The sequence below is a fragment of the Symphalangus syndactylus genome, chromosome 6 (assembly GCF_028878055.3).
Source record: "Symphalangus syndactylus isolate Jambi chromosome 6, NHGRI_mSymSyn1-v2.1_pri, whole genome shotgun sequence".
In the NCBI taxonomy this organism is placed as follows: Eukaryota; Metazoa; Chordata; class Mammalia; order Primates; family Hylobatidae; genus Symphalangus; species Symphalangus syndactylus.
In genome coordinates this window covers 73152110-73213057 of record NC_072428.2, presented here as the reverse complement: position 1 = coordinate 73213057, position 60948 = coordinate 73152110, and the positions used below count along the sequence as shown (strand labels likewise).

At 38.9% G+C, this 60948-nt stretch overlaps 3 pseudogenes; 2 read left to right on the top strand and 1 right to left on the bottom strand.

Moving 5' to 3' along the window:
* The first annotated feature begins 1201 nt into the window (after positions 1-1201).
* Positions 1202-7354, top strand: LOC129485334 (tripartite motif-containing protein 49D-like; annotated as a pseudogene).
* Positions 7355-28696: 21342 nt separating this feature from the next.
* LOC129485333 (tripartite motif-containing protein 43-like) lies at positions 28697-36759 on the bottom strand (annotated as a pseudogene).
* Positions 36760-50962: 14203 nt separating this feature from the next.
* The window catches only part of LOC129485332 (exonuclease GOR-like), a 14097-nt pseudogene continuing 4111 nt past the window's right edge, over positions 50963-60948 (top strand).

The window sequence follows — 60948 nt, the reverse complement described above, 5'->3', positions numbered from 1 at the left end:
CATGTATCTGTCCTCAAGCTACACATGATTCTACACGAGAGGGAATTCATCAGGATAATTCGTTTGCTTGTTTATGGAGTCTGAGCAGTTCCAAATATAGGCTGTCTTTAAGCTGATGTCCTGAGGATACCGGTATCTTGACTGAGCTCAAGGCTGAAAGCCTCAGAACCAGCTTCAGGAGAAAGAAAGAGGAAATTGCCTTTTCTCTGGCCTTTTCCTTTTGTCTGAGCTACCAGCTGATTGAATGGTGCCCACTCACATTGAGGGATGATGGTCCCACTCGGCTCACCAACTCACGTGTCTCTCTCCTCTGGAAACAGCTTCACAGACTCACCCAGAAACAATGCTGCGCCAGTTCCCTAGATGTTGGTTAATCCAGTCAGACTGATACCTAAAATTCACCATCACACCATAGAAATATAATTAAACCTCTTTAAGTTTAACAAAAATCCTACTGTATGTTAGTTCAGAGTTTGGGTATCCCTAGGAGAAGTTAATTTAATCCACGAGAAAATAAAAAGGCCCAATATCTTTAATTATTTTTTCTCTTCTATTCAACCTAAATTGGTTTAATTGCTGTTTTTTATTTGTTTATTTGGTTGGTTGATTGGTTTTTCTATTTTCTTTTGGTTTTGGTTTTTTATTTTACTTTAATTTTATATTATTTTAAGTCCTGAGATAAATGTGCAGGACATGCAGGCTTGTTACACAGGTAAACATGTGCCATGGTGGTTTGCTGCCCCACTGTTGTGTCTCTCTCTAAAAATATGTCATAGGATCCTCTAGCCATCTTCTCATATTTCCTTGGCCAAGGCAGTTTTTCCCACTCTTTCATACTCATTCAACAGTTATATGAAAGAAGAGTAGGAACAACTACAATTTATTCTAGGCCACTTAGAATCAAACCCAATTTCCAGATCCACATTCAGAAAATGGGAAATTGCATAGATTAGTATTGTGTTACAGACAGGAACCAGGAATAGAAGGGGTTGTGAGTCATCTAGTCAGCAATATCTACTATAAAGCCGGGAGACTCTCTCTGTGTGAGATTTTTATTTTTGTTACAGAAGAAGTAGTTTGCTGTGCTTTAATGAACACTGTCAAGAGAAGAAATTAGAACTATCACTTATCTCCACATGTTCAGAAGCTTTTCATCAACCCAGACCCCAAAATGACATGTTGCTCTTTCTTCCTCAGAAGCATGAATTCAGGAATCTGGCAACTCTTCCAGAGGGAAGTCACCTGCCCCATCTGCATGAACTACTTCATAGACCCGGTCACCATGGACTGTGGGCACAGCTTTTGCAGGCCCTGTTTCTACGTCAACTGGCAAGACATCCCAATTCTTACTCATTGCTTTGAATGAATAAAGTCAACACAGCAGAGTAACCTCAAAACTAACATTCGTTTGAAGAAGATGGCTTCCTTTGCCAGAAAAGCCAGTCTCTGGCTATTCCCGAGCTCTGAGGAGCAAATGTGTGGCACTCACAGGGAGACAAAGAAGATGTTCTGTGAAGTGGACAAGAGCCTGCTCTGTTCACTGTGCTCCAGCTCTCACGAGCACCGGGATCACAGACACTGTCCCGTTGAGTGGGCTGCTGAGGAACACCGGGTAAGTGATGCCTCTGAATATCTATGTCTATTAAGGACACATGAAATTCCTGTGGGCCTATTTTCTTGGAGATTGGGTAAAGCCAACCCTGAGTCCCTTTAAGCAACTCTCTTTTGGGCTTTCTTAGCTTCAAACCTCTGAGATTTGACGAAGAAGAAGGGAAATAGAAGAAATGCCATTTCCTAGGGACTTTCTTGTCTCTCATTCTGGGCCCCCTCCCTATGAAACGGTCTGCATGTTACTTTACTGTCTTCACAGGTGCTTCAATTTGTGGCTCTTTTGCAGGTGAAGCTTTTAAAGAAAATGCAGTCTTTATGGGGTAAAGCTCGTGAAAATCAGAGAAACCTGAACGTGGAAACCACCAGAATCAGCCACTGGAAGGTTAGTCCTGTACTACGCTACCTTCTCCAGGAACTTACGGTGGGCAAATGGGTGACTCTTAAAATAGCAACTTGATATCAAACCATAATGATTCTGAGAGTCCATTAAAAAAAAAAAGAAAACATTGAGGAAAACTGGACTCATTTCTTATGTAGAATAGTATGACTTTTAGATGGGATTTCTAACAAAACCATTGATGTTACCCAAAGCATGCTGGTTTGTTTTCATACAAACCTGTAGCTATACACCAACAGATACAAGAAACTGGGCCATCTCACAGCATTCTATATGGGCTGGTTGGATATGCTGGGCATAAGAGTTATTTGACAGTCATGGAAAGCTCAAGTGAACCTTCTGAGCCTGGGTCAGCATTAATCTGAATGCTGGTGGACAAGTAGTATTTGGAATTGCATGGAAAATTTGAGGCAGAAAGAGTGACAGGGGAAATCTAGGGCAACCATGAAATTAAGAATCTAAACTAGTTAATATTGAATAATAACATATGATGAGAAAAGTGGTGAGAAATACGGATTTCTGTCTTGAGGGAGACATGCAAACATGCCCAAAATGTAGGAACTAGTATCTAAATATAAGGAGAACTCTGAGGACTTCAGAGAAATATTAAAAATGATTTTCTCTTTGTGGATGTATACTCTGAGGGTATGATAACTAATATTAGTGTGTTGAAAAGTATTTCATAAGAACCTAGTCTATGTTGAATATTAAATTAGAAAACCTGCTAGTATGGAAGAAAGAAAGCATCTTTGTCCTCACAAATCGTACAATCCAAATGAGAGAGGCAAAAATGGTCAACAAGCAAGTATGTGCAATACATGATGTGGTCGAATGTGGTAGACTCTTTGTTGGAGAATAATCAAGCAGGGAAGTAGAAAAGGACAATAGAGGCCAGAAACTGGAGATTAGTGTCTGAGTTTTAAATAGGGTGGTCAGAAAAAAGACTCACTGAAAAATTGAAATTGAACAAAGTTTTGAAGCAGAAGGGGAGCATGAACATGTGTATGGATATATATATGGACCATGAGTGTGTATATATGTATACGTATATGTATATGTGTGTGTGTGTGTGTAAAATTCTAGTTGGAGAGAACAGCATATGCAGTAATTTTGAGTTTGTGTATATTTGGAAGCCCGGGGAACCACAAAGAAGTCTATGTTTCAGATTGGGATGACTTAGAAAAAGAATTGAAGGAAATGAACTCAGGGAGACAAATATGGCCAAATCATAAATGCAGCCTTATTAGGATAGGTATTGCTGGGCAAAATGCATTTAGCTGGACATGTTAGTCCAAGGTCATTTCACATATAATGAGTTTAAGCAACTTGTTGTGTATCTCAGAAATAGAAATAATTATTTCCTTTCTAGTAACTATAGCTCTATACTCCAACTCTTAAGCATGAACTGTTCTTACTTTTCCATAAATATGGGTTGGAATAGAGAAATTCAAATTGTGTTTTGTTTTTATTTCCAACTATCTTAGAACACACATTATCTTGAATAAATATAATGTAATTGGTCAGATACATCTGTGTTGATCTTTATGCAGAAAGAAAGGAAAGGAAAAAAATTTGTGGATTCTAAGAACTGGCAAGACTGATGTTTAAACTGTTGGGATTTCGAAAGACAAAGGGAATCAGTGAGATTTAATAGGAGATGGATAAATACAATTATCTTTTGACTAACCCATTATCACTGCAGGAGTATGTGAAATTAAGGCTAGAAGCTATTAGAGCTGAGTATCAGAAGATGCCTGCATTTCATCATGAAGAAGAAAAACAGAATTTGGAGATGCTGAAAAAGAAGGGGAGAGATATTTTTCATCAACTTCATTTAAGTAAAGCCAAAATGGCTCATAGGAGGGAGATTTTAAGGGAAATGTATGAGGAGCTGAAGGAAATGTGCCATAAACCAGATGTGGAGCTACTTCAGGTACAAACTCACAATGTGGTTTCAGGTTTTTGACTATTCACATGTATAAGTATTTTCCTCGTGGCTGAAATCCATCTCCCTACCTTTATTTCCATGATGTGTTTCCAAAAACACATTCACATAACTAACGCTACTTTATTGGGAGAGTATAGCCCCGCCAAGGGATTCTACCAGGCCAAAGGTCAATCCTACTTTATCCACCAGCCACAAAACTTTGTGGAATGGTCAAGGTAACAGCCCCAATAACTATTCCACAACTAGGTCAATAATACATTTTGGGTTGTCAAACATGTATAAAATTGTGAGTGATTCATTTCCATTTAGGTTAATTTGAGGACATGGCAAGATCAGAAGTTTTGGGAATCTAGGCTAATATTATTTTGGGATCCAATCATTTGGGCAATAGGTTCTGGGAAAGATGACTGAGTAGGTTATTCGAGGTTACCATGGAGCACAGACTCTCTGGGCCTCTTCTCCCTTCGCTTCTTTAGAGAGTGTCTTCAAGACTCAGACCTTCCCAGGACATTAATTAGTGGCAATATGACTGACTGGGTTTTTCATTACAGAAGAAATAGAAAATGCTTTGCAGAAGAGAAGATGGTAGGGAAATAATATCTTGAGGAACTGACTCCATATTTTACACTGAACTTAATGAAAGACGCATCTTGTGAACTGCACTAAATCTTTCTATTTTTTTTTTTTTTTTACAGGCTTTTGGAGACATATTATACAGGTGAGTGTGTACCTGGATTTTAGAGTATGTTCTTTCAGTTTCCACAAATATCAAAGCAGGCTCTACCAAAGTCATGGCATAAATGATTAAGATATTGATTGATACTACTTTATTCTTTTTTCGCGTCTACTTTCATTCCCGCACCAGAAAAGACAAGACCACCAAGTAAATAAATACATACATAAATAAATAGTGATAGAAAATTTAAAAAGAACATGTTTATTCCTGATTTTGTTTTATTGCTTAAAAGCCTGCATAGGTGAAAGATGAAGTTTTGTTTTGTAGATGGTGAGAAAGTCACCAGAGGAAGCAGGAGAGAAGTGGGGGAAGTATTTTAGCAGTGACAAAGTTGATGATTTGTTGTTCATACCTATATACATATCAGTTAACAGTTCTGAAAAATAGATTGAAAAAACTGTGGAGTGTTAGAACTGTATGAGTCTCTAGGAAAGCTTGTTTCTAAAAGGCAGGTCTAGCTGCCTAGAACAAGTTTCACATTCTTTATCTTAAAAAGGAAGCAGCAGATGCAGCAGTCTCCCCAGAACCCCGCTATTTCAGACAAAGATGTCAGGGGAGTCTTCCAAGAAGTGGAACTCAGAATTTTGTTTCTGAATATTCTCAAGGCCATAAGGCTAAGGAACCTTACACATTTGGGGCAAAAAATGAGAAAGATCAGACTGAATTCTGACTCAGACTCTCCCACTATGCTTTAAAATATGGAAACTGTAAATAGGAATTAATTTCCAAAAGGAAGTGATTTTTGAATTATCAAATTTGTGGGTTCAAAGGATTCTCATGAAATGTCTTTTAAATGCAAATAGTGACTTTTATTTATTTTATGGCTGTAGATGTTGTAACTGCAGGTTTTTCTTTGCAGGAGTGAGTGCGTGCTGCTGCACATGCCCCAGCCTCTGAATCTAGAGCTCAGGGCGGGGCCCATCACTGGACTGAGGAACAGGCTCAACCAAATCCGAGGTAAGTCTCCACCCACAGGCAGCACTCCCACTATCTAAATATTATTATTGTTAGGATCACACTGGTAATATTTCACCCTTTATCAAATATTTTACTTCTTTATAGACGTAAGTGAACAATATAATCATGCAACTCTTTTGTATCTATGTCTGTATAGTCAGATTTATAGCATTAAGTTTGAAAGATAGTCAAAAACAAATATGTTATGGCCTCATATGTACTGAGTAATGTAATGGGAGAAAGGAGCAGTGTAGCAAATTTAAAAAAGGAGTAGATGGAACAATGCTCAGAATGAAGGTGAGTTATTTAATGCTAAATACAAAATTTTACATTTCTTTAGTGTATTCATTTGAACAGCTAAGAACTGTTCTTTTGGGGAATATAGTTTACTGGAGATTCTTGGGGTTTTAAATTTTTTAAATGGATATATATTATGTATTTCCAAGAAAATTAGTTAATGGGTAAAAATAAAAAGAAGAAATCATTTTGTGAATACAAGTAAAATTACAAACAAAAAGAAGTTCAGTTTAATTGCAATATGAAAAGCTACATGTTAAGTCTAAAATCCAGCTTCAGCCCCAAGCTAGCATGGAGGGCCACAGAGAGACTGGTAAAAGATTTTGCAGAAATCTCCTTTAAATTATCACTTTTGACATGTACTTATGGATTTTTATCCAGTTATCTAGAGCAGTTCTTGAGTAACTGAAAATCTTCACTTTCATTCCAAAATGATAGCACTAGTTTTTAAGAATAAGAAACATTTCTAAATAATGATCTTGATAACAGCATAGCATTTAGGGCATATAATGTGCAAATTTTGCTTTGAAAATTGGATTGAAAGAAGTTGGTCTTACATTTGGCTCTCAGTGTGTAAGTTTTCAAAACTCTTTTAATATCTGTGGTTAGCGTTTTGTTTGTCTTGTAGATAATATTAATCATCTCTATACTTTATTAGAAGTTACAAGCAAAAGTGTCCTTGTGACTTTACATTTCCTGGTAAATTAACTTCTTGATAGAATGCTTTTTGCTTATTTACACCTGTCTATGCATGTTTTCTTTCTTTCTTTCTTTGTATTTATTTATTTATTTATTTATTTATTTTGCAGTGGATATTGCTCTGCATCATAATGAAGCCAACAGTCATATCTTTCGATGTGTACACTTGAGAAGCATTTGTATTGGATGTGACCATCAAAATGCCCCACATATCACTGCAACACCTACAAGTTTTCTTGCATGGGGTGCTCAGAGTTTCACCTCCGGCAAATATTACTGGGAGGCCCATGTGGGGGACTCTTGGAATTGGGCTTTTGGTGTCTGTAATAAGTATTGGCAAGGGAAGAATCGGAATGGCAATATATATGGAGAGGAGGGACTCTTTAGTCTTGGGTGTGTTAAGAACGACATTCAGTGCAGTCCCTTTACCACCTCCACAATTACACTGCAATATGTCCCAAGACCTACCAGCCACATAGGATTATTCCTGGATTGTGAAGCTAGAACTGTGAGCTTTGTTGATGTTAATCAAAGCTCCCCCATATACACCATCCCTAATTGCTCCTTCTCACCTCCTCTCAGGCCTGTCTTTTGCTGTATTCACCTCTGGCCAGAGACAAATCAGAAATGTGTTCATCTGCTGTGGGAAACCCTTTATCCCAGAAAGCTTTCTTCCTTGTGCCTTATCAAACAGGACAAATAGGTTCTGTTCCATGTCTTGAATTGCATTCTAATGTTATTAAAACTCATTTATTGTGTTACTATTAAATGCGGTAAAAACACTAAAAGTATATGTATTGGTTGTTTATTAATTAATTTCTGAAAAATCATTATTCATGATCATGGCATAAAATATATTCTCTGTTTTCTCTTTTCTTCACTTCTGACTGCCACTGAGTGAAATAATAGAAGACAGACATGTTTGAATGAAGTTACAATCTGCGGAAGACAGTGGGGATCTTTCGCTTCATGCAAAAACTTGGAGTGAAGTCTCAATGATAACTGTGAAGTGTTTCTCTTTCTCTTTATCTAACTATATCGCACTTATCCATCATGTTTCATTGTACTAATCTATCCCTTGAGTTAATATCACCTGACCTTCCATGCTGGGCTTCATTTTGGAATTCTCACCACATATATAAATAATCCCGCATTATTAGTGTGCTCTTCTACATTGAAATACACAAGGTGATCAGAACAATGCTGGATTAATTGAATTTTTTTTAAAAAGTAACTAAATATTGACTCCTACCTCAAAACACACACAATCATTTCCAAATAGATTCAAGTCCTGAAGGTAAGGGGAACATGATACAATATTCTCATAAGCCTTTCTTAACCAGGACAAAAATTAACAATTAAAAAAATTATTTGGTTTATATTAATGATGACTTCTGTGTTTCAAAAAACATGATACCAGAATTGAAATGCAAACCATTAGTGGAGAAAGATATTCACTCGAACATATATAAAATAAAATACAATACATGTGCATGATGAATACTTAAAATGTATTTTAAGTATTTTTCCAGATTCTTCCAGATTAGCATAGAATAAACTTGGATGGCAGAGTCAATGATGAGATTTGCTGTGGAAGTGGGAAACCATTTTTTGCAGAACAGTAGTAATGCTGTGAACTTATGAAAACATCCAATTATTCAGTAGCAACTAAGATGTGTCTCCATAAGATTATTTTACAGATGCGTATCTGAAATCTGAAATTTGGGAGAACATTCTGCTAGTGTTCTCTAGTGAGAAAATACAGCTGGAAGGAAGAAGGGAGGGAAGATGAAGGAGAGAAACAGAATGTGTTTGAGAGAAAATGCTATTTAGACTAAAATAGAATACTTCAGATACCACGACAAAGTGGTTAAGGTGTGTCTTATGGAGCAGAAATGGCAGAAAATACCACAGTAAAGAGATCTACAATTGGATTTTTAGTTCTGGCTTTTATTCTGTCAATGTTGTGGCTTCTAAACACATCAGTAATCTCCTTTGATCCATGTGCTAATTAACAACCCACACTCTGCCCCCTCTCCCAGATTCTTTCATTGTTTTAAACCCGATCTAATTCTAATCCAGCTAGTCACTGTAACAAACATAATCATCTAAGAATTTTAAAAATATTTTTGATGAACTAGTGAATATACCTCATTCTCAATAAAAATACTGTTTGAGAGGAAAAGTCGATGGTATTTAAAACCATTTAAGTGCATCCACGCAGGCAGAGATATACATATATATGTATTTATTTATGTATCTGAGTTAATTGCATCAATTAGAGTGGCTACCTGGATTAGGATTACATTGGGCTTTGCTGATGAAAGAATTCGGAATGTTGTTTGGTTACCCTGTAATGCCTATATGAATATATTAACCCTGTAATTTTATTACTGGAGAAATTCCCTTAGATGTAATCAAGGATGATTGTATAGGGATGTATATTGTTGCACTCTTTCCAATCATGAAAGAGAGAAAAACAAACACACTGTAATGTGGAAATTGTTTAGAAAACTAGAATGCATTTTACTAAACCCTGTAAAAACAAACACCATCTATATGTATCAATATGTTGATACTAACAGTCTTTCTTTTGTCTCTTACGTGACTATCGTTCCTATTTTACCCTAGTATTTTTATTAGGGACAGACATAGTATTTTATTATGGATGGATATAGAAACAAAAATAATTCCCTCTACAGAGGGTATAAAAATTATATATAATTATATATTATATATATAATGTAGTATGTAATATAGGTAAATATTTATGTATTTATATTTTAAATAAAATATATTATATATTAAATATTATATTTTTATTTATATATTATATTATTATTTATATGATAAATATATATAAATATAATAATTATTAACTATAAACAATATTTATGTTATATTTATCATATAAATAATATTTATATTTATCACATAAATAATATTTTATATTTATATTTTATATAATATATTTTATATATAAGAAATTACATATATATAATATAGGGACTCGATTAGTTTCTGCTAGTGTGAAGACAAGTCATATCATATCTAGGGGCCATGATGATAGGAGCAGTCAGAGGATTTCTTGCATTGTGATGAGTGCATATATGTTAAACGAGCCACTTATCAGTAGAATTGATAGCAAGATAACGACTAGGGTTACTTCTTATGAAATTGTTTGGGCTACAACTTGTAATGCGCCAATTAGTGCATAATTTGAATTTAATTGCTCATCCTGATCATAGAATGGAGTAGACGGCTAGGCTTGATATAGTTAGTAAAAATAGGAGGCCTATATTAAAATCAATTAGACCATCTGGTATAGGGAGGGGGGTTCACAATAGGAGAGCGATAGAAAGGGCCAGGGTTGGAGCAATAACATAAAGGGTAATAGTAGATGTTGAGGGCCATAGGGGTTCTTTGCTGAAAAATGTTATTGTGTCAGCGAATGGTTGAAGCAGTCCCTATGGGCTTACAATGTTAGGCCCTTTGCGTAGTTGTATGTAGCCTGAGTTTTCGTTAAGTGAGTGATTTAAAATCAATACCGATAATAATGATAATTATTAAATAGTTATATTAATGATAACAATAAAATTATTAACATTAATTATTAATAATGACTGATATTAACATTTAATAGTGATCTTATTAATTAGAAAACAATAATATTGGGTACCAATAATTAATATTAATAATAATATGAAAACTTTTTATTAGCAATTATTTCTCAATATTGATATTGGTAATTAATATTAATGTTAATAATAAAAAAGTAATAATTAATAATAATATTACCCCTAATACCGCAGTGGGTGTACACCCACATATGATATTGTTCCTAATGTCCAGGGAGGGAGAGAGCATGGTATTACTTTCAATATGGCAGTAGGTGTACACCCATCCGGTGATATTGATCCGAATATCCAGGGGGTGGAGTATGACGTTACTCCCAATACAGCAGTGGGTGTACATCCACCCGGTGATATTGCTCCTAATATTCACGGAAGAAGAGAATGATATTACTCCCAGTATCGCAGGGAGTGTACACTCCTTCTGTGATATCTTTCCTAATATCCGGAGGGGGAGAGGGTGATATTACTCCCAATGTCGCAGGCTGTGCACACCCACACTGCGATATTGTTGCTAATAATATCCAGGAAGGGAGAGGATGATATGACTCCCCATACAGCAGCAGCTGAACACCCACCCTGGGATACTATTTCAAATACCAATGGAGGGTAGAGGGTGATATTACTCCCAATATCGCAGGGGGTGTACATCCATTCTGTGACGCTGTTTTTAATATTCAAAGGCAGAGAAGCTGATATTACTCCCAATATCACAGAAAGTGTACAAACCCGTGTGATATTGTTCCCACTTCTGGAAGAAGAGAAGATGGTATTACTCCCCATGTCGCAAGAGGTGTACACGCACTCTGTGATATTTTTCCTAATATGCAGGGCGGGAGAGGATAACATTATTGTTAATAGCGCAGGATGTGTACAGCCCCCTAGTGATATTGTCCTTAATATTCCAAGGCAGATAGGATATTACTCCCAATATCGCAGAAAGTGTACAACACCCCAGTGATATTGTTCCCATGATCCAGGAGAGAAGAGGATGATATGACTTTCAGTATCACATGGGGTGGACACGCCCCCAGTGATACTGTTTTGAATTTCAACGTGGGAGAGGATGGTATTACTCCCAATATTGCAGGTGGTATAAATACTTCTTTGATATTGTTCCTAATATTCAGGAGTGGAGAAGATGTTATCACTCCCTACATTGCTGACGGTGTACACCCATCTGTGATATTGTTCATCATTTCTAGAGGGGAGGGGATGAGTGTACACCCACTCTGTGATATTTTTCCTAATGTGCAGGTTGGGGGGAGGATAACATTATTGCCAATATCGCAGAGAGTGTACACCCGCCCTGTGACATTGCCCTTAATATTCAAAGCAGAGAGGATGCCATTACTCCCAATATTGCAGAAAGCCTACACTTCCCATTAATATTGGTCCCATGATCCAGGAGAAAAGAGGATGATATTACTTTCGATATCACAGGGAGTGTACACGCCCCCAGTGATATTGTTCCTAATTTCAACGTGGGAGAGGATGATACTACACCCAATGCCGCTGTGGGTAGAAACACTCCTGTGATACTGTTGTTAATATCCAGGGGGAAGAGGATGCTAATACTGCAAATCGTGCAGAGGATGCAGACCCGTCTATGATACAGTTGGTAGTCTCCAGAGGCGGAGAAGCTATTACTCACAAAAACGTAAACACGCTGTGTGTCAACCATGGATCGTAATATCCTGGTGGGGGAGAGGCGGGGTGACATTACTCCCTACACCACGGGAGCCGCCCGCCCCCCTGCGATGTGGATCCTAATATCCAGGCGGGGAGAGGGGAGTGACATTACTCCACTACTAGGAATTTACCTCTACTGCCACACTTGGTTAACACCCTGGGACGTTACTTTCCGTATTCTAGGGGGATGGCGCTGCCAAAATGACAGGGGGTGGACACCCTGCTATAGTATTCGTAATATTGTAAGGGAATGTTCATCCTGATGTCACAGGACTGTACACACTGTGATATTATTCACAATATCCTAGCGGGACATTAATAATAATGTCACAGTGTGTGTACACCTTGTGGTATTATTCGTAATATCCTAAGGGGAGGTTACTTTTATTGTCACACGGCGTGTGTTCCCTTTGATATTCGTAATGTCCTAGAGGGATTTTACTCCTTATGTCACAGGGTTCGTCCACCTTATCAAATTACTCGTATTATCTTTATAAGATGTTACTCCCTATATCACAGGGGGTGTACACTCTGTTGATATTATCATAATATTCTAGGGAAATGTTACTTTTAATGTTTCAGAGGGTGTACACTGTGTGAAATTATTCGTTATAGTTTTGTGGGATGTTACTCCTAATGTCACACGGGGTGTACACACAGTGTAATATTCTATGGAAATGTTACTCGTAAATCACAGGTCCTGTACCCCCTTTAATATTCTTTGTAATATTCTAGGAAAACGTTAGTATGAATGTCACAGGGCATATACACCCTGTCATAAAATTCGTAATATACTAGCGGGAGTTCACTACTAATTTCACAATGCGTGTACACCCTTTGATATTATTCATGTTATCTGAAAGAGATGTTATTACTGATGTCCCGATGCATGTACATTCTCTGACTTTATTCGCTTTATCCTCGGGGGATGTTATTTCTAATATCAAAAGGGGTGTACTCCCTGTGTTATTTTTCATAATATCCTAGGGGAATTTTACTTTTAATGACACAGTGGGTGTACACATTGTAATATTCTTCATAGTATTCTAGAAAGATATTACTCCTCAGGTCACAGGGGATGTACACCGTGTGATATTATTCGTACTCTCATAGGGGACGTTACTCCAAATGTCACAGAAGGTGTAAACACTGTGATATTACCTGAAATGTGTCAGGGAAATGTACTCGGAATGTCAAAGGGCATGTACATCATGTGTGCACAGCCCCTGTGATGTTCTTTGAAATATTCTCGAGGGATGTTAATCCTAATATTACATATGCTGTTAACTATGTGTGAACACCTTTGCGGCATTATTCCTAACATACTAGAAGGATGTAACTCCTAACATCACGTGGGGTATACGCCATGTGTGTACACATCCTGTGATATTATTCATAATACCTTAGGGAGATGCTCATAATTTTACAATTATTTACGTAATATTTTAGTGGGATGATACCCCTAAAGTCTCAGGAGGTGTAAACACAGCGATATTATTCAGAATATTCCAGGGGGATGTTACTCCTAATGTCACAGGTGTGTATACCCTGTGATGTTATTCACACTATACTAGTGGGATATTACTACTAATGTCACCTTCTATGTGTACACCTTCTGAATATTATTCGTAATATCCTGGGAGGACGTTACTCCTAACATCAAGGGTGTACACCCTGTGTTATTATTAGTAATATTCCTGGGGGATTTTACTTTTAAAATCACATGAGGTGTCAACCCTGTGATCTCATTCGTAATATCCAAGGAAGATGTTACTCCTAATGTCACATGGGGTCTACACCGTGGGATACTCTTTGGAATACCCTAAAGGGACGTTATCTTAATGTCATAGGGTGTGTACACCTATTGATACTATTTGTAATATCCTAAGGAGATATTGCTTTAAAAATCACAGTGGGTGTGCACACATGATGTACACCTTGTGATATTGTTCACAATATCCCAGGGAGGTATAACTTTTAATATCACAGCAGGTGTTCTCTATGTGTGTACACCCTGTGATACTATTCATAATATTTTAGGAAAAATGACTCTTCATATCGCAGTGGGTGTACACACTGTGATACTATTCGTCATATCCTACAAGTATATTACTCCTATTGGCACAGTGGTTTAACATCCTGTGACATTATTCGTGGTAATCCAGGGGGATGATTTTCCTAAAGTCACAGGGTGTGTACACTCTGTGATATTATTCGTAATATTCTTGGGGGATGTTACTCCTAACGTCACAAATGTGTACACCCTGTGATATTATTCAAAATATACTAGCTGGATATTGTTACTAATGTCACAATGCGTGTAAAGCTTGTGATATTGTTTGTAATATCCTAAGGGGATGTTACTCCTATTTTCACAGGGGGTGTGCTTTCTGTGCTATGATTCCTAGTATCCCAGGGGGATGTTACTCCTACCATACAAATTGTGTGCACTTTGTTATATTATTCATCATATCCTAGAGTGATGTTACTCCTCATGTCAAGGGAGTGTACATCCTGTGATGTTATCCGTCACATTCTAGGAAGAGGTTAAGTCCTAATATCACAGAGGGTGTGCAATATGTGAAGTTATGCATTATAGTTTCAGGGGATGTTACTCCTAATGTCACACGGGGTGTACAAACAGTGATATTATTTGTAAGGTTTTTTGGGTATGTCACTCCTAATATCACAGGGGCTGTACACTCTGTCATATTATTTGTAATATCCAAAAAAATGTTACCACTGATGTCACAGGCGGTGTATACCTTGTGGTATTATTCCCAACATTGTGGGATGATGTTACTCCTAATGTCACAGAAGGTGTTCACACTATGATAATATTCACAATATCCTAAAAGGATGTCACTACTGATGTCACCATGCATGTACAAAATCTGATATTATTTCTTATATCCTCGGGTGATGTTACTTCTTATGTCACTGGGGGTGTACTCCCTGTGATATTATTCATAATATCCTAGGTGGATGTTACTTCTAATGTCACAGTGGGTGTACCTTTTGCGATATTATTCATAATATTTTAGAAAGATGGTACTCCCAATGTCACACAGGATGTACACCCTGTGAAGTTATTCCTAATAGTTTTGGGAGCTGTTACTCCTAATGTCATCCATGGTGTATACACAGTGATATTATTCATAATATTTTATGGAAATGTTACTCCTAATATCACAGGGGCTGTACATCTTGTAATATTATTCATAATATCCTAAAGAAATGTTACCTCTAATGTCACAGGGAATGTACACCGTGGGATATTGTTCCCAATACTGTAGGGGGATGTTACTCCTAATATCACAGGGGGTGTTCACAATGTGATACTTTTCATAATATCCTAAATGGATGTTACTGCTAATGTCACAATACATGTACATCCTCTGTATTTGTTCATTATATCCTTGGGGGAGGTTACTCCTACTGTCACACGGGGTATACTTCCTGTGATGTTATTCCTAATATCCTAGGTGGATGTTACTCCCAATGCCACAGGCGCTGTACATTTTGTGATATTATTTGCATTATCCAAGAAAGATGTTACTCCTCAGGTCACAGGGGATGTACACCCTGTGATATTATTTGTACTATCCAGGGGACATTAATCCAAATGTCACAGAAGGTGTACACTCTCCGATATTACTCGTAATGTGTCAGGGAACTGTAATCCTAATGTCACAGGGCATGTATGTTATGTGTGCACACCCCCTGTGATGTTATTTGTAATATTTTTGAGGCATGTTAATCCTAATATTACATACGCTGTTATCCATGTGTGAACAACTTTGTGGTGTTACTCCTAACATACTAGAAGGATGTAACTCCTGACATCACATGGGGTATTAGCCATGTGTGTACACATTCTGTGATATTATTCATAATATCTTAGGGAGATGCTGCTCCTAATTTTACAAGCTATGTACATTATGGGTGTACACCCCCTCTGATATTATTTGTAATATTCTAGAAGAATGTTGCTGCTAATGTCCCTGGGGGAGTACACCATGTGTATTACATGTATATTACATTTTTACACTACTTTCCAGGAGTCAATCAATTTTGTCAATCAATTCACTATTCTTGTTGCCAGAAGGGTAGAGATAATTACAGATCACAGATCTGTCTAGCATTAGCTAAGGACGTTTTCTTACAGAGATGGATGCATGTGTGTGCCTGCGCATGTGTGTGTGTGTAATTCAATCATAATTCAAAGGTTTAAGCGTTGTGTGGGTGGAAGATAATTCATTCTGACTCCTGGCTTCAGAGTCCCATGTTTATTGGGAGAAAAGAGGGTCACGCTGGGAAGAATAGTAGCCCTGTGCCCTCCAGAACTGCAGCATGCTTGGGAATTGTGAGGCTTCCTGCCTTCCAGGAGATTTTGGAACTAGGAGGATGTCACCAGTGACTAGCACAGTACCACCTTCCTTACATCTGCCTGTCATCCCTCCTCAGGGCATCCAAATGTGGCCCTCTCCTTAACTTCTTCCTCTGCTTCTCTTCTCACAACCCTGGGATCTGAACATTCTCTTTACCTCTGCACAGTATCTACTTAGGGAAGCCCCAGCACCTGCTGCAGTCAGGGCCGCAGCCCTGAGCTGAGTCTAGTAGAAATTTTGTGAACTAAACATAGAGCAAGAAATGTAAATTAGTGCAGCCACTATGGAAAACAGTCTGGAGATCTCTCAAAGAACTTATCACGGAGCTACCTTTTGATACAATTATCTCATTACTGAGTATATACTCAAAAGAAAATACATCATTCTACCAAAAAGACACATAACCTCCTACGTTGATGGCTGCACTATTCAAAATAGCACAGACCTAATCAACCCAGGAGTTCATCAATCGTAGACTGCATAAATAAAATATGGTACATATACACCATGGAATACTATACAGCCGTAAAAAGAATGAAATCACATCCTTTACAACAATGTGGATGGAGCTGGAGGCCTTAATTCTAAGCAAATTCACGCAGGATAGAAAGCCAAATGCTGTATATTCTCACTTACATGGGGGAGCTAAATATTGAACACACATAGACATCAATATGGGAAAAATAGACTCTGTGGACTACTTGAGGGTGGTGGGAGAAGGATGGGTTAAAAAAATACCGACTGGGGGCGGTCTCTGCAGCCTGCCTTGCCTGTCTCTCTCTGGGATCGCTCCTCCTCCTGCTCCTCTCCAGCTCCTGTTGGGCCTTGTGACCAGCTGGTTACCTATAGGCAGGCCTCCATTCAGAGTAGCATTGCCTCAGAGATGGGTCTTGTCAGTCCGCACCCCACCCCCAACCCAGTTACACTCCCCTGAGACCTGGTTCCCTGTTGAGGTCACTCAGTGCAAGGAGACCCGGGACGTCGCGGCCCGCTCTCCCCACCAGCGCTTCTGCCCTGGCGTGGGAGGCACCACACTCTCCTCTGCCCTGTGCCAGGCCTGAAGGGGCCCCTTCAGATCACATCCGCCACCACAGCCGCTGCCTCACACCGGAGAGCATGACACAGTGGTGGCTTTCCCAGTTGGCTGCCACACAGGAGCTCTAGATGCTTAGCCCGCCCCGTGGAGAGACCTAAAATCAAGGCATGACTTAACAGCTTATTTTGTAAGAGAAAAGCTCAACCCAAAGGCAGATTGTTAGTTTGGACTTTATTGCAAGCAGAACTGCTGTGATGTGCTTTTAGCACTGAAGTGAGTTCCAGGCTAAGAAGAGTAAGTGGCTTCTCTGCTTTCCCTCCCAAGCACAAGTGTATTCACCTTGCAGACTTGAATCACTGAAGATGTAAGCCAGCTGTTACTCTCATTTTGGGAGACACCCTGTGGACAGCATGAAGACTGTCCTTGATTGAAGTCTTTAGTAAGCAGGAAGGAGTCAAGGTTAAAGAATGTGTTTGCTTACCCTGGACTACAGTATTTTGGAAAATGAACCAAGGCTTGGGTTTTGCTCTGGAAGCCTGTCCTGCCTGCTTCTGTAATCTGGCGCTCTGCATCCAGATCTTGGCCCTTTATGGACACCACCGTCTGTTACTCTTACAATTCTCTGCTCTTTTGGGAGTTCAGACCTGGCACTTTATTTCACTTCTGAGCTACCCTCTGCCATCCAGAAACTTAGTGGACCTGTAGAACTATATTGTTCTGCTAAACCTGTGACCACTCACATCTCAAGGTCGCATAATGGAAAAAATAGAATAGAAACATGGAATACATTAAGATTCATCAGCAGACTTTGACAATTTTTTTCTCTTAACTCCTCCCTTTTGGGTTACTGCCAATGCATTTTCAACAATAGGTCAATGTTGTTGTAAGTGGCCCTGTAGCAGTATCCACAGCAGTTCTTGGTGATTTTGATTCATCCACAAAGCATTTTATTACAGCAAAATAATAAAGGTGCTGGTTTCATTGGCTGCAGGGTACCAGAGAGTAACCACAAAGCTGAGATGTGCGCTAAAATCCGGGGAAGAGGCTGAAGCATTCCACAAAGAATTACTTAAATCCTCCACAAGAACATCTGTAGATTTTGAATGTATCCTTGGAGGACAAGGGATCATACAAATGTGCAGCTTATAATCCGGCCACACTTGAATTAAAAGTTGAACCCATTGGCCAAAAGCTCCTTGTGAGTGACCTTTCTTCAGATGATTTTGGCATTCTTCCCCTGCTCGTTCACAGGTATTAGCTGTTCATTCACATGTACCTTTGGAGTGTGTGTTTAGTGGGGTCCTGGCTCCTCAAGTGTGTTGGCTAAAGAACAGGCAGCATATTGCCCCGGGAAGCAATTGGAGAAGGTTGTGTTCTCATCTTGCCATAGATAGCATTGACCCAGTGGACTCTGGGAACGATTTCTGCATGGTGGGAAACAACTCTGGAGATGTAAAATATGTGGCATCCATGGTTAATGTACTTGAACACGCTCCTACACTAAGGGACTACAGGATCAGATAGTGTCTCTACTTTCCACAGAACACTTTATCTCTGATGTTTGTAGGAACCCAGCTGCCAACCATAACTGGTTTCATAATGCACAGCCTAATCATCCTTCCTCAAGACATTGAACTGCAGGAAATTGACTGAAATTCAGTGGGGTTATTATGCAAGATACTAGGCTACACCAGTGTTTAGCAGATAATGAGATTGGATTTATGCAGTCCACTGGAAGACTTGAAATGGAAAAAGGCAATGGATTCAAGCAAGTTATAATTTTGGCACCAGCAAGAACAAAAGTGGTAGACGGAGACGTTGTTACTCTGTCCTTCAATGCCAACAGGCTGTTGGGTCTGGTCATTTGTTGGTATGACAGCCACGGATTGATAACCAGCCATCTCTCTTAAGTCCTTAGATCTAAATCTCAAAAGTCAAACTTTCCAAGACCTGGAATCTTGGACCTAGAGCCTGTCTACTTCATCATGTCCCAAGCTTGCTTGAGCTCTCTCCATACTCAGGCTGTGATGCAGGAGCATGTGGAGAAAAACATCTGTGAAGCCACAGATGAACATGGTACCATGCAGGTAGAACCACCTCTCACGGTTGTCCTTTTTGAAACAAACAGAAGGAGAAATAGTCTCACTTTTTGTTGCTACTCAGAATAATGAAGAAGAAAATAAGAGATGGTTCAGAAACTGGATTATTCAGCTCATTTCCAGAGAAAGTACATCACGGTGCAGTTTCTAGAAACATCAGAGAAAAATGCCAGTGGTATCTCTGTTCCTGAGGCCCCCACCAAATTGAAACCCTACAGACTCTCATACCAGATACATATAACCTGGTGTGGAGGGCAGACAAGGAAAGTGGACTGCCCATCAATGCCTATTTTGTGACGTATCAAAATCTGGACTATGACGTTGATGTGATGGGAAGTTGGCACAGGATTTGAATCCCAGGAAGTGAAAGTGAGCTTCATTTAGCTGAAATGGAGCCATCTGGTCTTTATGAACTCTTGCTGGTAGCAAGAAGTGATGCAAGTGAAAACCTGCCTGCCATGCTTACCTTCTGAACCAGCAAAGAAAAAACAGCATCATCAAAAAGCACCCAGACATCCTCTCAACCCGTAGGCACCCACAAGTATCCTGTTGTTTCAGAAGCTGCAAACAACAATTTTGGAGTGGTGCTTACAGATTCATCTAGGCACAGTGGTGCCTCAGAGGCATCAGATAACGTGATTATCTCCACTGCATCAGAGACGTTGGTCTATGTCACTTGATTTCCTTGGGCAATTGGGAATTCTTCAATCGCTGCCTTCAAGGTCAAATATAAATGGATGAGGACCAGTGACTGGCTGGTGGCAGCTGAACATATCTTTCCTTCCAAAATTCCTGTGCAAGTTTGTAGTATAGAACAAGGTTCAACATAATAATTTTGGATCATTGCAATCAACCATTATGAAGAGAGTTTTCAGAGGTCAGCGTCTCATCCTTATCAGGTGACTGGGTTCCCCAGTGTTTTTTCCAACTGTGCAATAACGCACCTCACATTATATACACAGAGGCTGTCAGCGTCACTCAGATTGTGCTAATGTGGACATACATTCCACGAAGTAACAATAACACTTCCATTCTTTTGTGTCTATTACTGACCCACAGATAATGACAACGACAATGTTTATAAGAAGGATGTTACAGAAGGTTCAAAGGAGTGGCACATGATTGGCCATCTGCTGTCAGAAACTTCCTATGGCATTAAAAAATGCAGTGCTTCAGTGAAGAAGTAAGTGAGTTTAGCAATGTGATGATCTACGAGATTAAAGTGAAATGTGCTCCTGGAGCTTCTGAGTATCTGAAAGGCTTGAGTTCCCCTCTGAATTCCTCAGGAAGTGAAGGAAATGCGAGGCCAGTAACCAGCCCTCACAGAAGCAGTGACATGTTATATCTGATCCTTGGCTGTATGCTAGGTGTCTTGGGCCTCATTCTTATGGTTTTCATTGAATCGTGCCTGTGGAAGTATCGCCAGCAGAATATCATACAGAAATATGACGCTCCAGGATACCTCTATCAAGGATCAGATATTAATGCGCAGATGATGTAATAATATACCACTCTCTCAGGAGCAAATGAGATAAATGGAAGTGTTCATGGAGGCTTACTGAGCCATGGCGGTCACAGCAGTGGCTGTTCCCACCTTCACCATAGGGTTCTCAATGGGGTCAGTGTAATCGTGAATGGGAGCTTAAATGGAGGATTTTACTCTGGGCACACCAACTCTCTTACAGCAATGGGAATGGAACTGGAGGTTGTAATCCTAAGCAAATTAATGCAGGATCAGGACATCAAATGCTGTATGTTCTCACTTATAATTGGCAGCTAAGCATAGAATACAGAGAGACATCAGTATGGGCAAAATAGACTCTGTGGTCTACTTGTGAGTGAAGGGAGAGGGATGGGCTTAAAAAACTACTTATTAGAGGCAGACTCTACAACCAGCCTCGCTTTTCTCTCACAGGATCCCTCCTCTTGCTCCTGGCATGCTCTGGGCAGCCCTGAACCCGCCGGGTTACATGTCCACTCCCCTCCGCCTGGAGGAGCGCTGCCGCGCGGGCGCGCCCCAGGTCCCCTACCCTGAACCCTGATGCCGGGCTCCAGAATCAAGGTGCCAGAAGAACCAGGACCCAGCGCCCGCCTGACCTACCAATCGCCTGCATCTTGGCCTGCAAGACACCGCGCCCTCCTCTGCGCGGCGTGGTGCGTGGAGAGACCCCTTCAGATCACAGCCGCTGCCACCATAGCCACCACCATAGCAGCCGCCACCATAGTAGCCGCCGCGGGCGGCCGAGGGAAGGACCTGAGGGTGGCTTTCCCAGCCGGCGGCCCCACAGGGACTCTGGACGCTTAGCCCGCCCGGCCGAGAGATCTAAAATCAAGAAATGACTTAACAGCTTATCTTGTAGGGGAACAGCTCAACTCAAAGGCAGATTGCTAGTCTGGACTTTATTACAAGCAGGACTGCGGTGATGTTTATAGTACTGAAGTGAACTCCATTGTAAGTACAGAAAGTGGCTTATCTGCTTTCCCCCCCCGAAGCACAATCATATACACCTTGCAGACTTGAATCACTGAAGATGTAAGCCAACTGTTACTCTGAGTTTTGGAGACTCCCTGTGGACAGCATGAAGACTGATCAAAGTCTTCAGTAAGCAGAAAGGAGTCAAGGTAAAGGAATGCGTCTGATTACCCTGAATTGTAGTACCTTGGAAAGTGAATCAAGGCCTGGGTTTTGCTCTGGAAGCCTGCCTTGCCTGCTTCTGTAATCTGGCGCTCTGCATGTGAATCTTGGACCCATATGGACACTGCTGTATGTTACTGTCATGATTCTCTGCTCTTCCATGAGTTCAGACTTGGCACCTTATTTTACTTCTGAGCCACTCTCTACCGTCCAGAAACGTGGTGGACCTGTAGAACTACATTGTTCTGCCAAACCTGTGACCACTCATAGCTCATGGTTGCATAATGGAAAATAGTAGGATAGAAACATGGAACATATAAAGATTCATCAGGGAACTTTGACAGTTCTTTCTCTTAACTCCTCTCTTTGAGTTTCTACCAATCCCTTGCCAAAAATAGCGTTGGTATTATTTTGAGTGGCCCTGTAACAGTATCCGTGGCAGTTTTTGGTGATTTTGGTTCATCCACAAAGTGTGTTGTTACAGAGGAGGAAAAAAGTGCTGTCAGGATAATAGAAACGATGTCATCTGCGTTCGCACAGAAAATCCAGAAGAGTTCAGCAGAGGAGACAGCTGTGAGTATTCAGAAACCGACAGCAACAATTTACGTTGGAATCCTCTTGTTTTGCCACCTATCTCAGAGGACGGTGCTGAAAAGACAACATGGCCTCCACCTGGTGTTCCTTTGGACAGCCTCTCACGGGTCCTCCAGCGGCCCCAGGAAACCGGAGGATGTGCAAACAACCAGTCATCTTCTGACTTCAAGCCGGTAACCAACTGCACAAAACAGGCCTGGGAGTGAACTGTGTGAAGGATCTTAATTCAAATCGGAGAAAATCATTATTTTTTTTGCAGTATAATGTCATGTGAATGTGTCTTAAAACGTGTGCCCTTTTATATTATTTATGCCTGAAAAGTTTTCTTACCCGTTGCTTCCTTGCTCTCAGTAAGAAACAACCTTGTTTTGCATAGCTTTCAATCACCTGGAGGGCAGAGGGATCATTCCAAATTTTCTAACAACTGTAGTGGCAGTAAGAACTCCTCATGCAACTGATTCCATCTCTTGGCTGCTTCAGCGCAGAGGAAATGCAGGGGCCAATCGAAGGTTGCCACCAGCCAGGTTTTCAGATGGAAAACCGTCTTTCAATAGTGTATTATCAGACTTTCTGACAACTCTTTGAAGTCAACCACGGTTTTGACCCGGTGTTTATAATAGCAGACCTGGCTGATGAATTTTAAAAGAGTGCCTTCCACTAAAGTGGTAATATGACCAGACAACATTCTCTCTATCTGCACGTGGGCACAAGTGATGTTCAGTCTTCTAGTCACTAGTCATAAGCAGTGTCGTGGACATGGTAGAGTGCAAGATGTAGTTGAATGATTGCAGTATGCGGAAAAGGAACCGAGGCCAGAGAGACAAATAATGCTTTACTATCCCTCTGCTTTAAAATTACATTGATTCATAAAATGGCCGGTGTGGGGCTCTTTTTGACTGTTTCTAAGAGTAGGAACAAAATAAGACTTGAAGTCGTGGCTTGAAAAGAAAGATAGACATTTTCAGAAGAAAAAAGGGGAGGGCTGCAGGGAGCCTCTCTTGGAGGGAGCTCTTCCGTCTGCTCCATTAGCCTAGGAGCATGCTCATGGTGTCACACTGCCAGAAACTAGTCATCCTCTCACTTCCAACAGGGGCAACAGCCTGAAGGTGTGAGTGTCAGAAAATACTTATTTTGGAAGAAAAGGTGTTTGTCGTTGTTGTTGTTTATTTTCTGAAGTTTCCTGACTTTTTTTTCCAGAATGTCTTCCTTTTAAACAGGCACCTAAAGCACTGGTCAGCAGAACTCCTGACCACTGCTGCCTCTGCGTGACAAGGACATTGGAGCTATCTTTGGAATGATCATTTCCACATTAATAAATGATTATGATATATTTTTTAAAAACTACCTACTGGGTACTATGCTGACTACCAAGGTGACAGGATCCATATTCCAATGACAAGGGTAATGCAGACATACAATTCTGTAGTCATTTAAATTTTAATAGCATTATACTCTTTTAACCATCTTAACCTCGTATACAATCTCATTGTATATTAGGATACAGCTATTAGAGCAATAAGGAAGAATGGATAAATACAGTCAGCTTTTTATTTTTGTTTTGTTTTGTTTTGTTTTTGAGACAGGTTCTCACTCTGTCGTCCAGGTTGGAGTGCAGTGGTAAGATCATGCCTCACTGCAGGGTCGACCTCTCCAGATCAAGCAGTCCTCCCACCTCAGCCTCCCAAATAGCTGGATACAGGCCGAAGTGTCATGGCTGAGTAATTTTGTTGTTGTCATTGTTGGAGAGACAGGGTCTCACCCTGTTGCCCAGGTTTGTCTCCAACCCCTGGCTCAAGTGATCCTCTCACCTCATACTCTAAAACAGATGGGACTGTATATATACACGTGTATATATATTTATATATACACGTGTATATATATGTATATATGTATATATATGTATATATGTATATATATACACGTGTATATATATGTATATATATACATATAAATTTATAATATAATATATAATATATATTTTATATATATTATATATGTATATATAATATATATGTATTATATATATTATATATAAATATATATAATATATATTTTCTATATATTATATACACGTATATATATTATATAATATATATTATGTATGCGTATATATAGTATATATATGTATATATATATAGTATATATATGCATATATATAGTATATATACGTATATATATGAAAAATAGTGCTTGGAAAATTAGCTTACTAATTGAAAAATATACATATGAATGACTGCTTTGAAATATATATATATAAAATATACATGCACACACATATAAATGTGTATATATATATATATAAACCTTTATCTGAGAGTAGGTATGCTCTTGGCTTCTGAGATGAACATATTCACAATGATAAATATTTACTATGAATTCAGCTAAACATGAAACTCAGCAATATTCATATCTATTTACCTCTATTTCTACCTAAATCGGTATTTCAATAGTTGTGGCTAAGCCTTCCTAGTTAGTTAGATTTTTATCCTTTACCATTCAATGTGTATGTGGCTTGGAAACTGTTTTCACAAATCAGGAAGTTGACAATTATGTCCCACATTCAGTGGACTAACAGCTCAGAGATCCTCTCTCTGGTTACTGCTAAGACAGTGCATGGTGAGTCTTCCAGATCACCGGAGACGATTGTGATTTTATTTTTAAGTCTAGCTTCTAGGAATCACTCCCTGGAACAGAATAATTTATTGTTCACCCAGTGTTCACTCAGAATTTGTGCTTTAGCTCTTCAGCCAGTAGGGCTAAAGGCTCTTTATTGATGAATCATTGGTTATCTTGGGGAGTGCTTACAAATTTGTCCGCGTTCCACCTTGATTGCTCTTGAGCGGGTGCAGGCTTTCACAGATACACAGCCTTCCAGATCTCCAGAAATTAGTGATCCAAAGACACTTTTTCTTGGCTTTCTCTTTGCCTGGTTTTCTCTGGTGAACTTCTGGCTGGCTGCCAGAAGTTTATTTGTTGCTACAAAGCATGTTAAAGATTCCAAGTTCCTCTTTAATGTTCCTAACCGAGGTCTCCATTGTTTTTGACGCTTGGGAATGTACCTTTTCATGACCGATTCAAAATCAATCATTAATGTGAGACATTGAGCAAAGCTCTCAGTTTTTACGGCCTGTCAGTCCTCCTAGATGAATCTCTACATCACTGCAAAGGAGTTGACAGTGGCTTCTCTAGCACTCACACACGCTCTACGAGTCTGTGCTGGAGTAGGTAAGGGGTTGGTGTCTCCCAGTGTTTTGTCTTATCCCTTGAGGGACGGAAGATACAGCCAGTGGGAAACTTGGGCATAGCAATGCTAGACATGCTGTTCGGGGTGTAGATTCTACCCTATCAGTGGAGGTTGTATGTGCATTATCTCATCCAGTCCTCACAAGTATAAGAGAAATATATTTCTCTCATAAACTTATAAGAACAGCCAATTCAACTGAAGTTTAAATTATTGGCCATATTTATGCCAGGCCTGGTGGCTCACGCCTATAATTCCTAGTACTTTGAGAGGCTGAGGTGGGGGGATCACTTTCTCTTACAATTGTAGGACAGAATAAGATAATTCACTTAAAATTTGATTATCCACTGCCTGTATCTAGTATTCCTTCTATTAATTCAAGTCATTGTTTATGAAGGAATTTTCATATTTTTGTGAATTATTCTTAAACATTAAGAACTATTCTTATGAAGGGGCAATCATAAAGTAATTCATGTTCAAGAACACATTTTAAGACACACATTATTCTTATAATGAAAGAGAGTGAAACACAAATAATTTAAACTTCAGTTGAATTGGCTGTATTTAGGCCTGGCATAGTGGCTTATGCCTATAGTCCCAGCACTGTTAGAGGCTGAGGTGGGAGGATGACTTGAACTAGGAGCTTGAGAGAAGCCTGGGCAACAGGGTGAGACCCTCTGTTTCCAGCAACAGCAAGAACAGAATTACTCAGGCATGACAGTTCAGCCTGTAGTCCAGTTATTTGGGAGGCTGAGGTTGGAGGATTGCTTGATCTGGGGAGGTCGAGGCGGCAGTGAGACGTGATCTCATCAGTACACTCCAACCTGGGCAACAGAGTGAGAGCCTGTCTCAAAAACAAAACAAAACAAAGGCAAAATGTTGACCGTGTTTATCTATTCTTCTTTATTGCTCTAATAGTAGTATTCTAATATACAATGAGATTATATACAAGATGAGGATGGTTAAAACAGTATAATGCTATTAAAATATAAATGACTCCAGAATTGTATGTTTGCATTCCTCCTATCATTGAAATAACCCATTATGCAACCTATCTGTCATTAAACTTTTGGATCAGAGTTACTCTTTATAAATGGAGTCGGCCTTTTTAGACTTTGTTCTCAGCAATCCTCATTAAAGGAGGCATTCCTAGATTGCTTTAAATAAATTCAAAAAACACATATCAGAAACTGTTGATATGTTTGTTGTGTGCCATATTGTCAGTAATTAGATTAAATACTAGAAAATACACCATTAAATATGATATTTGATATACAGTTGGACCTCCATGTGCATGGGTTCTGCACTCATGGATTCAACTAATCATGGATTAAATAATTCAGGAAAAAATGGAATGATTACATTTCACTGAACATGTGCAGACATTTTTTGCTCATCATTATTCCCTAAATAATACAGTGTAACAACTACTTACATAGCATTTACATTGCATTAAGTATTTTAAGTAATCTAGAGATAATTAAAGTACATTGGAGGATGTGCCTAGGCTACATGCAAAGACTTCCCCATCTTATGTAAGGACATCTGAGGATTATTAGCATCTAAGGAGTTTGGCATCTGTGGGGAGTCCTGGAACCAATTTCCAGTCGATACTTAAGGAAAGTCTTCATACAAAATTAACACAATCAAAATATAGGTATTTCTGATAATAAGGATATTTTACTGCACATGTATTTTAAAAACTTCAAAGACCTAAATAAATTTGCAGTTTTCTTAAAATGTAATGAGGCTTCTGAGTATTCTGTATTTTCTGAAGCAAAAAGCGAGTCTTACTTTCTATTCTGGTAATGACATGTTCCCAGGTAATTTTCTGTAGGATGCCATTGGTGAAATTACTAAAATCTTACAGGTTTTCAGTCTTTTTATCTGTATCATTGTCACTCTCTTAAGATCTGTGTCCATCAATAGTTTGTTCCTGAGCTAAAGAAAATTGACTGAGCCTATCAATTGGATAAGCAGTCCAATTTATAACTTTATTAAATAATATTTCTCAGTATCCCTGTTGATTTTGGTTACATTCGGTAGCCAAAATCAAAAGGAATACAGGGGTAAATTTGGCAGCCTTTTAAACAGTTGTATAATATGATTTTATCAATTATTTTGTGCATTTATTCTTTTATTCAAACAGACAATTAATGAATATCAGTTGTATTTTAAGCATTGTGTACTTTCTTGGAATATACCTGTGTGTAGTACAAACACAATCCTCTTCTTGTAATCTGAGAAGCAGAAAAGATGCCTACTATTACACTGTGAGTTTTACAAAGAAAAGTGTAAGGTTTTCTGAGTCTTTAAAACAAATAGCCTAATCTAGTCCAGGAGCTAAAGAAAGAATTCCCTGAAGAAATGTTGGAACTTACACTTGATGAAATGGGACTTAGCAGATGTGGAACAGAGAAAAGAAAATTCCAGTTCAGGAGGAAGTAACCTGTGCTCTTGCATTAACCCATCAGTTTGGATAAACACACTCGGGTATTCATTTACCTGGGCTGGCTTGGAAATCAAGGGAAAGAAAAGATACAGCATAAAAGAAAAGACATGCCCAGTATTCTAAGAGAGAGTAGTTTAATGAAAATCAAAACAAATGCATACCTCCACACTTTTAAAAATGGTACAAAGTTTCATAGAAAAAGATAAAGAATGTCAAGTATTCAGTAGGTTAGCATTCTCAGAAGTTGGTGTTTCTGATACCTTCAGTCATGTTACTGACCTATCTCTGATTCTTTGAGTGCAAATCCAAGAAAGCATAGCAAAGCAATCTTGTAAGAGGGTAAGGGAAAGAACCAGAGAGGCTACAGATGAGAAAACTGTTGGCCACATTAACAGAGCTTACGATGCCACATTCATCATCTAGAAACACCCAAATCTGGCCTAGAGGCCTTTCTGGATACTGAGATAATAGTGGGGAAGTGGTCTTGATATGACACCGGTAGCCTTCTTGACACAAAAAAGTAGAAAAATTTTCTTGGAGTTAACCAGCACGTCATTTCTCATTGTCCAAGAATCATTGCAAAATCCAACAGCCCAGTTCCAACACTGCCCAACATCCACCTCTCAGTAATATCTTCGAAGGGTGAATGGCAGGTCTCGCCATCAAGAAAACACTTAGATTTTGTTGGAGTTGGGGCAATGTTGAGATCATCAGAACCAAAGAGTAGCTGTCTCACAACTTCAAACAAGGGGAATGTACCAAGTGGTTATTTTATTATCCCAGGAAATATGCACTGCAGGAATAAGAAAACAGTCACATGAAAACATAGTGTTATAAACTTCTAATGGATGTGGGCTTTACATAGTGTCTACATATGCCAGGTTATCCCTGGAAATATGGTTCAGGACAGCAGGCACATAAAGGAAGAAATATGTGCTTAGATTTAACGATTGTGCTATCCTTCCTTATCGAGGAGTCCGTACGGACTCCCAGAGCCCAGTCCCAAGAGTTGTCCACATCCAGTTCCCAGTAGTGTTTGCCAGAGGAGAAGACCCAGGCTCCTCATGCAGCAAAATTGTCAGATCTGTCAGAATGCAAAGATTCATGTCTAAACATCAAACTTCTGACATCCTCAAACAGTCTGATATTGTAATTGGTTACTTCCCAAGTGAAGGAAATTTCCACGGTGGAAAAAAGAGAATGTTCCAGTGAAAAGCAGTTTATAAATTCTTAGGTTCAGATAAGAAAGAGATTCTCACAAGAAAACACAGGTCAAGATTAGAAAGAAACTTCTGTCTGCAAAAATATTGGAATCAAAGGGTGTTAGGATATCTGCACAAGGAAACGCCTAAACTTCAATGATCGCAATTTCTATAAACTCAAAAAGCATAAACGGGACGAAGGTCATGTCTATGTCTAGTTAGCGACCTTTCATAACAACTGAAAACTGGAAGCTCTTGCACTGCAGCCAAGTCCATAGCAATAAAATTAACCTTCATTGTCTCTTCTCTGTCAGGGCAGAGCAGGAGGCTTGGGACAGGAGATGAGGTGGGGAGCCATTCTTAGACCCAAATACAAAAGTTATCACTTTGCCAAAAATATTATAATCTGCCACTTAATCTAGTCAATTCATATTTAAAGAGAAAATCTCAATCTGCCTTCTGAAAAGTGCAGCTTCCTTGCAAGAATTATCTGACTTTCATGCCAGATTCAGGCACAGACATCTTTTATCTGCTGGATTTATCATGATCTATCCTGGAGTTCTATCTAAGGCCTCATCAACCAACAAATCACGTTCCTATCGGTCACAGATTCTCAAGATTTGCATTGTTATATAAGTTACTCGTGTATGCTTTAGATGATTAAAATGCACATGATTAAAATTATAAATGCTATGAAACTTCACCTGAAATGTATTTGAAAAAGCACTGTCACTCAAATCAGCCATTAACTGCACTGAATTTGAAATTGAAATGTCCTGAATTAATTCAGTTCTGTATACTTCCTGTAATAATTGTATACAGGAAATTGTATCACGGTTGAAACATACATGAATGGTTCCACATCCTAAAGAGCTCTTCTGCACATTTTACTTTTCTAAGAAATTTGTTATATGGCTGATTCCACCATCTTTTATTTAGTTTTGTCTGTTTGATGACAATGAAACTATAAATATAAATACCTATTCACAGGCTATTTTCTTCTAGATGAAAGATCATTACACTGGGAAAGCTGCCCATAGAAAACCAGAATTGAAGGCATTGCATGTGGATCCCACCAAGAGGGTGACACTCACCTAGAAAGCGGTTGAACCTATCCACCAGCCCAGTGATGGGCCCTGTAGTGAGCTCTGGATTCACAGGCTGGGGCACGTGCAGCAGCACGGACTCACTCCTGCAAGGAAGTAGGTTGAGTTGGTTAAGTTTCTGATGTCTGTGTTTAAGAAATAGATTCCAACAGAAAATGCTTCATTCAAACCCACTTCTGACATTGTAATGTACCTCCACAATCCTAGGATGGGTTTCTGGCTTTTAGGGAGTCTTTCTAACTCTTCACTCCATTTCTAACCTACTTCCACTGAAAAATAAATGCCTCTCTCCCTATCTGCCACCAAATAGTTGATCTCTAATTATGATTCTGAATCCTAAAAAGAGGCAATCTTATTCTAGCAACTTCTGCATTGAACTCTTCAAAACATAACCCCCTGAGTTACTTGGAAAAGTAAGAAAAGTTTAATGTCTGATAAAAGGCATAGGTAACATTCAACATACAACACAAACACATGAGTACAGACACACACCCACACAATCACACTGACACATTGTGGTGTTAGTAAATTATGTTTTCACTTTGTTGGAAACAGCTTGATGTTTTTCATAGCATGCCTTGTGCTCCAGCTTGCACTGATGGCAAATAACATACCTTGCCACCATGTCTTCCAAATCCTGTAGAGAGAGAGAGAAAAAAAAAATGACTTCTTTAGAAAGTTGTTATTCCTTTTGGGTGAGGTGGCTCACACCTGTAATCCCAGAACTTTGGGAGGCCAAGGTGGATGGATCACCTGAGGTCAGGAGTTCCAGACTAGCCCGGACAACATGGCAAAAACCCATCTCTACCAAAAGTACAAAAAAAATTAGTTGTGTGCGGTGGTGCATACCTTTATTCCCAGATACTAGAGAGGCTGAGGTAGGAGAATCGCTTGAACCAGGGAGGCAGAAGTTGCAGTGAGCTGAGATTGGGCCACTGGACTTCAGCCTGGATGACAGAACACTCCCTCTCAAAACAAACAAACAAACAAACAAACAAGTTGCTATTCTGCGGATCTGCTATTTAGGTTTCGAAAACTTTAGAATTACCACATACTATCACTGCAACAGTTTTAAAATGTATTCTCATCTCTAACACTTATTATACCTGTAAGACCTATTGACATAATCTATTTCTGATAAATTCAGGACCCTAAATTTGAGTGAGAGGGAAAGGTGTGAGTAGTGACTGCGCATTGCTGCAGCTGTCTACAATGTGGTCTTTTTCAGGGCTAGTCCCCGAAGGGTAATGTGGCTCAAATCAAGAGCATTTCAAACCTAGGACTTCGCAAAAGGAGGAAGAAGGAAATGTTAGTTTTTCCCTAATTTCTTTATACTATCCTATGGAAACAAAAATATAATTTTCACATGAACTTTTTTCTTCCAGAGTTTGAATGAAATGTGCTGGAGGAGGAAGCTTGTGGTAGAAAACGTTCTATGGAAGTCTAGTTGCACAATTCCATAAAGCTTTCTTTCGGTTCTTACCTGGAGCAGCTCCACATCTGGTTTATGACACATTTCCATTAGTTCCTGATACATTTCTTTCAAGTGTTTACTCTTGATCCATGTTGATCCAACTTCTCTGGAGTTGCTGAAAAATCTCTTGGTATTCTTTGTTCAGTCTCTCTAAATGTTGTTTTTCTCCTCTATGGAGAACTGGATGCAGCCTCTTATACTAATTCCTGATCATCTGTGCCCATAAAACCACATCACTCTGTAGGGACATGGATTTTGTAGGCTAAATGCTTAGGTCTACTTCCACCTCACAGAACCCACAAATTCATCCTCCTCATTCCTTCTTTTATTTTCCACCCTTTACAAACAGGATGATGAGTTAATCAAGACCTTCCTTCAAAATTTGTGTAATTCATTAATTCTCGAACACCCGCGAAAAAGCCCTTTAGATTTAAATGTTTAAATATATGTCCTCTTAAATCTGAAATACCATTAGAAAACAACTAAAATTAATGATTGATTGTTAAATTGTCATCAATAATATATATAATCTTTGTTATTCAATTAGTTTGTAGTCTCAAACCTTTGTACTTCACAGCCCAAACAATCACTCTAAGTAGAGATGTTGTTAGTATATTATAATCAGGATCAGAAGCCATCACACGGAAAGGACCTTAGTAAAAAATTTAACCCCCATCTCTCAAACCGACTACTTCTTTTCTGTCTCCCATCTTTCTTCCCTCAAAATCCACAGGCTCTGAATTGCCCTGCCATTCTAAGAACATGAATCTCCATTCCATTGTGTTTCTCCTCTCAATATTGACATATTTATTCTCTCACTCCCCCGGTCATTTCTTGTCCCTTCTCCTCAGCTTTTCATCCTGTTACATTTTCTCCTACTTGAGCTGGAATCATCTGGGTTCTTTAATGTCAGATTTCACCAGCACAGGCACATTTCTTAAATTACTGATCCCACCTGCTTTTTTGTCCCTGGACAACATCATATTCACCATTAAATGCCTTTATTCCTCAATTATATACTATTTAATCAATATTACATAATTCGTTTATACAGAAATCTCTGCCTGAAATACTTACTAATTTTAAGCACCTACTTGTCCTTCAGAATTTATATCTATTTTTGTTTATCTGAAAAGCATTCACAGAAAACCTGAACAATTGTTATATTGAACAGTCTAGTTGTTTTCCAGCCTATGAATGAACACATGACAAAATCTGGTATATGAAAATTTCAACTCAAGTTGCTAATATAAATGCTCTCAGCATGCCTGTCTCAAGCTGGTCGTGAGGACTCACGGTCTCATACTTACCCTCCAGAGGAAGGCTATTCCTCTCTCCTCCTTTAGATTTCTCTGATTTTCTTGAATCTTTTTCCATAAAATCCTCATTTGCTTTAAGAGCTTCTCCTGCAAAAGAATTACGAGTTTGAACAACAGAAAATGAAACACCATATATTCCACACTCTGAGTGGTATATGCAAGCAAGGGATATAATACATAAATACATTAGAAAGGGGAAAGAAAAACAAATTTTTCACTGCTCATCCTCAATGGATATTTTTCAGTTTGAGGTTTCAGAAGGCGGAACAGTTTAGGGAACTGAAAAGTGAAGATTTCCTGTAACCTGACTAATGTTCAGGGAAACATCCTGCTTCAGAACCCACTATGATAGCCCCAGATTTTGTAGTGTGCTATTCCCATATTCGTTTGTCCAATAATATTAAATATATTTCCAAAATACGTTTCTTTGCGCTAGTAGTTTTGGTGGCTTTTCAATGCCTTTAGCATTGAACTGTAGACTCAATAATAATGACATTTACTTGTTCACGCTCTGTTTGGGTCCGAGCTCCATGAAGGAAGGTAGAGTTGCATATTTTATTCAAAATTCCATCATTGGTACCTAGAACAGAACCTGGCACTCAGTGAAGAATGTAGTAATCACCATGATGATTCTCATCGTCCTTCTAATCTCTTTAACTCTGCCAACTTCCAGCTTTCAGGTGATCGCAGAGCTATCTCTTACCTGGTGTTCCTCAGCTGCCCCTTCAGTGGGATAGTGTTTGTGAGCCCCGTGCTCCTGAGAGTTGGAGCACAGCAAACAGAGCAGACTCTTGTCCATGTCAGAGAACATCTTCTTTGTTTCCTTGTGGTCCCACATATTTGTTTCTCCGAGCTCAGGAATTGCCAGAGACTGGCTTTTCTCACAGTGGTCACTAAGTTCTTCAGAAGAATATTGGTTTTGAAGTCCTTGTTCTGTGATGGTTCCCTGCATGCAGGGCAGTTGGTAGGACTTCGGGCTTCTTCCCAGGAAAGGCAGAGACAGGGCCTACAGAAGCTGTGCCCACAGCAGAGAGTGGCAGGGTCTACCAGGTAGTTCAGGCAGATGACACAGGTGAGTTCCTTCTGGAAGGCATGTGAGAAGTCTGAGTCCACTTTCCTAAGGAAAGAAAACCACAAGAATTTAATCTTCTACCCTGGAGAGACAAAGGTCCAAGCAAAGTTTGAATCAGGTTGTGATTGAATAATATCCTTTCTTTCTAGAGAAGAATAGGCTCTAATTTGCAACGACAGAGATAGGAAAAACAGAAAACCAAGGCACTAAGAGATATCGACCTCTGTAGGAAAACGTGACTGTTCTCCAATCAACACAGGGCCAGCTTTCCAAACTCTATTTTCTTTCATAGAAGAATGTCGGATTTTTTGAGGGGTTAGTGTCCACCAAATTGCTTGGGCTTCACAGGTTTCATCAACCTGTAAACTCAAGGGTTGAGTCTTGAATGGTCTGAGAATCAGTAACACTCTTAATTGCCAGTGATTGGTTTAGAGAAGGCGAGCTAACTAAGCTCTTCCACTCTCACTTTTTTATTTAACTGTAACAACCATCCATCGTGACTTTTCCAGAAAGACCCTGCTAGAAAATATTAGAGCAAAACTCATACTTAGACCCCAATCAGAAAAAGCTAGCCTTTACTCTCCAAGATAAAACAGACAAATCGAGGTAAAGGCAATTCTCCAAGGTAAAACAAACAATCATCGCTTTTCAAGGCTTCTATGTTAATTCAATCAACAAAAACTTTCTGGCGTGTTTACTGTTCCTGGACTGTCTGTTAATTTGGGGATATACTGGTTAACATTATGACATTTTTAAAAGACAGGTAATTAAAATTACAAAAAGATTGATAAACTGTAGGAGAGTACACAAAGGATAGAAATATTTTCTAAGCTCTTTGGAAGCATTATCATTACTCTTTCACGCAGTCAGAAAACGAGTTACTATTATGCAATAATAATAGGCACTAGAGAGTAAGTCAGAGTTTTAAATGTATGTTTTGAAAAAAAGAAAAGAGGAAAAAAAAACCTAGGCCAAGCAAGGTGGCTCAAGCCTGTAAATCACGGTATTTTGGGAGGCCAAGTCAGGCAGGGTGTTTTGAGCTCCGGAGTTCTAGACTGGCGACATGGCAAAATGTCTAGGTCGGCCTATCTCTATAAATATATATGTATGTATAATGGCCGAACATGAGGGCCCATGCCTGTAGTCCCAGCTACTTTGGGAGATGAGGCTGAAGGATTGCTTGAAGTGAGAAGTAGAGGCAATAGTGAGTCTTATTTCCACCACTGCACTCCAGCCTGGGTGGCCCTGTCTAAAGCAAACAAAGAAACAAAGAAATGAAAAACCTAAATCCTGGTTTCTACACTGTATAAATATATGATCCCTCTATTTCTGATATTTCTGCATGATTGCCAGTGAGACGTTTCTGCAGAAATACTCATTTCTTGCTTTCTTTGACAGACTGAAGTTTGTGAAGAGACTTTTACCATTTTTTAGAAAAAAATGTTTGCCCGAATCATCCAATGCACTCTCTACGTATATATAGCCATACATTGTAACACAGGCACATTACCACTAGTACAGTAGAATGTAACACATTTATACACATAAATTACAACACCCATAAGGCATTTATAGAACCCACAGAGATTAAAAAACTACTAGATATTTGGAAACTATTGCAAAACGCTAACAATCTACACAAATAACTTAGAAATACATTAAGTAAAAAATTAATGATAACCTTAATTTGAGGAACATGTAGCAAGACAGATGACGAAAATGTTAATTTGTAAATAGGTTAAGTAAATGGAGCTTGTAAACCTACGGATTATGTTTAGAATAATTTTAAAAAAGAAATGCAGCCGTTTTTAAAACTCAGAAAATGAGATCATTTCATCTAAAAAAAATCTAAGTTTGCAGATAAATTAAAGTCCCCAAATTTTGCTTGTTTTGGTTTGTAACCTAATAGTAGCTCCTACTCTGGAAATCGTGTACTTACCTCAGAAAAATATCTATGTTCTCACCAAAGCCTTCTGTCAAATAAGATGAATTCAGTTCAGGGATCAGAGCCTCACCGTGCAGTGCCGGTAGCTTTTGGAAGTCTCCAAGGCCAGTTGCAAAGCCACTCGGTGGGTTCTGGAGAAGAATGAGCTTGGCTCTTGAAGTGTCCTTATATAAATCTCTGAAGACCAACCCCTTTCTTTCAACTGACTGCATTTCAGGGGGCATAGGGGGGTGTTAAGATAGATGATGATTAAGTCTTTTCAAAACAGAAGTTTTTTGTTTTTTTTTGGATGGAGTCTTGCTCTATTGCCTTGCCTAGGCTGGAGTGCAGTAAAGTGATCTCGACTCACTGCAACCTCTGCCTCCCAGGTTCAAGCAATTCTCCTGCCTCAGCCTCCCAAGTAGCTGGGATTACAGGTGCCCACTGCCATGGCTGGCTAATTTTTTTTTTTTTTTTTGGCATTTTTAGTAGAGTGGTTAGTAAAGTGCTGGGATTACAGGCATGAGCCACCGTGCCCAGGCGATTCACTTTTATTGTAATGTAAGAATTTAATCTAAGAATACTGTCGGCCTCCACTCCAGAAGGGACATTTCTCCTGCTCCTCATGCTCCAGATGAAGGCTTTCAAGGACCTCTCAGCAACCACAGGATGTAGGATTCCCTCCTATAATACCTGGCATTGCTCATCCCAGCTCAATGGGTAAAGGAGGGAAAGTCTACAAAGCTCCATCTCAGGGATCTCCCTGGGCCACGGTAGTGTAGGACATGTTGCTCTGAGGTAAATTGAAATGCATTTCTACTTGACAAAGTAATGATGGCAGGGCTTCATCTGAATGCATTTATTCTACCGCTCATGGAGAGGAGTGACATGCCATTTCAGACACATGAGAACACTCTCTGCCTAGTTACTGGCGGCTCCAGATCTTCATGCAGTTATGGAAACCTGTGCTGCAGATTCTGGAGAAGCAGCTCAGACCTCGTGCAGACAAGAGTTCTTCAAGAACCACCTTGGCTATGCAAAGACTATCAGGCTCAGCAATAGTCTGAGCTGGATGAGAGATAGAGCAAAGCTCCCAGGAGCAGCAGAAGCTGTAAGGGAGGGAAAAGGGAAGGAAGAAACCCTAGATTTCAGGATATCCCCTTTATCTCTATGAGAATCTCAGCACCCACAAGGCCACCATTCCTTTATCTGACTCCTCTTGGATCCAGGAAATTTCCTGGGTTAAGCCATCCAGGGATAGGACAGGAGATGCCATTTGGCTCTAGGAGCAGAGGAGAGAAACTCAGCAGGAAGAGTATCTCTATGGAAGGAATTCAGTTGAGCATGTTTGTAGGATCACAGGGCTGGATATGGGTAGAGTCTAGCGTACATGTTCAGAAGCCACAGTTCCCCCCGACCTTCTGATTCTAACAAGTACACAGAGCCAATCAAATGAAGGAGGGGCGGGTCAAGGGAATTCAGGGACAAGGGGAATGAAGGATGATTAGTTGCAGGAGGAGGCTGTTGAGGTCAATAGGCAGACATTCTCTTCTCCTCTTATATTGAGAAACAAGTAATGAAGCTTTAAGATGTTGCTTGTGCTCTGGGCCAAAGGCAGCAGAGCACTTGTCTCTGGTCTCCATATACACTTGACCTATTTACTTTCAGTATTCCCAGTAAGATTTTGATTCATTTCACACGGAATAACGCTCACCTACCATGCTTAAATTGCCATACGTATTATGAGACTCTACTGATCATAAGTAAGTTTCTCTCAACCTTGAGATCTGGCTTCAGTTTTCTCTATTCTCATTCCTTCTCCTTTATATCAGAAGCTTCATAACAGAAAATGGGGGCAAATATGCTGTGGAGAAATAATCAGTTTACATTTAGATATTTTAATGTAGTTATCACTTCCTAAAAAGCTAGGAAAAAGCTGAAATACATGAAATAGCCACGCGCCTTCGTTTCTAGCCTCCCTTAGGTATCTGCCCAAATATATTCTATACTAGGTCTTTTCTGACCATGATATTATAAATTCAATTTTGGGCCGGGCGCAGTGGCTCATGCCTGTAATCCCAGCACTTTGGGAGGCCGAGACAGGCAGATCAGGAGTTCAGTAGATCGAGACCATCCTGGCTAACATGGTGAAGCCCCGTCTCTACTAATAATACAAAAAAAATAACCTGGCCTGGTGGTGGCCCCCTGTAGTCCCAGCTACTCGGGAGGCTGAGGCAGGAGAATGGCGTGAACCCGGGAGGCCGAGCTTGCAGTGAGCTGAGATCACCACACTGCACTCCAGCCTGGGCGACAGAGCGAGACTCTGTCTCAAAAACAAAAACAAAACACAACAAAAATCAATTTTGTCTATGATAATTTATTTTCCTTTCCTGATGTATTTTTCTCTAAAGCACTTATCACAATGCGTTTCTCTACCAATTTTTTTTTTTTTCAAAACAGGATCTTGCTCTGTCATCCATTCTTAAGCATGGTGCCATACCAGCTCACTGCAGCCTTGACTTCCCAATTTCAAGCAATCCTCTCATCTAAGCCAGTGTCTGAGAATACAGGAACATGCCACATCCCCAGCTATTCTTGTTTATCTTTTCTTAGAGATGGGCTCTCACTTTGTTGCTGAGGCTGGTCTGGAACTGCAAAGCACAAGTGATCCTCCTGCTTCAGAATCCTGAAGTGCTGGTATTACAGGCCAGAGCCACTGTGCCAGCTTCATTTTTCAATGTTGTATTTTGACTTGTCGACTTGTGTTTCTCACCCTGCGACCTCATTAGCTCTTTAGGTGCAAGAAAATCTGTCTCATTTGTTCATTTCTGCATTGGCTTAGAATACTTATTAAGACACAGTAGGCACTTGATATTTTGAAGAAAAAAGTATTGTAAGTTATATCCTTAAGGATATCACCTTTAAAACATCAAGATGACCTATAATATAAATAATTAAGCTGATGATATCTCTCTCTTTCTCACAGAGCCAATTTCTTTCTTAGTGCTTGGGAGTGTCTTTAATATTATTTGTTTTTACTTTTCCATCGGGAAATCTTTACTTCTTTCAGAATGTACATGTAATTTCATTTCACCTCTTCTCTTCATAGTATTCATTTTATGTTTGAATTAGTAAATGATCCATACAGATTCTTCAGCCACGCATCTAAGCCCCATCTTGAACTACCCTAGGCTACCTTTTCTGCTACATCTCTAAGCACTGCCTCTCTCATCATATGTGTACTAATCACATATGTGAACTAAGTGGAAATGCAATAGTACAATGGTTTATCTAGTATATAGTTTCCAGCAACCCCCACCCCAATTTACCTGCCTGAAATTCCAAGAAATTTTCTATTTTTTTATGTAATGTAGTTTAATTTTATTCAGAAAATTACAGAATATAGTTTTAAAACTTTTGACCTATATATACTGTTGACCATTGAATAACACTGGTTGGAGCTATGTGAGTCACTTATAATTGGAGTTTCTTCCGCTTCTGCTACCCCTGAGACAGCAAGACCAACCCCTCCTTTTTCTCCTCCCTGTCTGATTACTCAACATGAAGATGATGAGGATGAAAACCCTTATAATGATCCATTTCCACTAATTAGATTTAGTATTCCATTAATGAATATTAAATATATTTTTCTTTTGATTTTCTTAATAACATTTTCTTTCCTTTAGATAACTTTAGTGTAAAAATACAGTATACATATAACATATAAAATATGCATTAATTAACTGTGAATATTATCATTAAGGCTTCTAGTCGACAGTAGGCTATTGATAGCTAAGTTTTGAGGAAGTCAAACGTTATATGCTGATTTCTGACTACATGGGATCTCGGCACCCCAACCACCATGGTGTTCAGGGGTCAACTCTAAGTTTATTAAATATCATTCAAATAATCTGAGAATCTCTTTGTGAAGAAAGACTTCATCTTTCTGTGAAACCCTGTTTATCTCATCCAGTAATTATTGCATTTCATAGTGATAGTGTATTTTATCATGCTTACTGATATTTTATATCATTTCCCAGGAAACAAAATTGTTTTAGCTGAATATTTTGATATTAGCAAGAAATCCTAATAAAAAGTTTGCTCCCATGTTGAAATGATTAGATAGAACCCTTTTGCTATTGTTCTGCTGCTCACAGTAGCATAACAATTGACACCTTGGTTGTGCCCATTGCTCTGTCTGCTACACTGAAGCATATGCTCTCCATGGATTTCTGATAATATTGTGAATTATATTGATATTTTTGAAAGTAATAGCTATATATTTCTAAAGTGTCCAAGAACTGTCACAAAGTTCTATATTTTGTCACAGTATTTTCATTTCTTGAATTATTTCTAAAGAAAAAGTCTCAAATTTGGAAATGAAAGACTGCTTTGAAAAAGACTTGAGTTCTAAAATGATAATAGCAAGTATTTCAAAATAACCTCTTGCCTAAGAGAAGAGAAATTACTAAAGAAGTCGATATTCCCCAATGAGAACATTTTATAATCATTAGAATCAATGATTAGAGTCAGGTGTGGTGACTCATACCTGTAATTCCAGCAATTTGGGTGGGTGAGACAAAACTCCTGAGGTCAGGAGTTTGAAACCAGTCTGGCTAACATGGTGAAATCCCATCTCTACTAAAAAACAAACAAAAAAATCCAGACACACAAACAAACAAAGAAACAAAACTAGCCAGGCGTTGTGGCAGGCACCTGTAATCCCAGCTACTCAGGAGACTGAGGCAGGAGAAGCTCTTGAGCCCAGGAGGTGGCCAGCCTGGACGACAAAGCAAGATTCCATCTCAAAAAAAAAAAAAAAGATTATTACATATACAATATAAGAAGATATTTACAACAAAATAGGAAGTAAGCAGAAAGAATGTAAAGTTGTATATATAATTTGATTAATTTTATTCAACAAATATAGGTAAAATGTAAAGGGAGTTAATCAGTTAGTATAAGCACTGCATTATCTTCAGAGGAATATTGGGAGAATTGTTTCCTTATTGTTCACAATTCTTTCCAACTTTTTTTATGTGGGTAATAGGTCAACAATGAGAATGAAAATGCAAGCAGATTCCATGAAGCTGATTTTCTATCTTTAAAAGAAAAATGATGTTTTCTCTCCCTGACAAAATGCCTCATCATTTGAATTATGGTTTGTTAAGGACACACAGCTTTTTCTTCCTTGAGTATTTCTATATTTGTTTCATTTTCTCCAAATGATAGTAAAGATCCAGTCTGTGTCTCTATAAGATGTTTACAATTCCTGAAACAACAGAGCAGTGCATTGCACATAATAATAGTAATTTCTCACTAAGTAAATTAAGTTGAATGTTGAATTTCTCAACAAAAACTTTGAAATCTAAGGAAGAGACATGTCTTCATCCTGCTTTTCTTGTACGACTTCTTTCCCCTGTATCAAAGGATACAGGGTGTTAACACAGGATACAGAGAAAGAGAAGTGTGTGTGTGTGTGTGTGTGTCTTTGTGCATTTACATGTGTGTAGCCACATCAATTTTTGTATTTGTAGCAATGGATTGTGAATTTGATCCAGAAACCCATAGCATTTTATTGAAATTACGTTTTATTTGATTGTCTCATCTGTTTATGAGAGCTGTTAACAGATAGTCTGTGTTTCATTTACTATATACTATTTCAAAATCTGATTTCATGATGCTAAATTCATAAATGTTGATTAGAGCTGATATGCAAATTATGGGGGTTGTAGTTATTCCTATTTTTCCTTTGTCAACAGGGTGCAGTTGAAAGAAAAATATAGACCTCCCATTTCATTCTAAAACTATCTAGTGTGAGTTTAGGTAAGTTATTTAACTCCTGATCCTTTAGTATCTCATCTATGAAATGGGACTACTAGCCTGCCCAACTTGCAGAATTGCTCTGAAGATTAAAAATCATGTATTGTATAAACATTCAAAACAGTAATTGGCTCATAGGAGGTGATCAGCCAGTTCCAAATGCCAACTGTTAGTAAAACTACATTATAAAAAGTAAGAGATAAATGAATGAATATAATAATTAATGCTTTCTTAATGTAATGATGGTTTCTCAATAGTTAATTACATTGTGACAGAATGGTATATTGAATTCAGTGACTCATTGTTCATCTACTCAGAGCTTGTTGATACACTTTCAATTAGATCGAATCATTCTTATTGCAATAGCAACCCCATCACTCCTTTTGGACTGTAAGTTCTGTGAAAGCAGGGAGCGTTTGATTCATAGCAGGCGTCTAGATATTGTAGAACGACTGAAATAAGCACCATGTTATGTGTTCCTAATAGGTTTAGCTTTAAAAATTAACATATTGTTAGTTATCACTTGGTAAATATTTATAATTTGTCAGGCATCTTACTAAACATTACTAGATTATTTTAATTTAATATTAATATTATTTCTGTGAGCAGATTACTAGGAGACCTAAGGTGAAGAAGTCTTGCCTATATTAGTATACCTGGATTTATCAGTTAGTTATTATCGATGTAAATAAAAATCACTATCTTTTTTCCCATTAGCACATGCAGCTGTTTATGTGCTTTCATAAGCTTTAGCAGAATAGTATTTTATAAGATTTAAAAATGAGGTAGCTATGTGTTTTATTGTTCTTCATTTGCGTATTATAGGAATTTAAAATACACATTTCATACTTGAAGAACACTGATTTGAATTGCACAGGTCTACTCAAGCACAATGTTTTTAAAAAATACGGTCAGCCCTTTCGATCTGTAGATTTCACATCAGCAAGCAAAGATAGGTAGAAAATCCAGTGTTATTCACTGTAATCCCAAGTACTTAGGAAGCTGAGGAAGGAGAATTGCTTAAGCCCAGGAGTTTGAGGCTGTGGTGAGGTATGATCAAGCCACTGCACTCCACCCTCGCAAAAGAGCAAAATTCCATGTCTTAAGAAAACATAATAAAATACAGTATTGAAGGAAAGAACCCCACGTATGCAGAAGGCCAACTTTTTATTTTTAAAGATTGTAAACTTTATTTTGCCAAATTATTTTTTTCAAGCTTATCTTTTCAAATATTAGTATTGCATACAAAAAATGATTTTGTTAAAAATATCACAAAGTGCCTTCCTTCCTTCCTTCCTTCCTTCCTTCCTTTTCTTTCTTTCTTTCTTTCCCCGGCTCGCTGCAGACTCCCTGCGTCCAGCTCCCATGGTTCTCCTGCCCTGGCCTGCGGACTGCCTGGGATTGCCGTTGCGCGCCACCACCCCTCCCTCGTTTTTCTCCTTTGGCTGGAGGCGCGGTTTCGCCTTCTCGTCCAGGCTGGTCTCCAGCTCCTGACCTCCAGTGGTCTGCCCGCCTCGGCCTCCCGAGGTGCTGGAACTGCAGACGGAGTCTTGCTCACTCGTTGTTGCCCGGGCTGGAGTGCGGTGGCGTGGTCTTCGCTCGCTGCAGCCTCCGCCTCCCAGCCGCCTGCCTTGGCCTCCCAGGGTGCTGGGATTGCAGCCTCTGCTGGGCCGCCGCCCCGTCTGGGAGGTGGGGAGCGTCTCTGCCTGGCCACCCATCGTCTGGGTTATGAGGAGCTCCTCTGCCCAGCCGCCACCCCGTCTAGGAGAAACGTCTCTGCCTGTCCGCCCATCGTCTGGGATGTGAGGAGCGCCTCTGCCCGGCCGCCCTGTCTGGTAAGTGAGGAGCGCCTCTGCCAGGCCACCCATCCTCTGGGATGTGAGGAGCGCCTCTGCCCAGCCGCCCCGCCTGGTATATAAGGAGCGCCTCTGCCCGGCCACCTATCCTCTGGGAAGTGAGGAGCACCGCTGCCCAGCCGCCCATCGTCTGGGAAGTGAGGAGCGCCTCTGCCCGCCGCCCACCGTCTGGGATGTGAGGAGTGCTTCTGCTCGGCCGCCCCGTCTGGGAAGTGAGGAGCGCCACTGCGCGGCTGCCCCATCTGGGAAGTGAGGAGCGCCTCTGCGTGGCTGCCCCATCTGGGAAGTGAGGAGCGCCTCCGCCCAGCCGCCTCTTCTGGGAAGTGAGGAGCGCCACTGCCCGGCCGCCCATCGTCTGGGATGTGAGGAGCACCTCTACCTGGCCACCCTGTCCGGGAAGTGAGGAGCGCCTCTGCCCGACGGCCACCTCATCTGGGAAGTGAGGAGCGTCTCTGCCCGGCTGCCCATTGTCTGGGATGTGAGGAGCGCCTCTGCCCAGCCACCCATAGTCTGGGAAGTGACGAGCACCTCTACCTGGCCACCCTGTCCGGGAAGTGAGGAGCGCCTCTGCCCGACGGCCACCTCATCTGGGAAGTGAGGAGCGTCTCTGCCCGGCTGCCCATTGTCTGGGATGTGAGGAGCGCCTCTGCCCAGCCACCCATAGTCTGGGAAGTGACGAGCGCCTCTGCCCGGCTGCCCATCGTCTGGAAAGTGAGGAGCGCCTCTGCTCGGCCTCCCCGTCTGGGAAGTGAGGAGCGCCTCTGCCCAGTGGCCCATCGTCTGGGAAGTGAGGAGCGCCTCTGCCCGGCCACCCTCTCTGGGAAGCAGTGAGGAGCGCCTCTGCCTGGGCGCCCCATCTGGGAAGAAGTGAGGAGCGTCTCTGCCCGGACACCCCATCTGGGAAGTGAGGAGTGCCTCTGCCCGGCCGCCCCTTCTGGGATGTGAGGAGTGCCTCTGCACGGCCGCCCCATCTCGGAAGTGAGGAGCATCTCTGACCGGCTGCCCATTGTCTGGGATGTGAGGAGCGCCTCTGCCTGGCCGCCCATCGTCTGGGAAGTGAGGAGTGCCTCTGCTCGGCCGCCCTGTCTGGGAAGTGAGGAACACCTCTGCCTGGCTGCCCCGTCTGAGATGTGGGGAGAGCCTCTGCCCGGCCACCCATCTGGGAGGTCTACCACAGAGACCAGAAGCAATGTTGGCACTGGACGTGGTGGCTTACACCTGTAGTCCCAGTACTCTGGGAGGCCGAGGCGGGTTGATCACTTGAGGCTAGGAGTTCGAGACCAGCCTGGCTAACATGGTGAAACATACGAAAAATACAACAGAGGAAGCAACCAACCAACCAAGTGACAACAAAACAGGTCTAACCTGGAGTCATACTCTAATTTTTTCTATTTTCCTCCCTTTCTGATCCTTTATCCCACTTTCTTTTTCTTCCTTTTCCTTCTCCTTCTTCTTTGTCAAATAGAGGATTGAGTTATTATCATTGATCCATAAAATGAATGTCCCTCTCTCATTTATTTTCCTTAATTCCCACCCCCTATTTCTATTCCCCATCTTCCCATGTGCAAACATCCTAATATGTTTGATATACATCTTTTTGTTTGTACTTTTAAAAAAATTTAAAAAAAATAAATATAATAAATAAATAAAAATGATTCATAAGAACAAGGATTGGCCAACCATGGTGGCTTATGCCTGTAATCCCAGCACTTTGGGAGGCCGAGGCGAGCGGATCACCTGAGGTCAGGAGTTCGAGACCAGCCTGGCCAACATGGAGAAACCCCGTCTCTACTAAAAATACAAAATTAACCGGGCATGGTGGCACATGCCTGTAATCCCAGCTATTCGGGAGGCTGAGGCAGGAGAATTGCTTGAACCTGGGCGGTGTAGGTTGTGGTGAGCCAAGATCACTCCATTGCACTCCAGCCTGGGCAACAAGAGCGAAACTGTCTCAAAAAAAAAACAAAAAAAAACAAAACAAAGATTATTTACTCAATTTTTGGTGAATCAGGGAGGTTGTGGTCGTGGGTTAAATGAAGAAATAAATGTTCGCGAAACAAAAATTGTAAGGAGCACCTCCTACTACTTCACCTGCCTGAGTTCAAAAACAATCACGAATATGGAAGGCTTGCTGAGCACTTTCGTATGGCATTGTTTATCATTGTGCATCATATGATTATTGGATATTTACAGATTTTTATTTGACAATTAAAAAAAATCACAATGTAGGAAGGACATGAATCCAGAAGAAAAAGCTTTTAAGTGAGTCAATTTATTTCTACGGAACAAACCTCAACAATTATTTTTCCTTTAGCTTTGATATGTCAGAACTTTTTTCACAGAATGATACTCATTACATGAGCTTGAATCTGAGAACCTCAGATGTGGCCAATAAAGAACTAATGAAAAATGTGTAAAGTAAGAAAATTATGAATGTTTTTCTAAAAAACAAAACAAAATAAAGCAAAACTGTTACGTTCCATTGGGACTCTTAGCCATGTTTTTCAGAAATATTTTCTTTTTTATTATTGCCTACTTCATTGTCTTAACAATAAGAAGACCAGGATGTCAAAAGACATTAGGCATGTGGTGAGAGATATATTATGGCCAGTTAACACAAGGGAGGTCAGATGTGGCTCCACATTCCACATCCGCAACTACCTTTCCTCACTGAGGCAGAGCAAGGTAAGCCAGAAAGTCTTTTCAGACTCTGAGAATACTGGACTTACATTATTCGGAAAATCACTTGAAAAGATGAAATATTAAATAATTTACACTAAAATTTGGATTATTTTTCTGACAAATCAATTTGATTTGTTTAGTGTTTTTTCACATTCAGCTTGTTAATTCCACAGAAGAGGGGGGCCTACTTTTCATGTATACGTGTCTTTTCTGCTGGACTTGAGTATGCACAAATTTTGATCTCTGTCAGTGTCCTGGAACCAATCCCCAGAGCTGACTGATTAAGTTCAGTTTTGTTCTGAAATTTTTATTTTGTCTATAGAAATGCATTTTCATGAAGTTATAACTATATTCATTTTATTTCTCATTCCAATATTATTGAGAATTATGAATAATCAACCAATGTTTCTGTAATGAGCATTTATTGATCCTTAGGGTTACCAGATAGACGTTTTTATAGGTAGGAAAAGAAAAAATGATTCCCTGTTATAATATCACTTTTTCTTTTTTTTTTGTACTGTGGAAAAATATCATAGATGATTTCTTGCAAGCCAATAGAAAATTTCAATATATATGTAGTAATGATAAATATAATATTCTCTCATACAATGTAATATAATTTTTGCATATCTTTATTTTCAGTATCTTTTTGTTTCTTATTTTAAAATAAGGTTTATTTTAGAAACTGTAAATATCAAGAAAGCCACAGCAGAAAGTAAATATCTGCCTAATTCCATCAGAAAAATATGAAATCATGGTTATATTCTTGTGTATATAATTCTAGCCCTTTTCCTATTTTAAATATATTTTTGTGTACGTATATGCAAAACCCAGTAAATCTCTCTATATGTAAGGTATATAGTCAACACATCTTTATTTGTTCTTTTTCGTATTTTTGACATTTAGAGGTGTTTTTCTTCCCAAATCTTGACTATTATAATTTTTTTCAGCCAAACATTGACTATCCCCAGGTTGATCTTATCTGTATTGAAAGGAGTTAGGTCATTGGACAGCCAGAAATGGCTCCATCTTTCTGTCCAGGGATTATCAAAGTGTCTGGCTTGGGAGTAAGAGCATGTTTTCAACAGTTTGATTGGTTGGCCAATGGCAGCATATTTTTAACTTACCCATCGCCCCAGCTTATTTTGTTGTTGTTCTTAAGAGACAGGTTCTCACACTGTCTCCCAAGCTGAAGTTCAGTGTGCAATCTTAGCTCAGTGCAGCCTCCAACTCCTGGGCTTGATCAATCTTTCCACCGCAGCCTCCAAAATCGCTAAGACTACAGTCACGTGCCGCAGTGCCCAGCTAATATTTGTACTTTTATTTGTCGAGACAGGGTGTCCCTATGTTGCCCAGGATGGTCTCAAACTCCTGGCCTCAAGCAATTCTCCCACTTAAGCCTCCCAAATTTATGGGATTACAGTAATGAGCCACCGCTCCTGGCCTTATTTTTCTCTTCAGAGTTTGTCCTTCCTTTCTAGGTCTATGATATGAAAATGTCTTTGCCCGTTCCATAAAACATTCGTCTGTCGTGGTCATATGAAACATTACAAAATTATTTTTGATGTTTCTTCATGTTTTATGTTAAGTATGCTAACATGGTAGTGTGGCTTTTTTAAAAAGGACAAAAAAAACCACAATAGATGGTTGACTAATCACAAACAGGACATTAAGGATCACAGTTGTGCTATCATTTATTATGATATATTAAAAAATCAGCACTTATTTGTAATGTGCCTTGAGACAAACCATTTAGCAACTTGATTTCTCAGACCTCACTTTCCTCCTCTGGGAAATACTAATATCAACTGTGTGTAGTTTATCTTGAAGAATTAGAAAAATTGTAAGTAAATACTTTATTACCAAGCACGATTGCTGTGGTTATTTTATCGTTGTTGCTGTTGTAGCATTGAAGCACTTACCACTTTAGGTTATTTGTTCGAAGTCAAATATTATTAATTAACACATATTTCATAAACCAGTCTTTTCCATTTTATTTATTTATTTTTTTTTTTAAAGGATGGAGCCTTGCTTTGTAGCCCAGCCTGGATTGCAGTGGCATGGCATGATCTCAGCTCACTGTGACCTCTGCCTGCCGGGTTCAAGCAATTCTCCTGCCTCAGACTCCTGAGTACCTGGGACAACAGACACGTGCCACCATGCCTGGCTAATTTTTTGTATTTTTAGTAGAGACGGGGTTTCACCATGCTTTCCAGGCTAGTCTCGAACTCCTAACCTCGTGATCCGCCAACCTTGGCCTCCCAAAATGCTGAGGCTACAGGCTTGAGACACCGCACCTGACCATAATAGTCTTTGGAGTTGATTTAATGTGGAAGTTTGGTTGACAAGTGGCTGGTTCAAATTGTTAAATTAGAAATATTCAATGTTAGAATTGTAGAGTGCCCTTGTGTTTCTCTTCCATATCATTTGGGCAACTAGTAAACAGTATACTGTTTTATCAACAGGTATGTCATCTATGCTCCAAGCAGCCACAACAAGTATTCAGGGGAGTCATTTCCAGGAATTTCTAATACTCTGTTTGATATTGAAAGGAAAGTGGACCCATGCAAGGCTAAGGGAGAAGTGAAGAGAAAGCTTTGTTGCAGACTTCACTGGGCAGGCAACTTCAGAGGCTTTGAAAGAAGTAGCCTAAGAGGATTCCTTAGAGAACCCATATTGAATTTGTGTGGTATGTCACTCAGAAAGAATCATGATGGGTATATTGATGTATCTTAAAATTAGTATTTTAGAAACAAAGATGGGTAGTATATACAGTTATGTGAGTTTTCATATATTTGTCTGTGTATATATTTTTTCTTTTATTTTCTCATTGTGGATTAAAAATAACAAATCAAAATTTATAATTATACAAGATTATTCTGAAGTAGAAGAATCAAAGTCAGTATTAAATCCAAGGGGAATGGACAAATATCGTAAAACTCTCATCTGGCATTTTCAGGGAATCAAGTCTAATGTGTCCATGTCGCTTCATACGTGGGAATACATCAGTTTGTCATAGAGCACACTGCGGAATATGCGCAACTGCTCCAAGCCAGAGGGCTCACGCCCTGCCTGGCCTCCCAAGGCTGAGAGGATCACTATCTCAGCGCACTAGTTGGGACACTGATTAAATTACACTTTTAGTATATGTAATCACTCTATAGCATAAGAAATCACTATTTTTTATTAAAATATTTTATTTATGTAAAAGACTATAATATAACACACAAGTATAGAGAAAAATAGTAATGAATATTTGTGAACCTACTAGCCATATTAAGAAAATAACATTTCCAGTATCTTTGGGTTCCCTGTGCACTAATGACAGTTGTGCTTTTTCACTGTCTTGAATTTTGTGTTTATCTTTATTTCCTCTCTTATTCTTTATAATTTTATCACACATGGCTATATTATTTACATGTTTTATGGTTTGGCTTTAGGTAGTTTTGAACTTTTTAAAATAAAATCATACCATGTGTAGTTTCGTGGTACTTGATTTTTTTACACTGGTCTTTAAGTGTTCAGATAGAAAGATAAGTAAGTAGATAGATAGATAGATAGATAGATAGATAGATAGCATTTATTCAAATGAAAGGAAGATTCAGGGTCTGTCAAGACAGAGAAAACATATAATAATGTGAATAGGGAAAGTTAATATAAAGAATGATTAATTATAACAGCATTTGAACAAGGAAATATTGTGTAGTAGAAAGTAAGAAGTCTAAATAATACGTGATGAGCACATATAAGGAATTGCCATTATTTCCAGGGTGAAGTTGGAGTAGCCAGTGAAGACTCCCCTCACCCCTTGGCCTCACTGAATGTTAAGAAGTCGCTGTGTTGTTGCGCTTGAAAAACTTGCTTTCAATCCACACTTCAGAGCTCCCCAGAAACTTGCCTTCTGGGCCACTTGTAAAGCTGTTTACAAAGAAATGTCATGCCAGACAGGCTCCACTTCAGATTTGGCAAAGGGCAGTATCAGGAGAACCTCATGGCTGCTCAGTTCTCCTGGCCACCATGAACTTCAGGAAGTGGCTGCTATAGCAGCTGCCTGAACTACACAATCTGGGCATTGGTGTATCCCTGTATGCCCTCCGGGCCACACACTGGAGGTGTCATTTCTAAAGCAGATTGGAAGCGCATTTTCGGAATTTCTCTCCAATGCTTTCTACTCACAAAGATTGACATCTTAAAACGTGGCAAGGGAAAAAAATATTTAAAGGGTCCAGATCTATTTATGTAAACAATCAAGAGTGAGTTCTTAGTGGAAAACCCAAACTTGGATAAATGGTGCATAATAATATATATTTGTTCATTTTCTGCTGTTGTACATTTGGAATGATTTTTGTATTTTGACTTTGTGAACATGTCTCCTAATGTAAATAGCCAATATATTCTCTTTCCGGACAGTATCTTCCGATAACTGGAATGTCTGGGTTATAAAATTGGTGGATCGTCAATTCTATTGGGCAATGCCACAGCGCTTCAAAGTAATTTTATTTATTTATATTTCCACTGACAAGGTAATCATGTTATACAAAATAATGGAAGTATAGATGATTGTGGCAAGTTAAAGAAATACAAGGAACTCACACTTACTAGAATCCAAGGCATTTGTGGGAAGAACAATTCATACACTGAGCACCAAATACATCAAGTATGTTTTGTTTGACATCGAGAGGAGTGTAACTACTTTCTTGTAGTTTATCAAAATCCCATAATAAGGTTAAGCAGGTAGGAATATAGGCACATTTCCATTTCAGAAAGCATTCTGGCCTAGATAGAATAGAAGGATATCAACCCAGGAAGAGAACAGAACTAATATTTTGTGTGTGTGTGTGTGAGACAGGGTCTCACTCTGTCACCCAGGCTAGAGTCAGTGGCACAACCCTGCTCAATGCAACCTCAGCCTCCTGGGCTCAGGCAATTGTCCAGCCTAAGACTTAGCTGAGGTTACAGGCATGCACCCTCATGCCTGTCTAGTTTTTGTATTTTTTGTGGAGATGGAGTTTCACCATGTTGCCTAGCCTGGTCTCGAACTTCTCAGCTTGACTGGTCAAGCCACCTCGGCCTCCCAAAGTGCTGAGATTACAGGCATGAGCCACCATGCCAGGCCCCACAATCTTTTCTCATGACAACTGCTGTCACTTAGACTTTACTATCAGAAAAGATAAGACTATCCTCATCCTTTGGGTTTCAGCTTAGGTGTCATTTTTTTAGGAAGACTTTTAGGATGACTGTCCCTTCCTTTGTATCAACTACTAGACCATGAGCTCCTTAAGGACTTAGTCTTGTTTTTTTTTACACTTTTTTTTACAAATTTTACTTTAATTTTTGGGATACATGTGCAGAACCTGCAGGTTTGTTACAATTTTGGCTCCAATCTCTACCAGTAAGGAGAGTCCTTAGCAGACATTTATTTTGTGAGTAATGAGAGTAGCGCACATAAGAGACCCTCTGACACATTCTGTGCTTTGAAAAGAAGAGCTGCACTGCACACTAGGATTTCCACAATGCCTTTGCTATGGGGTTTGGCCGAGCATGCCCACAGGCTTTTTGTGATGTCATTGATAGAGGGTTGGACAGTATGGTAGATGTAGGACAGTGTGCATATTATTATTCAAAAAAGTGGACCAAAGCCTGCACAATACTTGAAAGCTTTGTCAACTTTCAATGAATTCTGTCAGCATGCAAGAAGCGTCCCCTCAAAATATTGTATGAAATTTGGTGGCTTAGGAAGACACTTTGGCAACGTATTTAATGTCACTGAAAGGAAAACAGTTTTCAGAGACAGACTGCCTGGTTTCTAACCCTAGTTCTCCTACTTAATTAGAGTATGCCTATGGACAAATTATTAAAGTTTCCTGTTCTTATGTTTCTTAATCTTTAAATGAGTATAAAATATTATTTATCTTATGGGGTTGCTGTAACAATTAAGTAAGTTAGAAAATGTGAAGCACTTAGAACAGTTTTTAGCACAGAATTGGTGATCAATAAATGTCTGATATTTTCACTTGAATAACAGAGTATTTTTTAGTTAGGTAAGGAAATACTGCTTTTTCTCTCTTACTTACCCTGCATGATAACATTTGTAGTAAAATAGATAACTTTTTCAACTTCTAGCACTAAAATTTGCAACTATATTTTATTCTTTCATATGCATCTCATAAGTTGCTTATTGTTTATTTCTGTCTAATACAGGGCATTCTACAAAATGTAGAATCAAATTTTTACTGAGAAATGAGAATACCAGAAAGTCTTTCTTCTCTACACTTAGGTAGGTAATATGCAACATTTTAAGAAGTGTTTGAATCTGTTTCCAAAGAACAACATTTGTTGAAAAGTAGGCATACATATATCTATGATTACCTTTTCTTAACTTTATTGGATATATTTTTTGAAGCATAATGCTGATGAAATGAAACTTCAGAAAACATACTAATTTGCAATGCCATGGACTGATTAAAAAGACAGCCACTTCATCTTTTTCTAGGATATGCTGACTTTTATGAATTTTATAATTTCGTAAATGTCTCTTAATATGTAAATTGTGACTTTTATATAGATTTCTACTTTTTCAACTTCTAGCAAGGTTTGTTAATTTTAAGTTTGTAGAAATGACCTAAATCCCCAAACATTAGTTAATTTATGAATACAACTACGTATAAACATTGGTGATTTATTAAATCATGGTAAAGGACAACAAAATCTGTTAGTATGGCCATCGTGTTACAAATAACTTTCATGCACTATTAAAGATAATTATGGACATAATTATTGTGTAAATAACAGCCAGGTGCCATGGCTCATGCCTGCAATCCCAGCACTTTGGGAGACCAAGATGTGCGGATCACCTGAGGTCAGGAGTACCAGACCAGCCTGGCCAACTTGGTGACACCTTATCTCTACTAAAAATACCAAAATTAGCCGGTCACGGTGGCAGACACCTGTAATCCCAGCTACTTGGGAGGCTGAGGCAGGAGAATCACTTGAACCTGGGAGGCAGAGGTTGCAGTAAGCTGAGATCATGCCATTGCACTCCAGCCTGGTTGACAGAGGGAGACAGCATGTCAAAAACAAAGTAATAATAATTATTATTATTGTGTAAATTAATTATTATATAATTTAAAAAATATGAATACATAACATTGTTATAGATAGTTATGTACATATATATGTAAAGTTTCAGTTTTAAAATTATTCCAAAAGGTGGATAAATAAAAAAGAGATTTTATTTTACAAATCCATCATTGGGAAATAGTCATAAAATAGTAAAAATAAGAAAAACAGCTAATTATATCAACCATTATATATACGATTTTGTGAAAAACAATTAAGTTCCTTGTCATACATTTTTAAACAAGAGAGTTACACAGCACAGATGTGTTGGTAATCCCAGTTAATGTTTTATCTTTGAACATATTCAGATAAATAACGGCAAGGCACTTAAGCAATTATAATTTTAAAACAGAGTGAGAAACAAAATTTTAAAATTAGCATGTGGCCCGGTGCAGTGGCTCACACTTGTAATCCCAGCACTTTGGGAGGCCAAGGTGGGCAGATTATCTGAGATCAGGAGTTTGAGACCAGCATGAGCAACATGGTGAAACTCCGTCTCTACTGAAACTACAAAAATTAGTTGAGCGTAGTGGTGGGTGACTGTAATCCCAGCTACTTGGGAGGCTGAGGCAGGACAATCACTTGAACTCGAGAGGCAGAGGTTGCAGTAAGCTGAGACCCAGCCATTGCACTCTGGCCTTGGAGAGAGAGCGAGATACTATCTCAAACAAACAAAAACAAAAACAAAATAAAAGAAAAATTAGCATGTGATAATATTTAGTGAAATAATTGTTATACTTAAAATATTTCTTTGACTACCCTGTATTAAGTCAACTTTCTTGCATCTCATTCCAAACTTGTCTGTTGACCTTTGAGCCCCCAAGTGTGGTTTTCAATACTTTATAAGCCTAATCAGTCAAGGTTGGTATCAACCTTTTCAGACACTGTAGATGAGACAACATTTCCCTAAGATTGGGTATGAGGAAGGTGAAAGCAATAGAATAGTATATAGAGTATATAGAGTAAAAATATGGTAGAAGTAAAAAAAAACTGCATAATGCGGTGTATGGCTAAATGTTTTTTAACATGTAGGTGAATCAGAGATGGAAAAATCCTAAAAGAGAGATTAATAGAGGAAATAATTGACTCAGTAACAAATGTGAAGAAGCGTCACAGTGACAGAAACCAGGAGTCTTTATAAAGGTTTGATTTAAAAAGGGAGAGAGAATAGGAACACTGAAAAAGATGGACAGAAAAAGATAGCAAATATTCAAGACTCCTTGAAAGAGTGAGGCAGGAAGTTTATAAATTGCTTGATTACTCCCAGCATATAATTATTTGAAGATTTCTATTGAGAGTGAGAACATGTAATTCTTTTAACCAAACATCTCTGCAGCACTATGTGTCATTAAGGAAGAGGATAATCAGTATTCAATATCAAAAGATGCATATATTTCTAGAAGAGGAGGAGCAACTGCATCTGCAGGCACTGGAAAGACAAGCAAAAGAGCTTTTCCAACAAATAGAAGTGAAGTGAGAATGACCCAACATTTACAAGGGACGAAAGACACATACAGAAAGCTGTGGGAGACATGCCGCATGCCTGACGGGGAGCTGCTCCAGGTGAGGAGGGAGGGTCCATCCTCAGAGACAGGAAGCCTTTGCTGGACAGTGCTGCCAGGACATGCAAATATCACCTGCATATGTCACTGCTCTAAGCTAAGTGACACATGCTCTCTGACTTCCACCATTTCCTTTCTCCATTCACTTATTACTGCATACTTTGGTAATCTTTGGGAAATTTTTGCCATTTTAGCTGATAGCATATAACAAAGTTCTCTTCAATATAATTTGGAGTACTATCCACACAGAGAGATCATCCAAAATCATTAGAACTCCAGGCCAGGGGAAGGTTAGTAATAATCCATTTACATGCCCTAGTTCCTCCTCACTCTGATATCCCAGACAGCAGTGATTTGCTGAAGACATTGAGGGGTTTCCCCTTGCCTGGGCAAGATTTCTCAAAGGTGCTCATCAATGTCCATGTACTGTTACTCATATGTTTCTCTGTTTTGTTTTAATAGTTGTCACGTGTGGTCAGAGCTTTCCTTGGAAATAAGATTAGGAAATTAATGACACTGGAAACCTAGATATCCTTGCTTTACTCCACCATCTCTTGCTGAGCTCCTTTCTTCTTAATGCCCACTGATGAAGCTTTCTATTGTTTAGTTGAGGTTCTGTTATTAATGTAGCCTTGAATGATTCCTTAGCAGGAAATAAAAAGATATACATTATTAAAACACTAAAACAGAAAGAAACAAGCGTATGAGAAAAGATGCAGAAGGAAAATTCTCTCATAATTCACATTATCTTTTATATTTTTGCAGGATGTGGGAAATGTAGGTTTCTAAAGGTTCTCTTATCTATGGTTTTCCTCCTTCCTCCTTCTCTTCCCCTCTGAGGCCTTTCTTTTGCTTTGGTTGTACATGAAAAGTTGGTTTCATGATGATTTATTGTGACCTCCCATATATGAGGCAAATAGTGTCCTAAGACCCTACGTGTGAGCGCCTGTGAGCTCATTGTAACTTCATGGAATGTAATTACTTTATGGTTATAAATGGGATAACCACCTTGAATGTGTACATTTGTTAATTAAGTTATTTTATTTAATAAATTATTGTGGAATCTTTACTAGAACATCAAGAATTTTTTTTGTACTAGTTTTGTTGAGATTCATTCACTTGCCGTGAAAGTCATGTTCTAATGTATTTAATTCAGAGATTGTTAGTATATCACACTTGTGTAGGCATCAGAGCTCTCTACTGCCTGTGCACTTTTATCACTTCCAGAACAATCCCAATACACATTAACACTTATTCTCCGTTCACCCTCCCCCATTCCTTGACAGCACTTAATCTACTTTTTATGTTTTTGCATTCAGGTAAATAAAATCATACAATGTAAGTTCTTTTTTTAATCTGATTCCTTTTTCAGAGAGTATGTTTTCAGTTTGTACACACTGTAAATCATTTGTCTTAGTGGTATATTTGAACCAGGCTGGGGTAGAATAATGAAGTGGTGGATATCTTACCTTACAAAGAATAAAAAGGGTGCTTATTTTCTTTTTATGTCTGAGCAAGTTAAGTTGACCTCACAGACTTTATTGTTTCTCAACATCCTCGTTATTAATCACATTTCAGCTCATACAACAGTTTTTCAGTGCCGAGTTGCTCTGCTATTACATCTTCTCTGAATATATTATATCAGATTATAATATTCAGAAAACTCTTATACTTATTACTTGCACATTGAAAATTCCAAGGGGGCAATGGCAGTAGTTGCCTTCTTTGCTAATATATTACAATTATTCAATGCAACTTTTAGAATAGATCATACAATAAATAAGATGAGTAAATGGATAAGTAGAGGAGTTAATATGTATAAATACTATTCTAACATTAAGAAAGTTTTCCAAAATATAAGTAACAAAATAGGATAGAACATACTAATGAATATCTATCAAAAGATAAGAAATAAATTGATTTTCAGATTCATATCAAAGATAACACTATTATGTTAGGGTTTAAAATAATTGTAGCATAATTTTTACAGGGTTGATTTCAATTGTCTTAGGTTTTTTAATATAAACAATCAAAAGAGGAAGCTTCCTATATAAGATGATGGGGAACAGGAACAAGACTTAGAATAATGGAGGCTGTCCTTATTTAAACTGACATGTAAATTTAATTACTTACTAAGCATAAAGTGGTATAAACCTTCTTATGCAGTAGAAAGAACAAACTTTGTTTACATTTTAAATAAGAATCCAGATGATAGAGAATGGAAAATTCTACAAAAGAATGTAATAGCTACGTCTCCTAGCACACCGGCTTATGTGATCTAACAAAGACCACGATTTTGAAATGATTCAGAAGGTGCATTTCTCTCACATGTTTGTACCAATATAGGAGTTGGTCAAGAAGAAGACTGACATCTTCAACAAGTGAATTTTACCTCTTTGGGCAGGAAACTTCCATTTATTACCATGTCTCATGCAGCAGGAAAGCCAGAAGCAAAGTAGGAGGGACAAGAGTATTTGGCTGTAAGGAAATCACCTGGTGTTTCTCACAATGCTTTTATTCCTGTCCTATAGGTTCAAAATTAGGCAGAGGGGACACTAAGTGGTAATTTATCTGGGAATGCTGTTTACACTCTAAACCATATTTATTCTTATCATTTGATTCATAAAACAAATTAAATGACTGGCACAACTGAAAATAACCCAAGAGATTTGTTGAATGAAACAAAGTTGAACCTCAACCAAATAGATAAGCTGCTGCCTAAGGTTAGCACCAGTTATTATTCAAGAGTGAGTAAACCCTGCTTTTTACCACTGTCGAGGTGTCCAGTGTCGTCCTTTTTAGAGCCTGGCGAGCTGAGGGTTATGTGGCAAGAAACATCTTATTTATATTTTAGTCCCTTAAATGAATGATTTTGATAGGAATGATTCTCCAAATTTTGAAGATACTTTTCAGAAATATTCTCTTATTCCTTCACTCTATATCACATAGACTATAATAAACTGTCTCTCTTCTGCCTCCACATATTTCATGCAGAACATTAGGAGTTAGCAGAGAGAAAGCCTATCACCAGCTTCTTTTGGACTCGCTGCCTCTTTCCAAGTGATCTGAGATGATAAAATTATTCACCTCAGGGCTCCAACCCAGCACTCCTTTTTGATTTTTACCTATGTTTTCTGAGCTTTTCTGTTGATGCTAAAACTCTATGCAACAGTCAAAACCTCATAATTTAATTACATTGTTTGTTGCTAAATTTCAAGGGAAATATTTTCCTGACATTCTGCTAATTTAGCTCACATTCACTTTGGCAGGAAGACAGAATTAGCTACTTCACGATCACTTAGTATTTGACTCTGATTTTGGAAGATGAAAAAGTTTTTGAGTCTATTTACCATATTTTCTTAGCCATTTAACCAAGATAATCTTATTCTGTTGATTCTCCTAGAGATACTTATTTATTCTCTTCACCTGTCAGAATTTATGTTAGAATATCACGAAGACTTACTAACAATTGAAATAAGTCTAAGAGAGACCACTAAGAACATTGTCAATCATTAATACAGAAATCTTAAACTTCCTGAGATTTTTATCCCTGAAAGAATTTATTTATCAATAGCCTGGTCATAGTTTCTTTTAATACAAGAATTTTCACTCTTCTATAGTACAAAAAGTAAAAACTGATAAAGAGGATCACTTGGAAAAAATTAATCTAACAAAACTGAGATACATTCTTGACGCACTTTCTTTCTGTACTAAATTTAGGAGACATGTAAATGGCAGATTTCCCTAGTGAAATAAGACAGACACACAGACAAAAATACTTCATGGTCCCACTCATATTTGAAATCGTTTTTTCAAAGTTCAATACATTAAAAACGGTGGTTACATTCGTGGGAAGAAAATAGGTAAATGAAGGGTAAAAGTGGTAAATGTGCAGTAGTGTAGAATAAATGAATCTGATGTACAACCTGTAGGTATATTAGATAATCTTGTATTGTTTATGGGAAATATTCTGAGAGACTAGATTTTTGGTATTCTCACATAAAAAAGAAACACAGCTAAGTGATATGATCGATTTGTTAATTTTCTTCATTTTAGTAATCATTTCCTTAGGCACATGTATCTCAAAACGACATATTGTGCACCTTGAAAATATAAAATAAAACAAATTAAAACATAAAGATAATTTTGTTCTTGCATCTAAGCTGAAAATAAGTGAAGACTGGGTCAGTAATAACAATGCTTTGCTGAATTAAGAGAATTCTAATAAAATGTTTTTAGTTGGGAAGCTGTCTGTATTAAATAAAACTGATCTAAAGCTGGTTACAGGGGCCATACATATAATCCCAGTACTTTGGGAGGCCAAGGTAGAAAAATCACTGGAGGCCAGGAGATTGAGATCAGCCAACTCCTGGGCTCAAGTGCTCCACCTGCCTTGGAGTCCCAAAGTGGTGGGATTACAGTCACGAGCTACCGTGACTGGCCTTTGCTTTATTTCACTCACTGTAACATCCTGTGGAATCATTCATGTTGCAAATGATATGATTTCTTTCCTTTTTGATGCTTCATAGTATTCTATAGGGTTTATATAACAGTTTTAGTGTTGTTTTATTGCTTTGTTTTGAGACAGCGTTTCGCTCTTGTCGCCCAGGTTGGGGTGCAGTGACTTGATATCGGCTCACTAGATCCCCTGTCTCCCAGGTTCAAGTGAGTCTCCTGCCTCAGCTGAGATCAGAAAGGCAGAACCTGCCTCACAGGTTCAAGTGATTCTCCTACCTCAGCTGAGATGAAGAGGCAGAATTACCATGCCGAGCTAACTTTGTGTCTCTAGTACAGATGGGGTTCCACCACGTTTGCCAGGCTGGTCTTCAACTCCTGACCTCAAATGATCAGCCATGCTTGGCCTCCCAGTGTACTGGCTTTACAGGTGGGAGTCACTGCGCCCTGGGGCTCATTGAGGTTTTAATTTGCAACACTGGTCTGTAGTGAGAGACTGGACGAATTAGTTGGGTTGTAGGCCTTAATAGGCAATTAGGTAAACATCAGGAAAACAGCAATGTACTCAGAAGAGAATACTTTTACAGCACCCAAGAGAAGTCAAACATCTGTAGTAGGCGTAGAAATGTAATTAAAATGTAAATGAGGCACTATATTAATCACTAGGCTTTTCAGAAACACTCTACCCTATTCTGACAAAAGGGTGGTATTTCGAGGCAGCATTGAATTGATAAACTACGTATTTGAAATAGGTATTGATATATGTCCATTGTCACGGAAACCTTCGTGTACTTGGATTGAGGAATCTCAAGGTTGTATAATGTGTCTAAGTAAACTGCCCAAAAGAACCTGAATCAAATATACAAAAAAGTTATTTCCCCACTGGTATTTTTTATTATACCTTAAGCTGTAGGGTGCATGTGCCCTAAGAGCACGC